We start from the raw sequence: 72089 nt of genomic DNA on the forward strand, positions 1-72089 counted from the left end.
TTGTTAAAATGTTTTATTGACGTATAATAGATTGATTAATGTAATTTATTTTCTCTAATCAACATAATTATTTTGTGTATTTCGTAAAATATTTTACGAGTCTGATTTTTCATAAAATGTTTTTTTTTTCACTTTAAAGTAAACATTCAAAATACTCCCATCGACATCGACAATTCTCCCTCACCGATACCGACACCTCTCCTTATATGATAACAATAGCATCAAGAATCTTTGAGTTTTTCTTTCTTTCTTTCATATCTTTATAGTTTTCTTCATATCCTCATATTGTAGCAGATGCATCTTCTTTATTTTATGATGCAGCAACATACATCAGTGTAAATAACTATTTGTCCTGGACTTGATATTGAAGGAATATCTCTTTATTTTATAACCTATCAAGTTATCTCAGTGGTTAAAAGGTCTGTTGTTCTTTATAGTTCATACAATTGTGTTTACAGACTGTGTTCATTGTCAATAATTAAAAAATATTATTAATTAATAAATATTATCTTGTAATCACCCAGACTATTAAAAAAATAAAGAAAATTAAAGAAAAAAGAAAATTTAATTACACCTATATAAATAATTATATTATTTTAATATTTTAAAAATAAAATAATATTATTATTATTTTGATATTATAATAATAACTTCTAATTTTTTTATCAAACAACATAAACAAACAAACCCTAAAATAGAACTTAAACCTAATCAATGGTTTGAATTATTAGCCTTAAATCATAACTAAGTAAAGACAAATAAAGACATTGTTTTGGATTTAAGTAAACAAAACATTCTTAAAAACTCAAATGAGAACAGTTGTTCCTTATATGACCCAGAAAGAAGGATATTTTGACAGAAACTTGAAACATTTGAAGCCCACAAGGAATCATGAATGACAAATCTCCACTGTTCTTTTGGACAGTCGTAATGCTGTTTTTCGACAACAAAAAATTCTTTTTTTCATCAATACATACAAGCTTAAAGCCAGATATTGGAATCCAACGTCCATCTCAGGTTCCTGAATCAATCAAGAAAATCAACTAATTCGAAGGTCCTTTTCCATCATATCCCCAACTTTATAAGGGACATTGAATATGTTGCTATTGCCACTATCCTAGATTCTTATATTAGTATAGGGTTAATTTAGAATTGTTAGATGAATGAAAATAGACGACTGAGATTAAAAGTTTTTTTATATATTTCGGAGGCAGGATGAACCTATGTTGTAGGTGGGAGGGGAAATTCCCCCCACCACACCAAAATTTTGATGGTTTAATTGTGTTTAAGTCATTAAGATTTTTGAAATTATTATAACTAAGTTATTGTCCCTCCCAAAATTTGTTGGTTTAATTAATTTTTAGGACCCTTTTAGTGTTAAAATGAAATTATGTCTTGATCTATAATTTTCCTGGTTTAATTACTCTTTATGACCCTTCAATTTTAGAATTAGTGAAATTCAACCATAATTCCTTTAGATTTTATAGTTTATTCAGTTTTAAAGACTTTATTTATTGCCAAGTTAAACAACTTACCCCCTCAAAGTTTAATAATGGCTTCGTCCCTGTTGGAAGGTCTTCGGAAAAACATTCTTTACCGACACTTGAATATGTGTATAGGGATGGAACAAGATGAGACAACTTTTTGTTCGACCAGAACTCAACCCGACATTATAACAACAAAATCTTATCCTAACCCGACCTAACCTTAAAAATAATTTTACCTACCAATTTTTTAACTTAAAATATATTTCTTAATAAAATAGAAAAATAATCGAATAAAATATTTTTTCAATTTAATAACATAATATTAAGTAAATTTTAATTTAATACCATAATTCTTATAACAAATATATTCAATTTTACATATATTTTTATTAAAATTTAACTAATAATATAAATCATAAAAAACATGTCGTAACTATCCCGAGGCGGGTTGAGTAAATTCTTCCTAAACCAATTTATTTCAATCCAACCAAACTTAAGAAAACCTGATCCGCTTACCTAAAGCGTAATTTCATAAAATATCAGACCTTATCAAATTAGAACGATTGTACGGATTCTTTTTTCTTCATAAAATTGGCACATTGTGTCACCTCTAAACATGGAATCATGAGCAGTTCCATTGACAAAATCGTCATATACTGGGGATCGCTTCCAAGCCAATTCTGCCTGAAGGAACGTGAACATAACTCGTCCACGTTTCATGGAGACATTCACTTAATTTGCTAGTCACTTCACTTCCGAATTTCGTGAAAGAAATCGATTGGCATTGGATTTTGTCAAAAAAAAAAAAAGCTTGGAAATTGGTTTATCAGTGGCATATTTGGGTTGATATGAACCGCAGAATATTGTCATAGTGAGCATTGAACTGAAAGCATAACAACGATGACCAACTGATGTTTTTTTTAACTCAATATTCTTCTCCATCATGAATCCTACCAAACCAGCTGGTACTTGTATTGATTTTACAAGCTACGAGTCTTATGCAGGGATAAATTGAAGTTCTTTGAAAATTTTAAACTCCTCTATATTTTAGATATTTTATTTGTATTTTCTATTGAAAATATATTTTCATCCCATGAAATTTTATATGTTCACCTCCTCTTAAAATTTTATAAATTCATGCATATCCCAATTCTTATGTATATATTGTCAAATTTTAAACTCCTAAAAATTATTAGGTCTGGATTTACTGAGAACTATTCCCTATAAAGCTATAATTGAAAACTAATCGCATTATCCACAACTCTAACCATATGTCTGGTACCATTTTTTAGGATTTGTAAGTGCGGAAAAATAAGTAAAATCATTATAAAATAAGATACAAGCAAGATACAAGATATAATGTGGTTCGATCTTACCTACCTCTACGGATGAGAAAAACAATAATCTTCTATAAACAAAGAGATCACAAAAAATACAATATATGATATTTCATGTATTTTAAATATATGATGCTCTTTTAACGTCCTACAAAACTATGCGTAACATAAAAAGATTATATATCTAAACTAATACTCTCATAATTTTCAAGGCTAAAATGTACCTATATTTATAGGGGAAATAAATTTGGTCACAAAAATCTTATTTTATATTATATATATAATATATATAAAATCTTCATTAAATAAACTTAATCATCAAATAATATTCAACTAATAGAATTACAATGAAAACAAATTTAATTTCTAATTAAATTTAAGTTAATATAACAATCTACAAACAATTTGATTTTGGTACAATAATCTTATGATATTATCTCCAAATATCACAAGTTAAAAGTGGTACGGACACACTTACCCCGAGACCAAATTACTACACTTGATGTAATTTCATGGCTCTTCTTTAGGATTATGACATCGATATTACATCTATTACTAGTCATACACTTCTGTAAGAACATATAATCGTCACACAAGTACATTCACAAATAGATTATTCCAACGTCTCGAATTCATATCAATTTTGAGTAATAAACTGGTATTTTGATACAAACATGGATGAATCGAGAGATGTTGAAAGTATGATCGTACTTTTTAAAAATTTTAAATTCTCATATAGTTTAAAGTGTTTTAAGATACACCGAATTTTAGGATACATGTGATATTATGTATTTGTAATCTTTATAATATCTACATTTATATTGAATTTGTGTTTTTTTTCATCTGTAAAGTTAGACACAAATCAAACCACGTTAAATATCGTCTCTTTGTGTATGATTTTTTTTACGTTGATCTCGTTTTACTTTTGTGTGATTTTTTTCGTTGATCTCGTTTACTTTCTTGTCTGTTTACAAATTACTAGTCGGAGATTAACTTAAGCTATCTATATAACAATGGTGGTATCGGTTGCTTTCTCAACTGATGTAATGCAATGATCCTTTTGAGAATGTGATAAGTTGCTTTTGCTTTAGCCATTAGCTTTCTCAACTAATATATGATGCAAATGAATAGAGAAAATAAACAACGAATTAGATAATAAAAAATCTAGCTAGCAGGACAATGGTTTAGCCATAACCTTTCCCTGTAAAAAGATAGTGGTTACTCGAAATTTGAAAAAAAAACCTGAATATCTGCTCATGATTCAAGTTAGATTGAACCTTGCTATAGATTAAAAAGGATTTTTTTAGATATCATCCACTTCATTGTTCGTATACATTACTGTTGTATTTCCTCCGAATTTTTCCTGCAAGTCACATATTCGTTGTTGTTTCTTCGTCTATCAAATTCTAAAGTCTTCGTTGTTTCGTATCCTCCGTCAGCTATAGTCTCTTGGCATGATCACTAACAGACACATGATCTACCAACTAAATCTACTATATGACAACCATATCTATTTATACTGTCGACTTACAAATAGTTATCACCACCCTTACCTAACACCAACATTAAGGGCATGTATATAAACCGTCATGCAAGGCTAGAGAAGTTCACTCTCTCGATTTCATTCTTTCGTTCTTGTATTCTCCCTTTTTCCTCTACTGAATGAATTGTCTGCAACTCTCTATCCAAACCAAAAGAGATGAACTGTCAAAAATCACTACAACTCCATTTATCACATCAACAATTATAAACGTTAGATAGACAGAGTAGGAAACTCTGTAGGAACGTTAGAGACAGGGTAGGAAACATGCATAGTATGTAACTATTCATTGTTAGACTCTAACTAGACAAAGATTTTGACATATTGGATGACAAAGAATAACATATATTTCCTAAGATAGATTACATAGCCCCACAATTAAAGGTAAGTAGAATAAAATTTCTAAGAAAAAAAGAAGATTATAATTGTGGTCTTAGAATGAAGTAACCCCCCTTCATTTGCAGGAACAACATTTTTATTGAGACCCACTAAGACAAAGCAAAAGCATTGATGAATGCAGTTGAAAGGGGTTTCAGCTCTTTATTTGTTAATGTTGTCATTTCATTGAATATTCAAGCACCACCATTACTCTTCCCAGTATCCACTGTCTCTGTATAGAGACCCACCAGAGATAATAATGAACTTCTGGTTTATAATGCATATCAGTGCTTTTGGTTCAAATTAGGGCCTTTGTAACCTTTGTTTAGTTTGAGATTTAGAAAGGGAAAGAGATTAAGACTTTCCAGCTACTTATTGTACAATTTATTTAGACACATTTTGAATTGGTTTGTTGTTGTGCTTGAGTCCTCAACTATTGAAATTTGCAAAATGATATCTTAATTATAAGGCATTTCTTTCTTGAGTTCCGACTACTAAAAGTTACAAGATAGTCAGCTGACTATTCGTATTTTCCAAACTCGTTTTTCTTTTAAAAAAATGAACGACCGTCTGAGTTAGACGTTGGTCTGCTCATTGACAAAATAAATATGATCCTGGAACTGCTTGAGTTGTATTTTATGGATCGAGTCTCTATTCACATCATATCATCGAGCTAGTTCTTGAAACATTATGTTGTCTAGCCAGTGCTTGAAACAACGACGGTGCCGTAGACATCATTAAAAGATAATTTTATCATCTCAGTCAACATGTTAACGTCCAACTCAGAAGGTCATCAATTTTTTAATGAAAAATGATGATTTTGAAATATGAATACCTGAATGACTTTTATGTAACTTTTAACAGTCGAAAAACTCAACAAACAACAAAACAACACTATATAATTACGAGACCATTTATACACTTTATCTAAAAAAAATTAGGCCCACTTAAATATGAGGTGAACTCTAATTTTAATATTCAAAGCCTCAAACTGGATTACTTTCTATGTTTGTAATACCTTATATATATTATATTATTTTTATATATATGATATAAAATGTATATTTTAATAATATATGATATTATAACATAGACGATAAAAATGTTATATTATTCATGAATAAATGAGAAAAAATAATAAAAAAAAATTATAAAATTATTAATATTAAAATAAAATAATAAAATAAAATAATTTTTTTAAAAAAAAAATATGAGAGGAACGAAAAAAATAGATTACTTATTTTTAAATTTAGAAAATTTTTAATAGCCTACTATATATTAATTTTAAGCATAAATCTTATGTTCATGAGCATGGTATTATGCCTGAGGAATGTCTGGTTTAAACATTAGAAGGATTTGTACTACTAAAATAATAGAGAAAATAATGGGCCGAAAAGTCCATTAGAAGGAGAAATAATCCAAGCAATAATGGATTACTTCTTATAAGATCCATATATCATGTATTTGAATATTATCATTAGACGTGATTATTTGATCGGAATCAAATAAAAGAAAATTAATTTTATTGTTCAAATTAAATGAAAAGAACTATCACAAGGTCAATAAAAGGATCGAAAATGTGTCAAAGGATAGAAAAAAATATCATAAGATAAAGAAATACATACCATAAAAATAATTTATTAAAACTAAAAATATAAAGAAAAGGCAAAGATTATTGACGGCCGACAATCAATGTTAGGCTGGTGTTACTACTTGTCAACAAAGAGAAAAAGAAGGGATTTATGTTCGGACGACGCTTATTTGTAATCCTGTAGATCTTCTTTGTTTTAGACTCTCGGGTTAGATTTAGATACGTAATTTGTATTCGGAGATAATTGTTTTACGTTGTTCGACTCTGATTTGCGATTGTCAATAGTCTTTCAATTGTTTCATCTCTGTGTGGTTCATTTTTAAATGTAATTAGATTTTTTCGTATATATATTTTTGTTCGAATTTTTTGGACGTCTTTGTAGCCTTTTCCTTGTATAATCATTTATTGATCAAAGAGGTAATTGTTTTGTAATGATTATAAGAAAATGTCTTAATTATGTGTCTAATTCACGATTATAATTGTAAAACTTTATTGTAATTAATTTTAAATATTTTATTTTTTTATAATAAAACTAGTAATTTCTATTCGGATGACGCTTATTTGTTATCCTGTAGATCTTCTTTGCTTTAGACTCTCGGATTAGATTTAGATACGCGATTTGTATTCGGAGATAATTGTTTCACATTGTTCGACTCTGATTTGCGATTGTCAGTAGTCTTTCAATTGTTTCATCTCTGTGTGGTTCATTTTCAAATGTAATCAGATTTGTTCGTATATATATTTTTGTTCGAATTTTTTGGACGTCTTTGTAGCCTTTTCCTTGTATGATCATTTATTGATCAAAGAGGTAATTGTTTTGTAATGATTATAAGAAAATGTCTTAATTATGTGTATAATTCACGATTATAATTGTAAAAATTTATTGTAATTAATTTTAAATATTTTATTTTTTATAATAAAACTAGTTATTTCTATTTGTGTAAAAAGATTTTTATTCAAATTATGGAAAACCGAAGTAGAATAACTTCTGATTTTTCCCCATAAAATAGAGGAATAAAATTCATAATAAGATCTGAAATAATCCCAATAACGGTTCATTTGTTTAATTACAGGATTATAATCTTTAGCATTCGGTGCATAAATCATAGGTAGATTAGTACAAATTCTGCTATAAAAAAGATATGACTGCTGGGATTCGAGCCCAAATCTCCACGGCCACAACGAGTAATTCTCACCACTAAACTACAGCCACAAGTTAATATGTTTATTATTTCAGAAAATTATAATGGATAATCGTTGTTTTTCACCAGCTCTGCATGATCATGTTGAGAAGGCTGTTTTTGCTCACACATTTGGCATAGGAACACTGCAATAACAAAATATGAGGGTGTCTTTAAAAACGTTGTAATTATGCATCGGTGGCGAAGTAAAACACATAACATCAGCAACGTGTTCCTTCTTTCATCTGCTGTTTCAACTTCAAGACTAGGCTAAACTGATGCGTTTATTGGGGTGACCACCATTAAAATTTTAAATTCTTATATAATTAAAATATTTTTTTATATGTTCTGTTAATTTCAATCTCATGGGTTGTGAAATTCATCTTGTGGTTTGGAGATCTATAGGTTAATGGCTTAAGGGGTTGACGGAGGATTGAATCTTGATTAAGGGGTTGACGAAGGATTGCATCTCCATTGAGCATGATGATAAGCATTTCAAACCATTAATAAGATCTCTTGGGCATGTTGTTAAGAAAATAATGTTAAGATTTCATGGCCGTTAATATTTATTTCGAGTACGATGATAAGTCCTAAAATCTACCACATGAATATTTGAGACATTTAAGTCATTAATAAGTTTTTCTAGCATTACGGAATGGATGGACAAATATTTTATTAAGTTGGTATTCTTAATTGAGGTTTTGCTGTAAATGGTAAAGTTATGTTCGGTATTTTACACTTTCTAAGAAATTCCACAATTCCATACTTCCTATAATTTGAACAAATCACAAGAGAACTGTATATTTTTTTTATTAGGGTAAACTATTTGGTCACCCAACTATCATTTTAATTTCATTTTAATCATTCGACTATTTAAATCACTAGTTTATTTTTTTTGTCATCAGTCGTTAAAAAAATAATGGTGATGTTGATGTGTCATCATTAAAAATAAAAATTAAAAAATATCACATCAATAGTTATGTTATCTTTTTAACGACGAGTGATCAAAATAAAATCAAAACATAACATTAACGATCATCTTGAAAAAAATTATTGGATGGCCAACAGAGAACTAAAATAATAGTTAGATGACTAAATTCATAGTTTACCCTTTTTATTAATTAGGAACTCGTCAACGTCCATCATCAAATTTCAGTTGCAAACGTTTTATTCATTCACAAGAATTTTATATTAAACAGGGAAGTTGCAAGTTGTGTGAATGTGAAACAATAATTCTATTAATTTTTTATTAACTTTGTTTTAATAATATGCTAGTTGCAATTAGGAGATTCCTCCAATCCGCTTACAACAGTTGAGAAATAAATATTAATTTTTGCTTCAACAAAAGAGGATGCTATTCGGCAAAGAGACTTAATTTTATCTATACTTTTCAATATGAAATGACTTTTACCAGGAGTGTATATAGGTGGGTTAGAGTTTGACTCGAACTTAATTTGATTCATATTAATTAATAAAAAGGAAATTGAGAAAAGTATTATTAGAAACCTAATTTGATTGGAAGTACGAAATTTTATCTTCTTTATTTTTTCTTTTTGTTCTTCTTGCTCTCAAGGATTTGTCTTGATCAATTTTGACCGATCGGGTCACACTTGTTGTTATGTGTGAGTCTCCTAATAAAAATTTTCTGCATACACAAGCACTCGAACTCAAGATCTGTTTAAGCGATATCAAATTGTTTACCACTTAAATCAATCTCGTTGGTAAACATATCTACTTTTTAATGTTATTTAAAAGTAGAAAATATAATTTTAATAAATCTCTATTAAATCAGTTTCCTTTTGTAACCAATTAATATCTTTATAAATAGGTACTAGGGATGAGGCTAAATATCAAGTTATTACTTCAAACCTTCTTGTATTTTCTACTTCTCAAAAAAAAAAAAGTAAAAGTTCTCATCCTCTGCCATTGGGTTTTTTCCCGAATTTTTTTTTACATAAATCTTAGTATTCTTTATTTTGTGATCGTTTTATATTTGTTATTATCATGCTTTTATTATAACAAACTGTTATTAGAGCTTTTTAAGTTAGATTTAATCATGATAATAACATCAATTAAATATGAAATTTCTTTATTGGATTGCAACATCAGGTTTTCGTTATGAGAGGTGAAGATTCGAGATGTCTTTGTCCAGTTGGACTTAGATGATGCATTAGAAGGATTTGATAAGAAGACAATGTCAAATTAAACGAATACAGAAAAAAGTAATCTCATATTGTTTATACTTATTAAATCAATTTTTATAAGATATATTGAAAGAAAATACAAGATATATTGAAAGAAAATACGTCTACTTTTTTGTGGGTGAAATTGGAACAACCATGAAAACGTTAACCAACAAGTTGCACTTAAAGTAACGTTTCTAGTCATACAAGTTGGTTGAAGGTTCGTCACTTGAAGATCACATAATTGTATGCAAGGAGATTCTCTGATCTACAAATCATGGGTGTGAAGTACGACCAAGAATACATAGGATTGGTTCTCCTATGTTCATTACCTCTTTCTTACTCGTCCTTTAAAGACGTTATCATATGTAGTCGTGAAACATTTACACTTGAAGAAGTGTATGACAAAATACACTCGTATGACAAGATCAAGAATTTTGTAGCTGGATTGGAGTCCCAAGCAGAAGGTCTCGTAATGCATGGATTGACTAGTAACAATTGTGAAAGAAAAGCGTAAGACAATTCTAGAGGTAAAGTCTGGACCATGTCAAAAACCTCAAACTGAGGTAAGCCTTGTAATTTTTACAAGAAGAAAGGTCATTAAATTGGAGTGTTTCAAGTTCCATAATAAAATCAAGGGAAAATTACACATTTAATACTCCAACTATCACTTTTAATCTTTTTGATTACCAATTTTTTTTTTCAAAATCATACTTAATGTTTAGTTTTAGTTTCATTTTGTTCACTTGTCATTAGAAAATTAATGGTGATGTTGACGTGTCACCATAAGATAATGTCTCATTATCATTGAAAGAAATAAAAATGTCACGCCATCGGTTCTATTAATTTTTTAACGGTAGGTGATCAAAATGAAACCATAACGTAACGTTAGGTATTATTTGAAAGAAAATAATTAGATGAAGAAAACGAAAGAAAAGTGATAGTTGAGGTACTAAATGTGTAGTTTAACCTAAAATCAAAAGAGAAACTATGGAGCAGAATTTTGAAAAATCTAGTATGGCGAACATAGAGAATGAGTACGATGAATGAGAACTCCTATTACAACTGACGGAAATTCTGAAGCAAAGAGTGCAATGAATGATTGACTCTGGGTGCACATACCATATGTATCCCAATTAGTATTGGTTTACAACCTATTAAATTATTTAGTTGTTGTTTTGATGGGTAATAATGTCTCATGAAGAATTATAGATTTGCAGGGATAGAAATAATGTAAGTGAAGATGTTCGATGCTGTCGTTAGAACTCTCAGTGATGTACAACATGTACCAAATCTAAAAGATGAATATAATTTCGTTAATTACTCTAAAGTCAAAAGGGGATTAGTGCACCGATGAAGGTGGAGTTCTAAAGATCAACAAGGGTTTCCTCATCATGATAAATGAGAAAATTAAATGACAAATTATATGTTCTCTAGGGTTCTACAATCAATAGGTGATATCGTTGTTGCATCCTTTGTTTCTTCAGATGAAGATGTTCTTTGACATTTGCCTCTGAAGCATATGAGTGAGAACAACATGGGAGAGTGAAGCAGGAGATGACTCCTTGATCACGGGAGTTGTAAACTAATTTTTTGTGAACACTACATCTTTAGCAAGCAATAAATGATTCATTTCATCAGGAAAAAATCACAACACGAAAAACACTATAAACTATATATGTTTTGATATTTGGAGTTCATCCAGAATACTTTCTAAAAAAGGCGTTAATTATTTGATAACAATCATTAATGATTTCTTTATAAAAATCTGCATCTTTTTTTTTTTAAAGAAGACTGATTTCTCCGTATTCAAAAATTGGAAAATAATAATAAAAAAACGTCTCCCCACTTCTAATAAATTTAATCAAATTGCTTCTTCAATGAATAATAGACAATTGAGATTCAAATAATTGATCGCAACAAACTAGATTTGAATCAATTAATTTAAATTTTATAATCAACTGTCTTAGCAAAAATGAGTTAAAAGCTAAAAAAAAAAATATGATTTTCGTTTTTTTAAATAGATTCAACATAGACACTTTTCAGTTTTACTAAATTATGAATGGACGATGAGCGAGTAAGACAGTTATGTCTTAAATATTTAAATTATTTCTTAAAATAGTTTTTTGTATAATTTTTATTAAAAATAAATATTTATCTCTGAAAGCTTTACAAATTTATTCTTAAAATTTTAAAAACTTATTCTCTAAAATAAAATTAATTTTGGGTCTGATCAATCATTAATATCCAAATGTTATAATCGATGTGTGATCAAAATCGAAGCTTTTCATTCAGTCCATTAGATATTTTGGCCTTTGGATCATTTCCATCGTTATATATGTGTGAAGAACAAACTCATTTCCCCGTAGATTCGTAGTTGAAAAAGGAAATAAATTTTTAAAAACTAGAGTAAATAATCAGCGATGAGTTCAGCTTCTTCAGTATTTGTTGCCCCTTTTAAGTTCTCCAGACTCCGATCTACTCCTTCCTTTAGTCCGTCGTCTCCGCCGCCGTGTTTCCGTGTGGCGTGCCGTAGCGGATCTCCTCAACCGCCGCCGTCCACCGATCTCAGATTCACCTTGCATGATGCTCTCGAATCTTCTGGAATCGATACGTCTCACGCCAGAGTACTGCTACTATCTCTTTTCTTAATCTGTGATTTTCATTTGAAGTTTTAGGAAAAAATATTATATGAATTTCCTTTTTTCTTTTGGATTGATCTCATTGGTAAAGAGTGTCTAATTATAGCAATTGACTTGGATTTTAAATATCAGTTAGGAATGATATGATTCGAGCTTGTGTCTGTGATTGCGGAAAATTCTTTTTTTCTCTAATAAATTTAATCGAATTGTGTTCTCTGATTCAAAATTGGAAAGATTTTGATGTGAACTGAGAATCTTAGTACGATTGAGGAATATTCAATTCTGGGAATTTCATATTTTTTGTGGATTGTTTGATATATAGTTATAAATATTTATGTAACAGGAATTAATGTAGTTTTGACGAATTTTGTTCCGGGTGACTTCAATATGCTTAGTTTAGAATTTAATCACTTAAGTTTTGGTTTATTAAATTTAGAAAAAAAGACTTGCAAAATTAAAGCAAATCGTGTTGGAACATTGTAGTGGTTTTAAGTACTGGTCTGAAAGGGACGCTACAATAATTAGAACTCGAAACTTTCAATTCAAATTAAGTTCGTATCCTAGGGAAGATGGTATTTGGGAATTATTTCCCGGTTTTTTATTCATGTCCAATGAGATTTTATTACCCGCCAAACAATAATAATAATAAGAGCTTAAGTTCAATGGGAATTTTAGTGTTATGTTAATCTAACATTGTCTTTTTATGGTAATCGATTTGGAGCAGGAGGCGAGGAAGAATTTTGTTTCACAAATTCAGAAATTATCTGTTATCGAGAGAGAAACAAGTATATGCATAAATAGATGTGTTGATCTAGGGAGAACAGCTCTTTACATAGCAGCAGAGGATGTCTCTCTCGTTTCGCACTCTTCCGATCCTCTTCCGGTGGATGCTTTCCTCGAAAGATTGGATGATCTCTCCATGGGCTACTGCTCTCATTATAACTCATCATGTAGGTCGTCTCGGGAGAATTTTTTGGAGAGCATAGAAAATATCTTTATGTCAAAAAGGTACCTACAAGAATTTTGGTAATGTTATTTTGTCATTTTCCAATCTATTGACTTCAACAAACCAAGTTCTTTTCATTTCTAGTGACTATCTAGTTTTAACTCAATTGAGGTCAAGGAATTATGCAACATTTGGGGAATGAATTTTTTTCTTCAGTAGATCTTTTATCTGCAGACTGTGTTGCAATGAACAGTGTAGCCTTCTGTGTGTCCATAGTTGTATATATGAAATGAAACATTCTGTCTCATTTAGGTACTACTTGATCTAATTATTTAAACTTCTGTAACTTGGTTTCTTATTTACTTGATCATTTTCTTTTTTTATAATTGGTCAATCCATTCACTTCTACTTAGGGATTCTGGAGGTCTATGGTGAAGAATCAAGCAGAGGCACGGGCCCTTTATCTTCACTCAGTATGAAATTTGCCCTCTAGCATTTGATTTTTTCCTCTTTTCTGAAAGTTTTATCAATTTTTGGTGTTTGTTTTGTTAATTAATCTTTTGTTTGAGCAGGTTTTGGCACATCGTTCAGGTTCTGCTGTAATGCTTTCGCTGATACATTCAGAGATCCTGAAAATGCTTCGGTTGTGGGGCCTTCTGGATTTTGATGTTGAGATTTTTTTTCCACATGATCTTCAAGGTCTTCCTAGAGCCTATGATAAGCAAAAGAGCAAAGAGTCTGATCAGCCACACATAATGACTGTACAAATGCTATTGGGGGAGGTAACTTCTATACTATTGAACATTTTTTTTACTTACTATTAATTTTAAATCCAGAATAAAGTTAAAAACAAAACAAATGCTAGTTATTTACCTTTTAAATAAGGTTTTATTGTATCTTTGTGTTGTGCTTTATCACTTTTCTTAATTGCTACCAGATAATTAGACATGGACAAGTGGAACGTAAATAGAAACATGTACATGAACTTGGATCTCAGCTTTCTACCGTCTGCATGTGCTTTTTACAGAAGAAACCAAAATGTGAAATGTTTGCAAACTACTTAATTAAAACTCCCCTTTCTCTTTTTCAAGTCTCTTCTCCATGTTTCATGAGATGCTAAAGTTGTCATTTTGAGATTTTAACAGCATTTATTTAACTGATGTCTTGACCGGTGTGCTAGTTTGGTTTAAACTTTGTTTTTAATCTGTATGAACCGTTCCAACATGACACTCTTCGTGTGGGTAATCTAATCTTGGGGGCACTTGTGGGAAATTTATCTTCAATATATTCAACTTTGCCTTTTTTTCGGGAAAAAAAATCTATTTCTGTTATGGATATTGCATTTTCTCCTCCTTTTGTAATCTTTTTACATCTGGTTTTTGTTATCTTCTCATATAGTTTTATGATTGCAGATTTTAAGAAATATGAAGGATGCTTTCTGGCCATTTCAACATGATGATGGTGATAGTTTATTTTTAAGGGCAGCAGACGCAGCTAACTGTGTAGATAAATTTAATAGCTTTGAGGAGAGGTATCTGGTCTATATTACCATTCAATTTGTATTTAGATGTTCTTTTGAAATTGTAGGTTATGATTTCACATTTCTTTCCATATAGTGGATATTGGTTTGCATCTGCAAAGGCTTCTCAAGATAGGGTAGATCAGGGTGTTTGGACCGGTCTTCGTTTTGGGGATATGAGGTGTGCTTTATCTGGTATGATTAGATTATCGCGTTGCATCAGTAAATTCTCTTTTATTTTACCTAATAAATATATAAACGATAGCTTTAACATTTGTATCGATTGTTATCAAAGATCAATAAAGTAAGGATAGTTTAAGCTTATTATTGTGCTTTCCTTCTCTCCTTCTCATTCCTTGTGATGGATAGGGTTAGCAAATCATTTGCACTATTTCCAGTGTTAGCATTCGGTCTTTCTTCTCTTTTTCCTTGTCAACTGAATGATTTTGCTTTCATTGACCATGTTCGTTTTCCTTTTTCTCTGCTTTTGAATTTCTTTTCTCAAACCTTAGGCAAAAGTTTCTTCATTTTCTTACTCTAGTTTCTTTTGCCCATTAACTCATGACCGGATACGGTTTGGGTGTAATATCAAGGTTAACGTACTTTTATTTTGATGAAATTGTTCTATTGTTGCAGCATGCGAACGTCTAATTCTTCTAGGAACAGAGCCTAAGGAAATCAGAGATTACAGCATTCTTCTCTACCATTGTGGACTGTATGAACAGGCTCTGAAATATCTCAGATTGTATAAGGACGCAAAGGTAAGTTTTACGGTACGATGTAATATGACTTAAAATTCAGTTTTTTAAGAACTGGGATAAACATGTTCAGTAAACCATTTGCAGAGTTCTTCCCCACGAAATCCGTTAACAGGTTCAGTTAGCAACCGAGAAGAAGACGCCGTGGAGAAATTGATCGTACGTCTCAATCTCATTGCAGCGGAGGAAGGTTGGACCCGTTCATCATCGTATGTCAGAAATTTTCCTGGCAATAACTCTGAGCCACGGTAAGGCTTTCATACATTTTCCTGTGGCATTAAATTTCAACTACTACTTGTTTGAGGAGGGTAGTCAAATTAAGATGTTAGTCCACAGAAAATAAGTCCGAATGTCCGTAAACAGTGCGGTTTAGGGATCATAAAACAAGCCTGCACAGAGCATAAGATCAATTGATCCGACATTAGGGTTCGACATAGGCATTGGCAGTATATGGTTAATATACTTGATGAGCTTTTAGGCTGCCTTAGTACATTATCTTTATCCTTATACAGCACCAGAAGATTTTGTTTTGGTTTTCCTTTGTAAATGATTGTCACTTGAACCTGTTGTGTATTTAACAGAATATGAAAATAGAAAATATGAATACCCTAAATGAGTGCCATGCAGGGGTCTAAATGTAACATTTGTGTTTGCAAGTTATATTTTTATCGTTAGTTTGCAAGTTAAACCAAAAAATCTTTAGTTTGATTACAATAGACACAATTTAATGTTTTTTTTTATCTTTATCTAATTAATTTTTAATTAAATATAATATTTTATTTTAGTTTTAAATTTATTATTATTATTTAATATTGTGTTTAAATAAAATAATATTATCGATAATAAAAAATAGTGGATTAAATTATAAAAATTAGAAATAAATAGGGGTCAATTCTAGAAATATTATTTAATAGGGACTAAATTGAATAAAAATATTATAATTTTAACAATAGTAGTAGACTGAATTATGAAATTTAGGGACAACTAAGGTCTATTTCGGATTAAATAAAATTTTTAAGCACTAAAGTGAATAATATTAAAAATTGACCTGCACTTACAAGATATCTTAGGGACTAAGTTGTAAATTGTTAGTTAATTTCATGATTAGCAAGCATTTCCTAAATTTATGGTTCAGACATGTAATTAAAGTCACAACAATCATAATGTTGAGTTAGGATTTATCCTTAACTTTAAATCTAAAATTTAGGCATCATTATGTAAAATAATGTTAATGTGATTGCTCTGTAATTTAGAAAGAGTTTCCATGAATCTAAAACTCGGGCTATCTAAAATTGAGTTAGAACATGCACAATCAAACTATCAAATCAACTTCTAAAGTTAAATATCACACATAAACGTACTTGTAACATTAAAAGCATGCAAACACAAAAATAAAAACACGTTTCTTAACATCTAATCCACAATCAATCATGCTTTGGAAATCATATTAATCAATTTTAGGTATCACATTGATTTTTTAGGCATATTTCACATATGTCTACATGCCATTTACAGTCATATAACACCTAAATATGGTAAAACACAACTCACAACATGGCAGCACTCAAATTAATATGCTTTCACCAAAACCATACTTGTATTCGATGATCAAATTGTTATTAAGTCAATAAGGTTTAGTATCTATGTGAATAACTTAATCGTCAATATATATTGCTCCTTAGGATTAAAGAAACGGTTTAGTGTATGCTGATGTAATTTTCCGGTGCGTTTCAACGAATTATGTTCAATTCGACTTTGATGTAAATACCATGTACTTATGTGTTTTTTTCTTTTCTCCTTCGGTTTTAACTGCTAATTATTTCAGTTACGTTTCTTCATCAAATAATTACTTGCGGTTGTGAATAGTTTGAATGAATAAATATCTCACATTGAATCACTATACCTTACAATGTTTATCATAAAAAATCCTAAAATCATTCAACTTTAAAAAAAAAATCGATTATGATATATTTTAAAATATTTTTATATACGACGATTCTATTATATATTTAACAATATAAAATATTCTTCATAATTTAAGTCATTGTTATCCGAGTTTAAGTTTAAACATCCTAATAAGTTCATCCTAAACAACCATTTAGAACCCTAACCTAATTATCTTAAAATCATCCGACCTTGAAACCTTAAACTGATGACCTGAATTAAGAACTAAAATGATAAAATCCAAGAAATGTGTTTTGGGTCAAACACACCTATTTTTCAGATTATTTATGTCACGTATGGCGAATGTACACCCCGATAAAAGGTATTATTGACAAGGTATATTGTCACTTTACGTAACATAAAAAGATAATACTTTTATAAATAATCTTAAATAAAAAAACAGTATATTTGGATAATAAAGCCAAACTCTAGTTCATATCGGTTTTCTAGGTATTACAAATTTCTTGTGCTGCAAGGACTATTTGGACAATTTTTAGATTCATATATACAATTATTAATCTTATTAAATTCAGATAATTATTTTTTATATAATGTCTAAACTATTCAAATTTTTTCCTACTCATAAATCGAAAGATATTGAACGTACTATACAGTTGAAGCTAATTAGATACAAAAGAATGTAATTATTTTACATTTGAAACAACCTTAATAACAATGTTTACAATCTTAACCTAAACTCTCGTCAATAACATATATATCTGCAGTAGAAGAAACTAACCCTCGATTAAGGGGGTGTGTCTGGCGCCGCCACGAATCGTTCTCCATGGCCATGTCAATGACAGAAGTCGCAAACTTTTGCTTTTAACCACTCACGTCTCCAGAATACAATCAATGTACATAAACGGACACCGGCTCCGAGCGAAATTTCTTTTGAAGATCATGACATTTTCAAGTGTCTTGTACAAAAACTTTGAAAATGAAATCCCGGAAGCGTTTCGAATATAGCTTCGGATCAACAGCGGAAATCGAAGTCGGATCGTATTGCACTGATTTATACGCATGCTCAAGCTTCTTGCTGATATCATAGTCTTGTAGAATGTCTATTATACCAAAGAAGAGAATGACATCACATGTTTCACCAGTTGGTTCTCCGATCAGTTGACAATCGGTTTTTCTCACCGTCTTTTCGGCTCGAGCAGCTATTTTTATACCTAACCTATCGGAAGACCGCCTGCATATTTTCATATCAGAAAATCATCGGAACCACTAATTCAAACCACTTCATAAAGACATCATTCAACATTTTAGGTATATAGATTCTTGTGACAATGGCAATCGGTTTTACCTTGTGGAGTCGATAACAAGCTGATCATTGCTAGCTTGAGATAGCAGAGGAGCTTCACGAAAGTGCAATCCGACCAGCAAACTATAATCCATAATTCTCTCTCTTTCGAGAAAGTCGCAATCTATTTCAACTTGCCTGCACGAAAGGTGTTGAAAAAGGAATCAGACAATATGAACATAAAAAATTAAGGTTCTTTGAAAACAGAATCACCTGCAGAACTCTGGGAACCACAGTTTCTGCAATCGAAATATGTAATTGAGATCGAGGTCTTTGAGGGTTGTTGTTGGATCGATTTCTGATTCGGGTATAGCCGTTGTTCGACCTTGGAAAGAACCTTTCAAGTCGAAGCGCCTATGAATGGCACAGTCGGTACAAAACAGATTGCCAATTATAACAAATCGAACCTGACTCATCCAGATCACAAATGAAGAACGTATGAGATTATCTTCAGAAAATTTATGAATTCGAAGATGCGTTCGAAGTCGAAACCGTATGATATTCACATTACCTTTCTCTGTACTGCCCCGGTTAATTTCACACAATGCAGACCGAAAATTTTGGTAACTAGAGTGTCCTTGAAGGACCGAACATGCATATAATAGGCCGGAAGCATTCTTATAAGAACCTGCAAGTGCAATAATGTCCGCAATGCATTGATTATTTAGTCATCAAGAGTGACTTATGCACTTTATAAGTAATGTCGAAAAGTTCCGAAAACATGAAATTCTACGAGAAATTGCAGGTTTCCGAGTTGGTTCCAATAGAAAAAGAAAACATTTAGTACTTTTGCTTCTGTCTTCTTCATTGTCTTGATCATGTATTTGTCATCACTGGTCAAGTAAAAAAAACTTCCACTTTTTCCAGGGGATGATAGTTCCCGAAGGGCGTCGTTCCCGCATAGCGAAAGCATGTAATCCGCTGAATCGACATCGAACAATTTCCTGAGGGTCCTGGAAATGAAAAAAGAAACACAATGGTTCATCAAAGAATGATTCATCTGTTGTGAACAAGTAGACAATCTGGTCTTGAACCTGAATACAAGTGGACAGTAATCCTTCCATCTGAATTCGCAAGATTGATGACATGGAGTGTACTTCGATCCTTCCGGCGGAAACTTGGTCCATACTTTTTCCTTAGGATCAAATGCTGAAGACTTCAATTCATTGGTTATAGGCGGACCAGGTCTTCCAACAGAGTGTCTGCAAAATAACCAGAGAACCAATACATGCATAATTAGTACATTCATCATTCTATCTCGAATCAGAAATGAGTTCGAGACCGAGAATAAAATCAATAAACATGATCTAGAAAGCGATACATATACCGGAACAAATAGCATTCAAACTAACAAGAACTACCTGATACCAAGTTGCAAGTTAAGCATGAGTTCATAGTTCTTGTGTCCCCTGGATATCGTCCGCCCTTGCTTCTTCATTAACAACACAAGCTGTGGAGAAATCGTTTTCGTCTCCGGACCTTCGGAATTAATATTTCCTCCGCTTTCATCGCCATTCTTCGAGTTTTCTTCACTTGCAGAAGAAAAACCATCGAAATCACTGAAACTATACCTACTTAAACTCTCATCAGACCTTCTTTGCTTCCTACCATTGTATTGGGCCGTTCCGGTCCAATTCGGCATCTTTTCGGATGGCATGATCGATATTTTCTCACAAGGACATATCTTGCAGTCCTTTAAATCTTCAGAAAACACCTGTTGAGGATCCCAATCTAGATTCTTAGTCTGAGAATCAGAAGGATGATAAGTTCCATTATGTTCTGTACTATCTTTACTCCATACACCAACATAAGAACTCCCATTGGGCCATGTATAAGTCCCACTCCCTTTAGGATAACCTTCCTCCCAAGCCCCTTCATACCTATTCCCATTGGTCCAAATCATTGTCCCATTGCCATTCATCAACCCTTTCTTCCATTGACCGACGTAACGGTCCCCGTTTTTCCACCAGTAATTCCCGTGTCCTTCCTGGTATTCACGGCGCCATTCGCCCTCGTAGCGATCCCCGTTGGGATAACTATAAGTCCCTTCACTTTGTTTGAAGTTCATAATCCAAGACCCTTCATAAGTATCCCCTGAAGTTCCTGTAAATGTCCCTTTACCATCCATGAAACCATGCTTGAAATCTCCTTCGTAAGTGGCACCGGAAGGCCAGAAAAACTTGCCTTTCCCTGTAATCTTGCCTTTAAACCATTCACCAACGTACATACAACCATCAGTCCATAGGTAGTTGCCTTTGCCATGGGGCAAACTCTTATACCATTGGCCTGTATAAAAGTCGCCTCCGGGAAGGGCCTTTTCGACATGATGAACGTCTCCAGTGTTTGACTCTTTGTCTTCATTGTTGTCGGCATGAGCCACTGACATTGCTGTGAATAGGCTGATCGCTTTCTTCTTTGCAGCTACTTGCGAGTTCTTCAATTTAGCTTCCAAGGTCTTTTTAAAGCTTAGCTTTTTATTCATTTGTGTATTTCTATGTTATAAAACAAATTACATATCTTTAAACAATAACTCAAAAGATCAAAACATATCCCTTCTTTGTCTCTTTATCTGGCATCAAGGTGGGACAAATGAAGAACACAATAAAAATGGAGGGAAATGGAATCATCTGATTAATAAAAATAAAGAAAAATCCAGTTTTTCATGGACTAAAATGGGTATTTTTCAGATTTTGAAAACACAAAGAAATGGATTCAAAGAGTAAAGACCCAAAGAGGAAAAAAGAAAAAAATGGGAGAAAATTGCCATAAAAATGGGTATTTTCTGGGATTTGGTTTCATTTTTTGTTGGATCATAGAACAAAACATTTTCCTCGGATTTGGTTCCTCAAAAAACTAGGTGACCAAACAATTGGAGGGAGAATACAATGCTTTCATTGCCATTTTTAGTGTCTAAAAATTGTTCCAACTATCACTAATTTTAATTAGCATGTTATTTTCACTACTCTCTTCTCTTCTTGTTTATTTTTCTTCTTTAAATAAAAATTGTTTTTTCAAAAATATAATATTTTTATTTATCTACTACAGGCCACGGAAGCTGCTCTCACGGTGGACAATTCATAATTTGGAGGTCTCTCACGGAAGCTGCTATCAACCTGACGTTGGGGCAGCCTACTATCGTACCTCCCCCTTACCTCATTACATATGGAATAAGGGTCAGCTATGTACTACAATATCCAAAGTAAATTAAAGATAATTGTACTTGTACAAAATCAAAATTTTGATTTCTTGGACGTTGAAACAACAATAATCCCATTCGAATTAATGTTTAATCAATTTAAATAATATAATAAATTGGCTTAATATCCAAATAACTCAAACTATACCTATTTTCCCGAATAGGTGCCTACATTATTTTTTGGCCCATCCACGTGCCTAACATTACAAACGTTACCACTTTAGGTGTTCGTTCTGTCAATGGTGTTAATTTCCTTCGTTATGTAACATGTGTCATAATCTGATAATTTTAAATTTTTTTATTAAATTTAAAAAATAAAATTATATATGTTTAAAAAAGAAAACATATAAATTTTGAAATAACCCCTGAAAACCTTCATTTCAACCTCTAAACTCACGTCAACCGTCGTCGACGAAGCTCCACCCGACATCACCTCCCACAAACGACCAAAACCCCTATGAAATCGTGATCGATCGACGACGAATCGACGTTTTAAACCCCACATACCCTAGGATGAAAATTACGATCCCACACGATTCCGATGACCAATCGACGACAACCACGGCGACATATAACTAGGATGATGGCAGATACTACATCGGCGGTGGTGGTCGTGGTCGGAAAGGGCGGCGGGGGGTTAGTGTTAGTGTTAGGATTTGGGGATTTTAGGGATTTTGAGGCTTTTTTTGTAATTTAAAATAAATTAGGGTTTTTTTATAAATATAATAATATTTTAAATATTTTTAAAATATATATATATATAAATTTCAAATTTACCAACATGTGTCACTTAACGGAAAAAACTAACGGTCATTACGTCCTAGACACCTAAATTGGTTACGTTTATAACGTTAGGCACCTAGATAGGCCAAAAAATAATGTAGGCACCAATTTGGATAAAAAGGGTATAGTTTGGGCACTTATTTGGGTATTAAGCCTAGTAATTTAATTATGCTTTTCTTAGAAAAAAATCTTGTTTTTATGTTGATTTTTTATTTTTATTTTGTTTTTATATTTTTATATAAAGTTAATTGTATTAGATGTGTTTAGATCTGTAAGTATGGGCGTAAATAAATAGAACGTTCGACAAATTATTTGTGAATCATTTGTATAATTTTTGTTTATTAAACTAAATAAAAGGAGTATGAAAAAATTATGTTTATTTAATAAACGAACGAACACGAATAAAGTTATGTTCGGATTTTTTATGTTCACAAACAAATTCATTTATTGACTCGATCATAAGCTCGTTTATTGACTCAATCATAAGTTCATTTATTCAGTTCTTTTTTTCTTTTTCTTTTTCTTTATATCTTAAATATTGGTTCAGATAGAGATTAAGTTGAACATAAGGTGAACTTTGGAGTTCAAACTTTGAAACTTAAGGAAATTAAGGGCTAGTAGTAAAATTTCACCATTTTTCTTTTGCTGGCAAATTAAAAGGTTAAAAGAGAATTTCGATTGTTGAGTATTACAGATGTTAAACGAACATGTTTGTAAACTTTAAACGAATATTTTCACGAACGTAAAACGAATGAATGTGAACACTTTTAAAATAAATAAACGAACGAACATGAATATGATACTAAAAATTTAAATGAATACAAACTAAACATGAACATGATACTGAAAATTTAAACGAGATATGATAGTCGTTTGAGATTCTGAGATAAGATTTTAACATATCTCAATCAGCAAGTTAACATTCATCTCAAGTTGCCATCAATTTTTTTGATGAAAAATGATGAGTTTGGAACATATAAATACCTGAGTGATCATTTTGTAACTTTTAGTAGTCGGGGGCTCAACAAAGCGACGCCCTATAGTTGAATGATCATTTTGTAACTTTTAATAGTCCGGAGACTCAATAAAACATCCTATAATCGAAAAACCATTTGTGTACTTTACCCTAAATTTAATACTAAATTCAGTATTATTTTTTAATTCATCAAACAATATTTAAAAGTAATTGGATGGAAAAGAGTACTAATTTAATTTAAAAATTCAATCAAAACATTTTAGAAATTTTATAATTTCAGAAAAAAGAAATATGTACCTTCAAATTCAATGGAGGTCGACTTGAACTTTTATCAAACAACATGGAGAATAAGTCATTCTGGATTGAGCTTGTCTCCTTCAGTTGACAACAATGGGAACTCAAGCAAGTGCTAAGAACAATGGAGAGAGATGCAGGAGGATCCAAATTTCAATTCATTTTAAATACAAAAAACAAGAACAAAACATGTTTTTTCAGGGAGACAAGAAAAGTACAAAACAGCAAACACTCGTCTTTGGTTGGCCAATGTTGAAACACCGTCTGTAATGGTGTTTTTTATTGCAAACGTGCACCGTTGCTCTCTGTGTGTTTTAGGGTTCAGACTCAGACAAGGTCAACACATTGAAAATGAAAAATCTGAAAACCCTGGACCCATTTTCTAGTTGGATTCTTAATTAGGATGAAACATGTCCTTTTCTTACACGTTTTCATCTGGTGAAGGTGTCGATGAATATTGTTTGTTAACACGGACGGACGTAAAATTTTATGTTAGGGAATGACTTTAAAAAACTTTAAAGAAGATGAAATAGGATTTTTAATAAAAATATACATAAAAAATTAAAATATACGATAATTTTAAATTTTCATAACACACCCTTTTTGTCCATCCGTGTTTGTGTAAATATGTTCTTATCACTTCAAATTAGTAGTTCTAGTTAATCTAACTCAAATCCAAACGTAACAACATGGGGTAAATATGTACTGTGGCATATGAATTTGATTTTTAATTTCAATTTAATACTTGTGGTTTTTACGGACAATTAGATACTTAAACTTAACTTCTTAACACAAATTAGATTATTCTGAATTTTGATTTGTTCTTATTGCTAAACTTACATGAATATAAATTCAAATATCAATTTAAACCACAGAAACCAATTTCAAATACAACCACACAACTAAATTAACATACCTAATAGTACTCGAAAAAATTCAAGTATTAAATTGAATCTTAAGTCTAATTCATTTATCAGAGTATATATTTACCCAATAATATAAAAATTTTACTTAAGATAATTTTATTTTTATGGGTAGTTACGATGATTTAATCTAAGGTTAATATGCAGTGAGTTTTTACCTAAAATATTAGTATGTCCAACCTAAAAAATTATACAATTGGTAATAATTTCGGTTACAACCGAAAATGTTACACTGTGATGGGTTTAACCTAAAATATTACATGTTTACTCTAAAAAGTTACGCGACTAATAATAATTCCGGCTACAACCAAGAATGTCTTGACAAACTCTTTAGGTTGCAATGAGACTAATTATGTAATTTACATAATTTGTTAGGAAGAGCATAATATTTTCAGTTTCAACTTAAAATGTTACTTAATTTACTCGAAAAAGTACACTTTAGTAATTTTTTCAGTTATAATCTATTTTTATACTTTTTAGTTTTATATTAATTGATTGTATTTTGGACTCATCTATTTTCTACATATTATTTGAAATACTAAATTTTTTTTTATGTTATCAAAATTTGATTTGTGATGTCTGAAATTTAGATGAAAGATGAGACAAAAGGTTGGTATTGTGAACAAAGGGCTTGCAAATGATAGAAATGTAACAAGCGCTAGAGACGAATATATAATTTTATATTAGAGGGACAAACTTTTAAAATTTTAAGAGAAACATATTTATAAAATTTTAGGAGAAACGAAAGCATGCATTTAATAAAAAATACATAATATATAATAATTTTAAATTTTCAGGGGATCGCTATGCCTACCTACCTCTTCGATCCATCCTTGCCCACACATGAATCTATTGTAACCATCAAAGTGTATGCGTTAATTCTTGGTTTATCTTTTGGGAGGCTCATGTCAATTTAGCATTGGATCATGTCTCTTCTTAGCTTCTAAGGACAAGAACATTAATTTAAAGCTCATTTTGGTTTACCGGTTTTAGATTTAGACAATTCAAACTCATGGTAGCCACGACTACCATTTTACGTTAAAGGTATGAGTTTTTTAAAATTTGTATTAAAAATTTAAGAATATAAATTTATAATATTTTAAGAGTATAAAATTAAATATAAAGACAAAATATTTAATCTATATGAGTATTTGAAAATTTTCAATAGTGAACTTTTACAAAATTATATTAGAAATTTAGGATACAAAATTATAAAATTTTAATGTGTGAAATTAAATATATAAATTATATGAAAATTTAAATTTTTTAAAAAGTACGACTACTCCAACATCCATTGGTCCTGACCATAAATTATAAGGTAAACTACATAAATGATCACTCATATTTGAGTAAGTTCCTCTTTTTTCTATTGATGTCTCAAAACTAATCGTTAGATCATTAACGTTATTGATTTATAACAAATCAATCATTTGACGTTAATAATCATTATTGTGAGTAAAAATTTTATTAAAAAATCAAATTTTATATTATACATTGTCTTTGTATTATTTTTGAATAATTCCTACCTAAGGAGGAGAAGAAAAAATTTATTCATAATGAGTGTTAAACTCATAATTAAAAAAAAAAAGAGATACCAACTTAAAACTTCTAACCGTGTACTCTAAAAATTGTCGAATTTCTTTATAATATTATATCGAATAAATGACATAAGAGATACCAAGGTATAGTCCATTCTTTATTTTTAAATATTATAAAATAATCAAAGTGGTGAATGTTTCGAAGCATCAAAGGCTTCCATCCTCCCAATATTATATTAGGATTAAAAAAATGCAATCTTTTACTTTTTATCACATTAATAAATAAGTTTATACCTTTCCCACTTAGGGCCTCAACGAATCTTTATCCTTAACATTAAGGGTAAATTACTTAAATCATCACTGATATTTCTTATTTTTCTATTTTCGTCATTGTATTTTAAAACTTTTTAATTTACTCACTAAAATTTGAAAATTGAATTTTTTATCGTTTTTTCGCTAAATAACTAACAACTTTATGACATGAAAATTTACACCAAAGTGATATTATTTAAATCTATGAAAAAAATTAAATTTAAACCAAAATGACATCATTTCGATTCCTTATAAAAATTATTTTTTCTCATTTTACTCCCATTCCTCATTTTTAATTTTTTCACCCTGTTTTCTCTCACGTTTCTCTCCTCAATTTAAATGCATGTTTTCTCCCCCATTTCATTTCACCGTTACCAAAAACTTGTTCTCCCAATTTGAATAACACCCAAAATTCATTCTTGCATGCAAATCTTACTAGTTCAAGCAACAGGGTCGAAAGGAATAAATTTCCAAGGATAATTGGACTACAATCGTTACTGAAAATGGTGTCGACTATTTAGCTAATCAGAGTAAAAATTCCATGGTTAAATCTGATTCTTCTAACAAGATAAGTTTAGAAAACACGAGTTTTCATCCTCCTAACACGAATATAAACATCCATAATCCGCCTGTCTTCAAATATGCCTAGTTCAAGCAACCAGGGTGAAAAGAAAAAGGTTTCGAAGGCTATTATGATTGGTATTCGTTTTATAAATCTGGGTCTTGTTCCTTTGTGTTTTGCCAATAGAAGGAGTGATGAAGGTTATCTAAACCGGTAGACGTAGGTTGACTAGTTGCTAAGAATGAGGTCGTGAGGGTGGGGTGGGGTTTGTGCTTTAGGATTTGGTGTTGGAGTTTAGGTTAGAGATAGGAAAATATTGTGGGATATTTGTGTGGCTGAAGTGAAGGTGGCTTAGGATGATAATAAACATATGGTTGGGGCTTGATTTTAGATTGTCTGAGAGTCAGGGGTAGTGCTTGAGCATAGGTGAAGCCGTGAAGGTGACCCAAAGTAGCGGTGGTTGAGAGTTTCAATGGTAAGAGACGATGGAGAATAAAAAAAATAAAACTAATATTTATACAATATTACTTGAGATCTACATAACAATTCAAAAATTAATAAAAAAATCCATATCATCATATAGTAAAAAAAACGGTTGAATGATTAAAAAAATTCAATCTTCAAAGTTAAGTGAGTAAATTGAAAATTTTTAAAGATTATTGACCAACATAAGAGAGAGAGAGAAATTCAGTGATGATTTGTGTAATTTACCCTAAAATTAAATATTTTTTTGGTAACAATTGACTGCAGCAGCAGTAAATTAATCCTCTATTCGAACAAACATTTTTTTATAATTTTTATATATTTTTTATTTAAGTTCAAACAAAATTTTATTAATTAATAATTCGTAGAAATGTAAATGAACTAAACTAACACAAACGAATGTATGTTTATGTTTGTTATTTAACTTTAACCGAACGAATGTATGTTTATGTTTGTTATTTAACTTTAACTGAACGAACATGAACTACTAAACAAAAAAATTTATTTGTGTTTGTTCGTTAAAGAATGTAGTTTGTTCCTGTTCATTTATATTCGTACGTTAAAATGATAAGCGAACACAAACAAAAGTAAAAGAACATAAATTTAAACAATTTAGATTTTTTTTCAATCTATTGTGAAATGAAAGGGACAATGAGCTGCGGGGTAGAAAATACATACATGAATAAATTTAAACGAACATAAACAAATAGATTATCGAAAGTTCACGAACATAAATGAACAAATAAGTACTTTGTTTGTGTTCGTTCATTTAATTAAACAAATAATAAATCATGTTTTATTCGTTTAATAAATAAACAAATATAAATGAACTTCCCACTAAACGATATATAAACGGTTCACTAAACGTTTGATTCATTTACAACCCTAATTATTCGAATAAGATAAGGTCTATCAACTTGCCCAAAAAAAAATTTTACTGCATGGTTTAATATCTCATATATTAACGGTGAGAATTAAATATATTATAACTAGAATTGTATCATCTATTTTATTCAAGCCATAGGATCATCTAAGTATATAAATGATGTAGAAATAATACATATTTATAGAACTTAAATTTTATAAAGTTTATGTATCAAATAATTTATTTAAAAATAAAATAATTCTGAAAAATCATGCGGGTAACATCCTTATGCGTATAAAAACTATTATTAAACTAATTTATTAAAATTAAGAATTAATATTAATCAAATGATCATATTAATCATTTAATTAAAAATTATTAAATAACTCTCTATAATCAAAAAAAATATTTTATAACTTTTAATAATAAAAAAATTAATAAAATAATATCCTAAAATTATCGATTTATATCCCAAATTTATATAAAAAAATTTATATAGATCTCACCGACTATTCAATGTCACTTCATTGGTGATGGGATCTTTACATGTTGCTTTTAGTTTCCTCGTTTCATACCAAATATAAGGTTCGTTCTAAAGCCCACCAACCTCTCGATTTCGAGTTTTCCAGCACCTACACTTCCTACTCTTCACTTTTCCAAATCTCTCCCCACACGATTCTCGATCCAACGCAGCAAAAAGAACACACAGATCCTTCAGTTTTTTGCCTCTCCCTTCTCCACACGTTACTGCAGTATGTTTCTCTCTCTAACATATATGCAAACGTATTGTTTGCTTCTTTTTGGCTCTTTATCTTCATGCTTTATGCCATGTAAGTTTTCATGGGACCAGGAACTTGGGTCTTGAGTTAGTGAGCTTGTAATACCATATTCACTCACAAAGTTCTTAACTTGCATCTGGGTTTTTCTTATTTACCCTGTTTTTCATTAAAAGATTGTTGCTTTCATGTCAAATTCTCACTCCATTTTAATTTTAATGGATATCCAGTTTTGCTCTTTAGGTAGAGTTTCAGAAAAAAATGAATTCTTATATTCGTTTATCCATCTTTTATTGGTTTCTTGTTTGTTTGAATTGTGATTAATATTGATGACAAGTTTTGTGATTAATTTACTTATTTCAGTTTGTTGCTGGTTGATCTATCCTAGGGTCCTTGAATTTTGTTTGATATGTTTTGAAGTATTTTCTATGAAATTTGGTCCTCATAGAAACAGGGTTAATTACTGGTGATAGCATTGTTGTTTCAATTGATATCGATGAATTTGAATGTTTGGTTTGGTAAGTTTAATTGAACATGGATCCCACTTTCTCTTTGGTTGTTTTTTATTCTTATACGGAGAAATGCTGTTATTTTACCTTGAAATGTTTCTTGAATTTCGGTATGCCATGGGAGCCTCTCTTTTGATGTTTCATCCTCATTAATATCTTGTCTATTTTATGAGGATTTTCTGGCTATTCTCTTTATTTTTTGTGTGGCATATGAAGTAGTACTACATATTCCGACTTACGAAAACTCTTGCTTGATCTTGATTTCTCTTGGATTACTGTAAGGTCCGTAACCTCACGACCACTGGCTTCTCGATCTGCATCAAATTGATTTAGGGTAATTCTTCTGCAGGTTCTATTGGAGCTTGCATTCTTGTGCTAGTCAACCGGAACTTCATTTGTTAGGAGACTATTGGATTAGGGGCTGTTTCATCATTAACCGGCTTGGATGCTATTGGAGTAAGGGTCTTGTTATAAGCCACTTGGAGGGTCGGAGTCCTTAGTTAACTAGAACCATCTATGATAGTGAGAGAACATGGGGCGTGCTTCACCACTCGTTCTGGTTACGTTAGTACTTGGATTTTGCTTTGCAGGATATAATCTGGTAACAATGGTAATGCACAACAGAGCTATTTCAAGATGGGTAGAGGACGACTCCAACGGTGGGGTATTTTTTGATCCTGTCATTAGGATGCCTGAAAATATGAGGAAACCAAAGACTGTCAAAGCACCTTTCCATGTTGCGTTAACGGCTACTGATGCGCCATACAGTAAATGGCAGTGTCGCATTATGTACTATTGGTATAAGAAGCAGAAGGACTTGCCTGGTTCAGAGATGGGAGGTTTCACGCGTATTTTACACTCTGGAAGTCCCGACAACTTAATGGATGAGATTCCTACTGTTGTAGTTGATCCTCTTCCAGAAGGGTTGGATCGAGTGGGTTCTTCACTTCACCATATTTTTGGTTACCATTTGAGATTTCTTTCGTTTCCATCTCTTCTATAACGTGTGTTAAAAGTCTTATATGGTCTTAGATTTTCATTGTTTTCATTTGAATCACGTCTCCTCATAGACATGGTGAACTGTTTTGTTTCTCTGTAGTCGGTAGATATTCTTCTGTCTGTTCCTGTCACTTCTATTATGTGCCACATTTTCTTAAAATATTCCTCTCATGTCAGGGATACATTGTCTTAAATAGACCGTGGGCGTTTGTGCAGTGGCTGGAAAAGGCCACAATCGGCGAAGAGTGAGTTTTTTACGTGTCGTGATTTTTTTATCCGTTTCATCATATCTTAATCGGTTTCTAAAGCGAGCTGCACTCCTTTTGTTTTTCTCTTGATACAGTTATATATTGATGGCAGAACCTGATCACATATTTATCAGTCCCCTGCCTAATCTCGGAAGTGGAGGGTTCCCAGCTGCATATCCCTTTTTCTACATTAAGCCGGCTGAAAATGAAAAACTGTTGAGGAAGTTTTTTCCCGAGGAGATGGGACCTGTAACAAATATTGATCCAATCGGCAATTCACCTGTCATCATCAAGAAGGTGAAACTCCTCTATTAACTGATTCCTAACTTGGGGTTTATGCCCGTTTTGTTGTTCGGCAGGTTATAGTGTGAAAGTCATGTTTTCCACTTGGATGATTTTCACTAGGAATGCTTTATCATATCTGTTCTCAGATGATTGTATTTGTTCGTGTTTTCTCCCCTTAATGCCATTCCTTTTACGTTGTCAATATTGTTTTCTTGTTGATTTGCATTTGGATATTATAAGGTTTCTGTTATATTAAAACAAGATGCTTTCAATTTGATTTGATTTTCTCATACAGGATTTACTGGAAAAGATTGCTCCTACTTGGATGAATGTTTCTTTGAAAATGAAGGATGACCCTGAGACTGATAAAGCTTTCGGATGGGTTCTAGAAATGTAAGTATTGGCGTCCAAAATTGCTATTGGTTTGACAAAATGTTTAACCATCTGCATATTTTCCGTACCGATTTGTTTTCTCTTTCAAACATAAGGTATGCTTATGCTGTGGCATCTGCTTTGAATGGCGTGCAGCATATACTTCGGATGGACTTTATGCTGCAGGTTTGGCACCTTATGTTTTAAAGGTTTCCATTATGGTTGTTTTCTGTGTAGTTTCGGTTAAATTTAGGCATCAAAGAGAGTTGATGCATTTTATATATTTCAGCCGCCATGGGATTTCGAAATAGGGAAAAAATTCATAATTCATTACACCTATGGATGCGACTACAACATGAAGGTAAACTGTTTTATACATATGCTACTTGCTTTGTGAAATATAATTCTTGTCGTTGTTTGCGTTAAACTTATTCCTATATTGCTGATACTTTACTTATTTGTCATTTAACGTTCAGGGCGAGTTAACGTATGGTAAAATAGGCGAATGGCGATTTGACAAGAGATCGTTTTTACATGGACCACCTCCGCGAAATCTTTCCTTGGCTCCTCCAGGGGTCCCAGAAAGTGTGGTATGTCTTGATAAATATCAGAACTAAGATCTGCTACCTGTTATATACTATAACGCTTTTATGTCGAAAATCCATTTTAATATGAGCTGCAACTTACTACAATATCCAGTTCAACGCAATGTTGTCGTGCTATTGAAGCCTGGCATGTTTGTGAATATTTTATATTTACTTGGGGTTGGGGACAACGCATCATGTGTGGTATGGGTAGTTTGTTCTCTGGAATTTTGACGAACATGATGGCGCGGAAATTTTTTTGCCGTTAGGTTTGTGAATCTCAACTTGATGCCTAGTATTGACTTTGTTCTATCAAAAATTAGTGATTGACAAGGGTACAGATTGTTGAGGATTAGAAACCGAGTTTCGTATTTATGGATCGGAAGAACATTTATACTATTATTGATCAAAGAAGTCTAATAGAAACCGACCCTATGGAGGTGTTAGATGCCTCGTTCTAACAATGGCTGCATGAACCAATTAAATTAAGCTTCGACTCGGTTTTTTGTAAGCTAGAGTGCAGTTCTATCTTTCCATTCCATACCTTCTTAGCATATATTGCAATCAAGTGTGAGATGATCTTTGTTTTATCGGAGACATTGCTTATCAAGCTGAACCAAGCCATATGGCGGATTATTTGAGCTTGGACTCGAGCAAAACCTAGCAAACTCAATCGAGCTTAGCTCAGTTGGTTCATGCAGTTACCCTTAAGAGTTTTTCTCTTTCTACAGCTTTTTGCCATGGAAATGATTGAATTAATGTGGTTGAGCAGGTGAGCCTTGTGAAAATGGTGAATGAAGCAACTGCAAACATTCCCAATTGGGACGCTTCATAAATGTCAAGTGGGGAAATACACAGCCTTAGCATATTTTGGGTAAAAAGGAAATTTGTTAATTTTTTTTCTACTCTTGGAAAATTATATGTATAAATATCACTTCAGCTCATTGTTTTTCTTTTAAATTTTCAGTGCAAACTCTAGATTTTACTTGGTAATTTTAAATATGATACATAAATATAATACGCTTAATTAACATGAAAAATGAAAAAATCCTACGCCTCTTGTATCTTTATTATGCAACTAACAAATTGTAATTTATGTTCAGAGTATTGCTTATAATGGTAAGAATACACATTTCATAATAAGATAAGTAGGGTTGTAAATAACCTAGTTAGGTTCGAGTATTGTTGAGTTCAATTCAATTCAAAAAGTCTAAAGTTGAGCTCGACTTGAAAACTTGTGAGCTTAAAATTTTTAAGCTCGGCTTGAAATAAAAAATTGAAGTTCGATTTGAGTTTGGAAAATTTTGAACTCGAAATATTCTTAGACTTAATTTGATTGAAGCTCAAATTTAAGCTCCATTTAAGGTCGAATTTGAATCTTAATTACATGAAAGTCTTATATCATATTTTTTAAAATAATATGTTAATCTTCATATTATTAATAATTTAATTTTAAAAATTAAAATTTTAATATATTATTTTTTGAGTTGTTCACGAGTTTCTTGATTTAGTTATCAAATAGTTAGTTTCGACTTGTTAAGAATTCAAGTCGATTTCAAGTTCGGGTTGAGTCCATTGAGTCATTTGTTTCAAATGTTGATCGAGTAAAATTTGAGCAACTCGCTATCTATCTTGTCTCACTTACAACCTTAAAGACAAGAACCAATTAGATATTAAACGAAGAAGGGAGTATTAACTACTGAGTATGTAAGGTCCGAGAGGAATCTAACTGAGTTATTAATCAAATGGTTAAACAGAAAAATGTTCATGTATTAATCTAGGGATTTGTCTTAAGCTTTTTGTTTAATGAATTAATCAAACATCAGAGTATTATCCTTTTTGTTCAAAACTTAAATAAAGAGATTTTTAACACAAACTTTTTTTTTAAAAAAAATACATATGGATACTATATAGTTATTAGAACACTTGCATACTACGTATTGTTGTACTAGTTTAAAGTTATAGCACATATCAATAATCCAATTAGGGATAGGTATGCGTCCCGTTGGGTCGTGTTTCCAGTCAATCCGACCCGACCTGAAAATTATACACCCTTCACTCGACACGAATTCAATCTGTCTTTTTGAGATAAAACTCGAACCCGACATGAAATAATATATTTATAAAAATATTACTTTTATTCAATAAAAAATAGAGATTTAACTGACAAAATAACATACAAAAGGATTTTATTGTAATTATCCATAAATATATAAGATAAAATTATATTTTTTCGGGTCGACCCGACCCGAACATAATCTCTAAAAAAATTCTACTTGATCGAAACTCAATTTTTTTATAAAAAAAATAGACTGTGTCGGGTTGGAGCCTGAGTCCGGGTCCCATGTTTATCTCTAAATCCAATACACTATCAACGTTTTAAATATAAATCTTTAACAAACGTATAAAACAACTATTATACTTCTATTATTCTTATATAAAAAATATATTTATAATTTAACGATTAACAATCGAGTAAATGTTTGTCAAAATTGAGGAAGCATATTTGAGCAGTTGACTATGTTGCTAATCTTTGTTCTCTCATATTCCCTTAAATAATGAGTTTTATACTTACTAAGAGTATTCTACTTCCTTTCTCTAGAGTCCCCTTCCCCTCACATTTAGGTAGGATTAAGATTTGATCTAGAATTTGTTAAAAAAATTTATTAAAATCCGTAATCATTAACAGTCATTTCTAACAGTTCAATTAATCAAAATTATTTTACTTTAATGATTCTATTAATTAACTTATAAACATAAGTTAATCTGTACACCCTAATATTAATAGTTTCAATGGTTTAATATTTTAAACATATTTAATAATTTAAAATTAAAATTATTTTTAAAAGCGAATATTTTAAAATATATATTTTATTTTAAATTTTTTACTATTATCTTATAGTATATAATACAATTATACGAATATATTGGAGTGTCGGTGGGGGTAGAGGATGTATTGTAAGTTGTGACCAAAGTCACGAGCCTGAAAAACAAAATGTAGTGTCATCAGTCCATAGTCAAACACTTTTCAACTTTCATATTTAATATTTTTCCCATTATTATTTTCCCTATATCTCCCAATTCAATTATTATATTTGAATATATTAAATGATTTCATTGACTAAAAATAGTATTATTTTTTATAAGGTTTTGAGTTTAAGCATTTGTGTTTATAGAGTGTGTGTGCATTATCAATGATTAATAAATATTATTAGGAGATATTATCTTATAATCACTCAAAACTATTAAAAATATATTATATTTAAGAATATATTGATTATTTTCAGAGATAGAAGATAATATTTTTCTACTTAAAGGATATGAATTTGAACAACTACCTCTATAAAATCTATATATTTATCAATAATTAAAAAAATTAGCAGATACTACATTATAATCATCTAAAACTTTCAACAGAAACTATTAATTTTTTTTTACTTAGAAAAATAGTTAGAATTATTTTTTATAAAAAGTAATTCGTTTATTATTTTTGAAAAATAATTGAGGGAAAATGCTCGAGTAAAAATGAATGGTCACACATGGGTTGGGACCAGGGCACTAGAATTTGTTTGAAGTGCTAGGACCCAGCAATTGCTTATTATTACCCGTGATACATCCTGTGCGTTCAACTTGGGGTTCCCTCAACCTCTCTTGCCCATGCTCACCCCTTGAGTTCGAACATGGATGGATCTAGAAATATTATAATGTACTTGTATTTTTGAAAATTTAAAAAAAAATTATATTAATTTTATTGATAATTTAATTTTGTAGTTCTAAAAATTTTATAATTTTATAATGAACATTCAAATATTCTTTTTAAATATCGTGCTCAAACTCAAAATTTATAAAAATATAATATTCTCTTTAACCACTAAAATCATTTAATTCATACTTAAAATATTATAATATTTTGAATCTATATTTATGTAAAGAAATATTAAAAATATATAAAATGGATGTAATTGATAGAATCGAGGAACAGTGACATTCCCCCGTAACGTGCAAAAGTTTAAAGTGCAAATTTGCAAACATGTGAAGAAGGGGTGTCGGCCAAAAAGTAGATAACAACCCACCTTTACCGCTCAGGCAATCTAATGTGCTCACGTGACAGTCTTTTGTCATTTTATATAGATATCTTTTATTATAATTTTATTAAATTTTAGGGTAAATTATATCTATGACCACTTAACTATTGTTATTTTTTACTTTGACCACTAACTTTTTAATCTTGTCAACTAGACCACTTAACAATATAATTGTACCGAATCAAGTCACCTTCTGTTAACATTTGATGGAAAAGTTGACATAACAATATTGCATATTTACATATTTGGTCCTCATTACTTACACATTCAATCAATTCAATCTTAATTTTAATTATTGAATCAGATAGTGTCACATGTCACCACCTGATTAAAATTAGGATTTTAAGAGATTTTAGGTTCTTTTGGTAATTATGAATTTTTTTTTTAAAAAATAAATTATAATTTAAAATTTAAATAAAATGTTTAACCTTTTATAAACATAACATGTGTCAGTTAATGATCAAATTTAACGTTGTTATAGTCCATGCACCTAAGAGTGCAACGTCAAAATATTAGACACTTAATTTTAACGAAAAATTATTTAGAAACCAAAAGTTATTTTATAATATACTTTGGATGCTTACTTTTGCAGTAAGCCAAATAATAATATTTAAATGGTCATAGATATAATTTACTTAAATTTTAATTCATTTAGTATTATAATTGTCATTATACGAGTTTAAATAATACATAAAAATTTAACAAAAGCAAAAGATCTTTTGCCCTCAATTATGTAGCTTTCCAATGTATTCAATTTACATTGTAAAATCAAGATCTTACTTTTAACTTAAAAATATATGAAATGAATTCTAAAAAAGCAAAGTATATAATAAAATAGACAATTGAGTGCGCTCTTTTCGTTTCCATTTTAGTAGAGAAGCAGAATAGTGCAGATCCTTGTCGGTCTTATGATATCGTCATATCATCAGATGGCTGCATAATAATATACTAATCTAAGCTATTAATTTTATATTTTATAAAAAGTAAATTACACCTAATATTATTCAACCTTAAACTGTGTATTATGCATATCATTCAACTTTCGATTATTTTAATTTTGGTTTCAATTGTAATATTGGATTGTTTAAATTCAAACGAAGTGATGATGTGGAAAAATAACATTGCTTTTGTGTGACTTTTGGTTAAAAAACAACACTGATTTAGACACTAAATTTTAAGAGTGTATTGAATTTTTCACTAAAATTTTAAATCATTAGCTTTCTAGACATTGAACTTTTTAGTCACCACTGATAGTGTATCGTTGTGTAACACCCATAACTCATATAATTATACCTATACAAATTATAAATATCACCCGATTTTTTAAAATCATTTCCATTTCAAAAGTGATTTAAAATTTAATTTATTAAAATGGTAAATGATATTATAAAAATATCATATCAAATTATCACATACTATTTAAAATATATATTAATATGAATTTATGCTATCCATATTGAATCAGAGTAAATCAGTTTAGTTTAACCATTACAAACCAGTTGCAAAATAATTTAGCAGAGCAATTAGGACATTAATAATTACATGCCACTAACAAAGTCAAAATTCCATCATAGGATGTCTTACTAATATTGTAGTGTATTTCTAGATGCTCGGAGTTCCTTGTACTCTCTACTCTATTATTGATTTTTTACCTACGCGTGAAAATCATCACACGCTAAGTATAAACTTAGCAAAGTAATTTAAAAACAATAAACAATGCAATACAATTCATGCATAATTTTCAATGTCAAAAACAAATGCCATAAGATCATGTTACATGCATGTCCAAATTTACCATAATCAACATACTTATCATTTATCCCATAAGCTCGTAAGCTTATTTTACCAATATACTTACCATTTAATCCCATAAGCTTATTTTATCAATATACTTACCATTATTCCATAATTTTTCTCATCCTTTAAGACCAAAGCCTAATGGTTTAAAGATCAAAAACTAGATTTTCCATGATTTTGCTCGATTTTGATTCGATTCAAGCATGAAATCAACTTTCAATCAACCTTATAACATCTCTACAACCAAATCCCTTATCAATTCTCATCAAAACATAAAGTTCTCCAACTTAATAGTTGGCCGAAATTTATAGAATTAATTCTAGGAATATCGAACATGTTATAACCATACATCAAGCTTGAAAATGATTCTACAACCTCAAAATCATCAAGATTCATCATCAATTCCATGATCCCTTATATGAACACAAACCCTTAGATATGGGATCTTTGAAATCCAGCAAGATTATAAAGCAATATTGGTACCAATTGATAGCGTTTTTCGCGTAGATCACTTTCCTATTTCACGATATAACTCCAATTTCAAAGGAATTAGCTCAAAAATTGAAAATAAAATATTTTTCCTTACCTCCAAGCTATCTGACGTCCTTGCTTCTGGAGAAGAACACTTTGGCATGATATTTTTTATTGATATCATGCTTATCATCCTTTAAAATATTATTTAAATCATTAACTTGGGAAAATACCAATATACCCTTAATATAACTTCATAATTACCATAAAACCTAGATACTTATCCTTATCATCATTCAAATCATATCATCTGAACCTTATCTTCATCCATAAGTCAAATATGAACAAATTCTATCTTAGTTTACCGATTTTCCCTTGTAATTTCCAAAAATTACAATTCAGTCACTTTAATCAAACAATTGAAATTAAACATGGAATTAAACCATTAAATATTATTTTCTAACATTTTAAAAATGGAAAATTATATTTTTATTTACTTATTTTCGTGACCCATATGTAATTTTTTTAAAATTTCAATTTTGTCCTTGAACTTTTTAAAGTTTATACTTTGGTTACCAAACTTTACTAAATTTATAATTTGATCACTAAATAAATCCATTTATGAAATAAAATTCTTTTTGGAAAATCACCACTTAATTCCTTAGATTTTTCCCAACTTTCTACTTTGACCATCAAACTTTCAAAATTTGCATTTTGGTCATTATCTAAATTTTTGGGGTATTATACGTTGCCCTTCACCGACCATCATTCATGACAAGATCAGTTTTAAAACGTTCACATTTCATTTATCTTTCTTCTTCTAATATTGATTTTTCATAAAATCTACTCAAAATCGAAAAAATAAATAAAGAATTCATCAATTTTTTTTAGGATTATGGGGGCTTTCTCGGATATGAGAAGTTTGATTTTTGTTACAGGAATACAAAAAAACAAAACACCAATGTTTTTATTCGAAAAGAAAAGATTTATTAAACAAAATAACATAAAAATTTAAGTATATATTTATCTTAGCTTTTTTTATATTCTTTTAAGAAAGTTACATTTTATGTTTGTTCGTTTGTGTTCATTTATTATTTTAATAAACGAACATAAACGAAAAATTATATTCGTTTAGTTGTTTGTGTTGGTTGTTTTATTGAAGTTAAATCAATGAACATGAACATACCCACGTTCGTGTTCATTCAATTTGTTTACATGCCTAATTTCGATTGACCTCATATAAAAGAGCAAATACATTTGGTCGGTTGACTAAACTATTTATATTTCCTTAGGTCATGAATTCTAAACCCTCTAGGAGCACTTTCCTTCTCCTTGAATCCATCATTACACTCCACTCTAAGTCGGATTAAGATTAAATTTAAAATTTATAAAAAAAATAGAAAATTTGATTGGTTTATACGTTTTTATTGTTTGTAACAAGAAGCAGTATCACTTTATATGTTATTATTTTTATTTTTTAAAATAGAATATTTAATTCTATTAAATAAATAAAGAAAAAAATGATAAATTATGATTTTAAACAAAAAATTAAAAAATTGAAATAAATCAATCACATTAATCAATTATCTATTATAAAATCATTAAAGAGTACACTTTAGTCGTTAAATAAAAAAATATGATCATATACGAAAAAATTTTAAAAACCACATAACTCATGAAAATAGATGTTGACCATCGACTCTATCACAATTTAAGCACGACTTATTTAATGTGAGTGTGAATATCTATCGTATGAGAGAATTAATATGTGGTTTTAGATTAAGAATAAAACAAAATAATCAAATACACAAAAATCACTGAGACAACATCAAATCTAACATCGAAAATAGATTATAAAAACATGCTTTAAGAGTAGAAAAAATTTTACAAAAGCCGATAAAAAAATAAAACACCGATGTTTTTATTTGAAAAGAAAAGATTTATTAAACAAAAATAACATAAAATTTTAAAAAGATTAAAAAAAAGACTTAGGTCATTAATAGAGTTGATTCAAGTGGTAAGCAATTCGACATTGTTTAAACATGTCTCGAGTTCAATGTATTGTATATGTAGAAAAATTTTGTTGGTAGAGTACTCACATACTAAAACCAAGTATACAATATGAATTGATTTGAATTAATCAGAACAATGCCCTGAATAATGAAAAAGAAATACAAGACTCAGAGCACATTCACTTAGCCAAAGGCCATAAACATCGTCCCAAATGGTAAACAATAAAAACAAAAAGACTTAGAAATAGACAGAAAGAAAGAAAAAACATATTTAAATCCAACTTAATATAAGTGAAAATTGTACACCCAAATATTAAAAGATTTGCTAATCTTTGTCAGAATATTTTAATTGTGCATTTCGGACGACATGCAAGTGATGCACATTATTTAGATCCAAAATCTACGCCTAAAAGAAAAATTATTTAATGTAAGCGAATCTACAGAAATTGTTAATAAAATGTAAGATGTTTAATCAAATTAATTAATTTAAATTAATTTCAAATATATAAATAGCTTAATTAGTTAGATAATATTTCCTAAATTGAGAATTCATCAAACGATCTAAATAGTAAGTTTTGTTTTCTCTAGATATCACGAACTCGAATAACTATATTTATAAGGTGAGTGTATTGTCGTAACTAATAAAAATCATAAAAAATATTATATTATAATCAAAACTATTTTAAAACAGTATTCCCTGAGCTGGTTCCAAAGCATGGGGGGGAGTAGTCAGCTTCCCACTAATAGAGGTACCATACTAAGGTATCTGGTTATGAAAATGACTTTGCATTTTTTAAATTTAATTCGTTATGATAATTTTTTAAATAAATAAACCTTTTTTAGTTAGAAAATAGTTCGATTTCCATTAATATCCAACTCTATTAAAATCATAAACTAATATTTAAATTCGTAAATAATATCAACCTACGACTTCAATGCTAAGAAGAAAAAAAATAGTAGTGCCATTAGATATTGTTTCCTCAGTAGAATTGGACAAACAATTCACAACCCTACAAAAAGTAAATGGAATACAGTCTGCTACCAAAAATCAATCCCCACCAACTTTGTATTTGTACATTATATTGTATATCGTACTTACATTATCTTTTGATTTTATTTTGATCATTCACTATGACGTGACATTATTTTATAGTGATACGTCATCATTTTCGTTAATTTTTAAGGGTGGGTAATTAAATCATAACGTTAGGTATGATTTTGAAATAAAAAATAATTGCTGACCAAAACGGAATAAAAGTGATATTTGAGATACTAAATGTGTAGTTTACCGTATATTTTAATTTATTCTTTTCTGTGTCTCTATTGCATAATTGTTAGCATGCTTCCCCAGTTATATATACATTCACTCGCAATGGAAACAAAGCTTTGAAATAATCCTACAAAACACAATGAAAATCCATTTTGTTACCCTGGTTTTCCCCCTAATTTTCTCTTTAGTCCAAGGTCTGAACCCCCAATGTGCCACCCAAGACCATGGCTCGAACCTCCAAGTGTTCCATGTCTACAGTCCATGTTCACCCTTCAAGCCCTCGAAGCCGCTTTCGTGGGAGGAGGATGTGCTCCAAACGCTAGCCAAGGACCAGGCCAGGCTCCAGTACTTGTCGAGCCTGGTGGCAAAGAAATCGGTGGTGCCGATAGCTTCGGGCAGGCAGATTGTGCAGAGTCCGACTTACATTGTGAGAGCCAATATTGGAACACCACCTCAGACGATGCTTTTGGCTGTGGATACTAGCAGTGATGCTGCTTGGGTGCCTTGCACTGGCTGCGTTGGCTGCTCCTCTACTGCTTTTGACTACGCTAAATCCACCACTTTCAAGACCCTTGGCTGCCAAGCTGCTCAATGCAAGCAGGTAAGCTGCTAATCTTTTTTGTGTTCCTTTGTATTTTGATTAAATAGTTTCATTTTGGTTCGTATTTTTTTTATTTTTAATATTTTTGCCCTTGATGTTCATTTTAAGATGAAAATATCCTTAATGTTTTGATTAAATAGTTATTTTAGTTAATTTTTTTGAAATATTTTGATTATAATATTTTATTTTAGGATAAAAGACTTATATTTTGAATCGTTTGATCATAATGACAAAAAATACTCATAACGTTTGATTAAATAATTACTTTCACTTATATTCATTTTTTTCCGAGCATTTTAGCTTATCTTTTAGTTTGAGACCAAAAGATCCCTCTAGTCAACAAATTCCAAAATAGGATTTTTTTTTGCCCCGAAAGAAATATTGGGGGCAAAAAGCTCAAAAAAATATAAATACTAAATTGACTATTTAATCAAATAAAAAATATTTTATTCTAAAATAAAGTGTTATGGTAAAAATACTAAGAGAAAATAAAAAATTAAAATAATGTAAGTCGGGGTGTTCCAATATTGGCTCTCACAATGTAAGTCGGACTCTGCAATAGGGATAGAAGTTTTCGCCTGTGAATGGTTAGCATTTGTTGAGATTAATACTTGAATCATGTGAAAACTTTTATCAGGTACCAAACCCCACTTGCGGTGGAAGCGCGTGCACATTCAACATGACCTACGGTGGTTCAACCATAGCCGGAAACCTTTCACAGGACACCGTGACCTTAGCAACTGACCCAATCCCAAACTACACTTTTGGTTGCCTCCAAAAGACAGCAGGCAACTCAGTGCCAACACAGGGCCTATTGGGCCTGGGCAGAGGCCCATTATCACTCCTCTCACAATCCCAAAATTTGTACCAATCAACATTTTCATACTGCCTGCCTAATTTTAGGTCACTTAACTTCGCTGGGTCATTGAAACTTGGACCGAAAGGGCAACCCTTGAGGATCAAGTACACCCCATTGCTCAAGAACCCTAGGAGACCCTCCCTTTATTATGTTAATTTGGTTTCAATTAGGGTTGGTAGAAAGATTGTTGATATCCCACCAAATGCCCTTGCTTTCAATCCTTCCACCGGTGCTGGCACCATTATTGATTCCGGTAATGTTCCCTTATTCTATGTAGCATTTTCGACTTGATTGGATGAAAAGCGATTGTATTAACTAGTATTTACTTTTGATTGAAATGTACTTAGGTACGGTCTTCACTCGACTAGTTCAACCGGCCTACGTAGCCGTCCGCGACGAGTTCAGGAGACGAGTGAGAGTCGCGAATGTGACATCGCTCGGCGGGTTCGACACATGCTACACAATCCCGATCGTAGCACCCATGATAACGTTGATGTTTTCTGGCATGAACGTGACACTGCCGCAAGAGAACCTGCTGATCCACAGCACCGCAGGTGGCATCACGTGTTTGGCGATGGCATCAGCACCGGCGTTGAATGTGATCGCCAACATGCAGCAGCAGAACCACAGGGTGCTTTTTGATGTGCCCAATTCGAGGGTGGGCTTCGCCCGTGAGCAATGTTCTTAAAATGTGTGGCTTTTTTAACTTAAAAAAATATTAATGATGATGATAATAATAATAAAATCTAGGTCGAAATTTTGTAGTTTTTTTTTTACTTGTATTGGGGGAGTTCTAAGTCGGGCTTTATTTAGGTTTTACTATCCATATATGGATATATTGTGCTTGAATTGTTCTTTTTAATGTTACAATTGTGTTTAACACGTTAATGATTTTTATTATATTTTATGTGTTGTTTTATATTTTATGAGTATTATTATATTTGTATTATATTTTATGAGTATTATTATATTTGTATTGTGTTTGTTTATTTTTAATGTTATAATTGTGTCTAGTACGTTAACAATTTATATTAATAAATTTCGTGATATTATTTTTTTCTCATTAGATCTTTCTAATTTTATCAATGAGTATGTCAAAATAATAATAATAATAATTTAGCCCTTGATAAGTTTGAAATTGAGTAATCTAAAATAATATATCGACATTCATTTATATATGCTTAACGAATTTTAATTTTCCTAGTTCTTTGAGGTCAAATTCTTTTAAGAGACATCACTTTAAATTATTTATTTTCAATACCATTATCCATCACTATGACATCACCTACATACATTAATAACAAAAGAATCCTAATTGTGTTCATTTTCGCAACAAAGGTAAATGTATCAAGATAATCAATAATGTACTTTTGTTTCTAATTAATCCCACCAAGAAGTGAATAAAATAGAACTTCAGTTAACATCCACTCGAATAATACAAGCATGTAGCTTCACTAAACAGAACACGTTGAATGTTTTATTCGGAGGGGTAGAACCAGAATTCAACATCTTCTTAGGGTAAAAAAAAATCAACATCTTCTGTACTGAATTCATAGTCATAAGGTAGATTGTCCGAGATACAACAACAAGATGAGCACAACAGTACCGCAACTACAATAATCAATGAACTATAACCTCGTCTTTTTCTGTCATATATTTTTGTCTCAAAATCAAAGGACATTATCGACTCCTTAAAGAAGCCGTCCAATCAGCACAGCTCGTGCATCTTAAAGAAAAAATCCAATGTAGAATGAATCACATGAAGTTCAGCTGCAACAACATCACAACAAGATGATAGCCAAGAAAATAAAGAGAGAAGCTTACCAGAATCATCACGGAAAACAACCCCACAACCCGCACTCCCAACCTCAAATTAGAGTATCGGTAAAGTAATTGTAAAACCGAGACTTTAGCACTGATTAAAAATATAGACAAAAATGATAATTGTGTCGTGGTGATCCATTATCTTACAAATAAATTTACCCCGATATGTGTAATCGTTAAAATAGACAACACCCCTGAAAGGCTGAAATTAACATGACTCAAAAATTCGTATACCCAAAAGACTAGAGTAGATAAAAGTGGTATTGTTTATTATCATTGACTCCAAACAAGAAGTCAAAAAAACTTTAAGACAAAAGAAGGATTTCACAAGATTAGAAATGTTTTGATGGTTTTTTTGGATGATTGAAAATGAGAGAGAACCTTGGTATTTATAGGCTCTATTCACCAACACAAAATGAAAGACGAGACTTAAAATAATATCTTAAATTCTTGGATTGTTTAAATTCTTTTGTGACAATAAGTTAATAATGTTGTATTCTAACAACAATAGGATTTCATCTAAGTCAAAGCATATTGAAATAAATTTCTTAATTGTGAAGAATGAGTACAAAGTGGATTTCATCCAACTCAATGATTGTACTTTTGGTCACAAATGGTTTATCATCTGATGTCTTTCATAAGAACACTATTCATATGGATATTATATCGGTGGAGGATATTATTGTTTGAGTGAGAGTTTGTAATGTGTTTGTTTATGTTTTCTTTTCTAGATATTTATGTACTTAATTATTTTTTTTATCATAAATAAAGTATTCAGTTTATTTACTCTCATTTATTGTTCAGATATGGCCTGCAGGCCTTCGTTCGTCAAACCGTTCCCCAGGAGTTGGAGGTGGCGTAATTCAGGCATGGTTTGTGCAATGGCTACTGCCTCATCTTCACAACATAGCCTTTGCATCTCTGAAGATTGAATTTGAATGGTCTCAAGAGAGGGCAACTGCGACCTATGGTTTCGACGGCGTGTTTCGAAATGGGACATATCGAAATTTTGCGCTCTTCGAGAACGGAAGCTTTGAAGCTGCTTCGCTTAATCCCTCGTCCGAGATCTCGTAGCACGAAAACAGTCGAAGACGTTTCAGATGAACAGACCTGTGAAAAGCATCATCTTTCTATATGATACTACAAAACAAATAACACTTGAAAATTATAAATGGAAACAAACAATCATCTCTCTATTGAATGTCGATGCCCAAACAACATTTTGAAATTCTTCGGTAACTAATTGCAGTTGAATTTAGAAGTGAATAAGAAATTGAAAAACTTGAGTACTCGACTTATAATTTCATGAACTCGATTCATAAAAATCTTAAAGAAAGTTAAACTTATAAAATGGAACTCAAATAACTTGAATAACTCAAAACTTGCAGTTATATATTGTATTAATTTTTAAGTTCTAGTTGAGTCTTCCAATTTTACATGGTATATGCGTATTATGAAAAAAAAATATATGAAGAAATATATATGCATATTGTATTTAGTTATAGAAAGTCGTTTAAATTATAATCAATTAATATCGTAATATTATAAATATTAACAATCAAATTTAAATAGAAACTCCAACAACTCGACTCGAATTTCTTAACTTCGACTCCAATAAAAAACTTTAAATAAAATTTGGGTTATAAAATAAAACTTCCAATCTGACTACCTTAAATTTTTTTAACTTAACTCTACTCAATCAAATATTCGGGCTAAATGAATCATCAAAGCTAAAGGTCATGCTATGAACACACCTCCTAGTAAGAAACAAAAGCTATAGAATGTTGGAGAAACCAGAAGAAATGCCCAGAATTTCACTAGTAACAAACTAAACATACAATATTATAAGACATCCATTACCATTAAAGAACGAAAACTGATAATTAGCACAACCTGAAAGAAACAATTAGAGATTATAAAATAAAAGAAGAAGAAACTTTACCGCTCGGAGATATAAAACTGAAGTTCATCAGTACCAAAATATTCGATATTGATATCAAGCAAGTAGCCGCAGCAGCGACCGACGGCGTGGACGCACATCTTCTCGTGGACATGGTCCTTGTCCCGCTCACCAGAGTTGCGCATATCAATGGATCTCCACGTTGATGAGTCTTTGCATATGTTTCGCCACTAAGAGCACACGTTTTGGGCGCTGTTAAGGATCTAGATCGCACCTAGCCGGGAGAGAATCGACGCCGTCACGTCCCACGGCAGTTCCAGCCAATTGCGGGTTCCTGCAGCGGTGCTCTTCTCACGTTTCCTTCGGAGCATTTTGTTGCAAAGATGCGTTTGGAGGAAATGGCAAAACTTTTCTCTTTTTGAATAGTTCTTTTAGCTGAACGTATATTATGTGTTTTTTTGAAGGGACTAAAAGTCCTAAACTTAGTAATTTTATAAATATGATCCATTAATTTTATACTTAAACTTGATTTTATAATCATTTTAATAATATGGTTTTATAATTATTCTGTGTTATCATAAAGTTATGAAATATACTATAGATTTTTCCCCAAATCTGCTAATCAGTTGTTGCATTTATATATCATTTCGACTTATATATAGCAATCATGACATAGACTTTACACAAGCATCCAAAGAGAATACGATCAAACGATCTCAGTGATAAAGAAATTATTATTATTTCTTAAGGTCTCAGAGTTGAGCACCAGAAATACTAAGGATATGAACATTTAATATCAAATGGTTATTATTATATTATTGACCAAATAACAACAATAAAATATGAAAACTACAGCTAAATAATTTGTCATATTTTATTTGGTAGATCGATGTTAACAACATAAAGTTCATAGTTCAACGCATTCTGTCTTTCGATCTTTACGAGATTTAATTTCCATTCCAATCCTAAAACCTGACATTTTACATTCACGTTGTTGTATTTATCATTATGCATCCATTTCCACTGCAGGGCTATGAATCAAACCGTGGCTTTTAAAACAATACCAAGACCTCCCTCCCTGCTTGTCCCGACTTCAACAAGTCGGGTAAGCACGGCAAAAGGTTCATACAACTCGGTCGGTATCCATCGTTCTCATCCTGAAAACAGAGATCGTAAGATGATATCACGATCGTTATTTTGGAACTTCGGTCCTTTACGTTATCGTTATGTATCACAATCGACAGTATCATTTAGAGACAATGGTAGAAATGAAAGTGAAGTGAAATATAATGGCGAATCCTTCTCAAAATCGATATTACCAATTATCAAGGTATGTACGTGCATGGTTTCTTAAAGATTGCTCATTTGGCCTCGCCTTTTCCTTGTGCACAGATCAGACTAAAACCTTGCTTAATCCATTACTTTCCTGAAGGGAAAAGTGGTGTTGGTTCAGAAATTTATGAAACTGCAAAGGGTATACATGAAAAAGGTATGTCAAACATTGAGGACTTTTTACAAATACATGGAGAGCAAGCTAACCTTCAAATCTCTGGTCATCTTCTTGGCTGAATTATTGTTAGACTTTGTACTTTGGGGCTCCATCAATCGATGATGTTCAATGAGATTGGCAAATGGCTCTGACAGTTTCTTTTTTTCTGCCCATAACACATACATGAAACTGTACTTTTTTCGGTGTTTAATTTTTTGCCGTCTCTTACTAGTTCTCCATCTGATTATCTTGTTGCCTCTTGATAGGTACCCGTAATCACTTTATATATCTTGTTAAATTTAATATTAAATATTGATCAAATGAATGAATCGATAAAAAAATTTAATTAAATAAAAAATCATTAATTTAAAAAGAAATCAAACATGCTTAAGCCGAAATTATTTTATGAAAATTTCATTTCTACACAAATTTAACTCAATGTACAGTTTCAAAGGGCATTGGATTCGTAATGATTCATTACAAATATTTTGTTTAACTTTTTAAAAATTCTAGTTTAGGCTTTAATAATTAATTTATCTTAAACTATTAGAGCAAGGAAAAACATACATGTGGCCTTATTCTCAATGTTGTCTGCAAAGAATATGTTCCGATTGGATTTTTATAACCACCGTTATAATTTATTAGATTATTATTTCAAATTAGATATTACATATGTCTATTCCTATAATTCAGCTTAATATTTGTAATTCTAGAATTTGAACCTCATCTTATTAGATTAATTAATACCTGATAATAATTTATTTTTGTATAAACTGCCTAATTGGCCATCCACCTATTCTCACAATTTTGTTTTGGTCATCCAATTTTTTCTTTTCAAAATTGTACTTGATTTTATGTTTTGTTTATGTCTTGATCAACCGTCGTTAGGCTTGACCATTGACAAAATTGGTGATGTGGCATGGTATAACAATAGTTTTAGTTATTAAAACTTACACATTTTATTAAACTGGTCATAATTCAATAATTATCCAATATTTGAAAATCCTTTCAATTTGATCCAACATAAAATCCAAAATCATTTTGAATCATTTCAAAACCTAACTTATGGTGACCAAAATAGAACCAAAACATAATATTAGAGATATGATTTTGAAAATATTAACTGAGTGGCCAAAACAAAAATGAGGGAATAGATAAATTAGTGACCAAATAAGTAGTTTACCCAAATTTTAATGTTGTCAATAAAAACCTGATTGTGAAAAACTAACGCTAGAAGGAGGGCTTGAACTCCGACCTTGTGGTTAACAGCCACACGCTCTAACCAACTGAGCTATTCCAGCAACTTGAATCCCATTTCAATTTTATTTTATTTATTAAATATTTATATCATTAAATGTTAATCCCTACAATAATTGCAAGCGAAAAAAAAATGATAATTTCACTTTATTCAGCAAGGCTGTTATTTATTTTTGAAAATATGAGTTGGACTCATGAATTGAATTCTATTTAATTAGGTAAGTTAGACTCAAAATAGATTTTTAGTAATTTAAGTAAATATAATTTAATTATAATTAAATATTAATAGATAATTTATTTTAATATTTTAAATAATAAAACAGCTTTCCAAATCTGGTCAGAATTGAATGTAAGCAAAACATTTCTTCTTCAAGCTAAATATTTATTCTTTGATACCTTTAATTGAAATTTAACCAAAAAATTTGGGGTTGAAAATGGGGATTTTCAAAAACTATACTAAGAATACTGTCATGACCTATATATGTAAAGTCTTTATGTATGGCTTAAACTCTAACAAAATTGGGAGGAAAAAGAGACAAATAAAATTGGGTAAACTGCATGTTTAGTACCCCACTGTCACTTTTGTTCAGTCTTCGTCACCCAATTATTTTTTGTTTCAGTTTTTAACGAGGTGTGATTAAAATGAAACTAAAACGCAATAATATATATGATTTTAAAATAAAAATAGTTGAGTGACCAAAATGAAAAAAAAATGATACTAAACGTGTAGTTTACCCAAGAAAAATTTACTAAAGTTATGTTGTTATTTCAATTTTAAATTCATCAGTTGTCACTTTCTTCCAGACCCACTCCTCCACTTTCTTATTTCACATCTAATTTGCTTTCAACATATAATTAACTTTCTTTATAATTATCTTTATATATCATTTTATATTTTAATATAATTTAATTTAAAATTCACTTTATAACTCTTAAATCTTATTTTCACTTTGTTATTTTTTTAATAGTATGAGGTGAATACGTAATAGGATTTATTTAATTTTTTAATCTATTAATACATATCTTCCAAACATAATTGATCAAACTCATATCTTCTAGGAAGAATAATATTTTCATTCAGAAAATTTATTTATCTCCGTTAATAAAAGTTGTACTTTTTATTGTTATAGTTTCTCTATTTTATAACTGATAAGATAGATTTAAAGACGTCGTTTAATAATATATAAACGATTTTATATGTGAACCTTACTTAAATTGAAAATAGTCGTTCTTTCGATGAATATGATTAAGAGAATAATTATTTCTTAAAAAGAACAATAATTTTTTTTCACAAACAATAAAAAATATATTTTATGTTATTAAAAAATTGATAAATTCTAAATCTAATTTTAATCTTACTTTGAGAGGATGAGAAAGGGAGACTCTAGGAGAAGAAAGGGAAATACTTCTAGCGGGTCTAGAACCGCTGACCTAAGAGAATTATAAAAGAATAAAGATGAACAGCTTGACCAACCGAATAAATATGCTTATTCAAATATAAATTTGAATGTGAATGTTGAAAAATGATATATACCATATAAATATGATTATTTTTTAAAATATACATTGAACATAAAAAATCATATTCATATTAATATTAAAAAAATCAAATAGGAATATAGGATATAATCATAAAATTTCTTATATTTTTCAGTAATCATTTCCCTTAGATCGTAAGGGTGCTTTTAGACTTGTTTTTGTCAGAAATGTTATTGTATTCAAAGGGCAGTTTGAATTGTGTCACAAAGCTGTGTGTTGATGTCGATTACTTGACTGCCTTTATAATCTATGGTCAAAATAACATGAAAAGTTATGCAGTTTTTTTTCTTTTTGAACATGAAGTTATGCGGTTTTTAGTTTAACTTGTTGAAATTTGTACCCATACAAAGTTTGACAAGAAATATGTTATATTTAGGGTAAATTTCATAAATTACTGCTCAACTTTATTCTTACTCATATTTTAGTCATTCAAGTAGTTAAGTTTAAAATTTTTCAATTTAATCAGTAAATTTTCGTATTGTTTCTTTTTAATCACTCAATCTTTTATATATCTAATTGTATGATGACTTGGTATTTTTTTCTTTTTTAGGATGGCCACAGCGCTGATCGTAGTTGTCGGAGATTGTTAAATCCAAAATTTTCGAATTGACCTATATTGATCCTCTTGAGTTTGATTTTGACTTTTTTTTTTCACCAGAATCCATAAACATCGATTAGTCTCCAAATCTCAAATTCCAATTAAACCTTAAACCTTACATCATAATCAAACCCAAAAATATATAACTCATTTTCGCCCCCGGGCCTTTAGCGGTCGGATGTTGAATTCCAATAGTGAAAATGTGAACGTTGATAAAGAGAACAGTATATCTCAAAATTATGGTGATCTAACAGTCAGATGTTGAGATCGGTGAATGAGAAGGTTGAAAGTTTGGGAGAAATTTTAGGGCTTTTATGGAGTTCTTATGATAAATTAAACTGAAATATTAGTAGAGGAAGAAAATATGAGTCGGTCGAAATTATTGTTGGTTGGAATAAAACCTTCTCTATATTTTTAATTAGATTCTTATTTTATTTAATAAAATAAAAACTATATATATAATTTAAAGATGAGAATACGTAGGGATAGAAAGGAAAGAAAGGAGCTGTATGAATAATTTGACCAACAAATAATGCAATTGAAGCAACTTGATGTGGCACATTCTAATTAGGAATCCAATAAAGTTCCAAATATGCCCAATTTGAAGAATATTTCACCTCCAATGAAAATGTCAAAAAAATAAAATAGTCCTTTTTATCATATTTTTATAATATTTAATTTATTGATAAATTGATAAATTAAATATTGATAATTGTAAAGATAAATTTAATTAAAATTATACAAAATCAGTGCATCAAATACTTTTTTTTTTAACTTAATCAGCCAATGAATCCACCAAAAGTTTTGCAAAAAAGGGCAAAGGCAAAGCTTGAAAGTAATGGTGAAAGGCATGGAAAGGAGGCCAAATTTTCCATAGTGACCAAAGCACATTGGTGGAGTGAACGGTTGAGAAAAAAGAATGATAGTTAAAATTTTGGGTGATGGGATATATATGGGAGAGTGGGTGACAGACCCACGTGAGTGACCCACCACCGGCCACCACCACTACTTCCACCACCACCACCACCATCTTTTCTTCTTCTTTCTCTTTCTCTAATTGGCCATTGGATTTCTTTCATTGGCTTCATTTCAACGCTAGCATCCAAATTAATCCAACCGCATCAACACAACTTACCTGCCCACAAATAAGATAACACCACTCTCATATTATTTAAATAGTCTTTGCAAACATGACCTCCTAAGTACATCAATTTAATATTTATTTGAATAATATAAAATGATTATAATATATTATATGATCAGAATTTTTTTAACTTGACAATACATATATATCTAACCGACATAATTGCTCAAATCGAAAATCTCTTAAAAAAAAAGATAATATTTCATTTTATGAATTATATCACTTAATATATTCTTTAATTATAGTCGATTGCATCCATTTCTCTCAAATAAATGAAAGGAACGGGAGAAAGTTAAGAGGTTACTATCATTAACCCCATTTGACAAAGCTACAACTTTCTTTTTTAGCTGCCCACTAACCCTATAAGCCTTTATTTTCTTTCTTCCCTTTCGCTAATGCTAGTGGCTCTCTTTCATGGCGTTTAATTCACGTTAACAGCTAAAAGAAACTAGTGCAAGTCTTTGTTTTTTGGTTTGGCATGGGGAGAGATGGACAAAGAAACTAATAACCAAGAAACCCCGTCTCTCATCTCAAATAACAAACAAGACTCTTCCCCTAAGAAACATCCCGGAAGCTCCGCCGTGACTGGTGGAGGAGGAGGGAGTAATGATCGGTTGAAACGTGATGAATGGAGTGAAGGAGCTGTTTCAAGCTTACTAGAGGCGTATGAAAGCAAATGGGTGCTTAGAAATAGGGCCAAGCTCAAAGGCCATGATTGGGAGGACGTTGCGCGTTACGTTTCGGCTCGGGTGAATTGTACCAAGTCGCCCAAGACCCAAACGCAGTGCAAGAACAAGATCGAGTCCATGAAGAAACGGTATCGGTCGGAGTCCGCCACGGCGGAGGGATCGTCTTGGCCTTTATATCAACGGCTCGATCTTTTGTTACGTGGTAATGCTGCTGTGCCGCCTCCACTACTACTGCCGCCGCCGCCTGGTCCTATTTTCACTAGCCTTCCCTTGACGTTGCCGGAAGCGTCCACGGTGGTGGTGCAACAACAACCACCAAATATGGTGGCTCAGCCGCCGACTTTGGCTCCTTATGGTCTGGGAACTGCACAAAATTCACATGGTTCCAATGGTTTTGAGAAGATACCCAAGGTCAGTAAAAATCATATTATATGTGTATGTATCAATTTTTCACATAGATAATTTATGCATTTGTATTATGTTCATGTATTTTCTCGTATCATAAGTTTAGGGCAAACTATTTATTTAGTCACCATGCGATTTCATTTTAGTCACATAACTATTTTTCTAAATCATACATAATATTACGTTTTAGTCACATGGTGTCAAAAAATTAAAGGTACTACTAACGTGTTACCATAAGATAATATCACATTATCATTTAAAAAAATACTACATCATTAGTGTTGTTTATCTTTTAACGACGAATGACCAAAACATTACGTTAGGTATGATTTTGAAAAAAGAAGTAGTTTGGTGACCAAAACAAAACTATAAGAATAGGTTAGTGACTAAATATGTAGTTTACCCTTAAATTTAAGATATGTTAGTCATATTATATTGTATATATTATGAGTCATTCGTGTTAATAGGACGATGGGACCGGAACAAAAGTATCCGACCATCTATCGGACAAGGTAGCCATGGAAACCGATAGTAGCACACCCGATCTTTACAACGATGAAGAAAAGAAGAGATCGAAGAAATTAAAGACGAAAATTTCGGAAAAGAAGAAGAGAAGAAAAAGGGAGGAGTACTGGGAAACAGGCGAGAGCCTCCGAGTACTAGCGGAAACTATTTTAAAGTCAGAAGAAACAAAGATGGAAACACTAAAGGAAATAGAGAAAATGAGAGTGGAAGCGGAGACGAAGAGGAGCGAAATGGACCTCCAAAGAACCGAGATCATTGCCAAAACCCAATTGGAAATTGCTAAGCTTTTTGCAGGATCAAGTAAAGGGATCGATCCTGCATTAAGAATTGGTAGAAGTTGATCATATTGAAGATCTAGTTAGTAATTATATTGACGTATGTATGGGTTTGTGTATTGACAATGAAACAGTAGGGGGAGGTTAAGAGTGGGAAGATTTAGTGATGAATTTTTAACTTAAATCAGATTAATGATAGTTTTAAATTGAAATTTTGGATTTGATCGCACGTGTAATTGTTAGTGTTGTGAACATAATATGTGTAATGCATGACGTCGTAGATATAAATTTGATCATATTTAAACTTTTATAATTTAAAAATAATTTTGTAGAGTTATTTATTAAAACTAATTAGAAAACTGATGGGATTTTTAACATTTTTTTACCAGGATCTGGTTGGGGTTCAACACCATAATTCTTAAGGCATAATATCAAAAATAGCTCCTATCGTTTACCAAAATGATTACTTTTGCTCATATTATTTTTAGCATTTTAACCCTTGACGTTTTATTTTAAAGTAAAAAGCTTCATTTATAGATGAAAACTATTAGTTAAAACACGATTAACACTTCAAAATATGAGTATTTTAACTAAAATAAAATATTGAGGGCTAAAATACTCCAAAAAGAAGAATTAAGGATAAAGTGATTATTTTGTCAAATATTAGGGATCTTTTTATCCTAAAATGAAATGTTCGGGTGCCAAAATACTCAAAAAAAAATAGAACAGGGGCAAAATGATCATTCTGGTAAATATTGAGGGCTAATTTTGGTATTATGCCTAAATCTTATTCATGCAGCCAAGCACATCCGCTGAAATATCTACAAATTTTTTGCTCACTTAAACCCAAACTGCCACTTCTTCAAGGCTTGAGCCTCTCTTCTTCTTCTCAAAAATGGCTCTCCTCCAATTCCCCACACTTTCTCGCCCAATTCCTTCCCTTTCACCCGTTTTTTCTTCATCAAAACCCCATTCCCGTAACTCACTCTTCTTCTCTACAACAAAGGCTACGCCTTTTTCACTTTCAACACAACCCAGAAAGCTGCTTTGCAAACCTCCACTTGGAAAATATGTCAGGGAAGATTATCTTGTGGTAACTATTCTTCTTTCTTTATTTTTTTTATTTCTGGGTTTTTTTCTTTTTGCCATTTACACTATTGGGTTGCTGTGCAAATTGGAAAAAGGAAGATAAATGAAGTGGTTTTATGAATTTTGTTTTATCTTTTTAGGTTAACCATTGCTGGAAAATTAATTGGAATTGGTGATTGTTGACTTGGAATTTTATGCTCTTTTCTTCGTTTTCGTTTCCCATTAAACTTCCCATACAAATAAGGAGTGTGTGCATTAATTCAATTAGTAGCTTTTCTCTGTTGGGTTGATGAAATTTTGAGGGGGAAAAAAAGAAAGTAGTTTGAAGAGTATTAATAGAGTTATTATACTTCTTTAGATTGTTTATAGGGATGTCAAAATATGGAAGCTGGTGTTGGAGCATATGGTTTTGCTCTTCCTCGTCGTTTATTATATATATATATACACACAAAGGGTTATGTATAAAACAGTTATGTTCATTAGTATGTGCTAAATTAAAAATAATTAGTAAAGTATTATGATGGAGGGACATGGAGTAGTATGGAAGGATTATGTATGTGACCAACATTTGTGAAGGCAAACGTTTTCAGCATCCATGCTTTTCTTTTCTTTTTTTCCTCCTTCATATGGTAATGTTGTTTTATGAAATTTTGAAATTTGATGAGTTGATATTGGCATTTTGGTTGAGCAGAAAAAGATGTCAGCTCAAGAAATCGAGGAGTTAGTAAGAGGGGAGAGAACGGTTCCCATAATCATTGATTTCTATGCAACATGGTGTGGACCTTGTATTTTAATGGCTCAAGAACTCGAAATGGTAAGCTTTGTTTAATTGATTTCTTGTTTTTTGTTCTATTGATAACTTTAATGTTTTGTCTGAGTTGGTTGAGTTGAGATTCTTTCAGTAGACACACGATTGAGTTTACGTTGATTTTCTCTTCTCAAGATTAGGGTTCATATAGGAGGTAACGTATTCCAATGTTTCATCGATTCTTTGTTTTCTTGAAGTATTCATGTTCGTCACATATGCCCGAAACCAGCATCCCGACAAATTCTTTGTTTAGGTCACTTCACCAGAATTCCGCAACAATTCACAGTTTGAAAGATAGCCTCTATATTTTCTAAATATTTCGGGATGCCGATTTCTGGTGAAGTGACCTAAACACTGCCCTTAATTATGTTATGTGCTAAAACTAAGTCTACGACTCGCCATTCAGAACTTAAGTAACAATTTCCCCCGTTTCTTCTCAAATTAAATTCAGGCACCTGGTTGCATTAAGGTTTGCTTTACATATTTGGTTGCTTAGCTATAAAATGTTTTGGGAATCCACCATATTCCGTATTTTCGTTAACTCACCGAAATTTCTACGCATTAACATTTAGGGCCAGCTTGATTTGTCTGATCCAGTTTGGAGATTAACTCAAGTTTTATCTTTCTTCTTTTTTGATAATCACAGCTAGCAGTGGAGTATGAGAAAAATGCAATTATTGTCAAAGTTGATACCGATGACGAGTATGAATTTGCGCACAATATGCAGGTAATTTGAGCGTATTTATTCATCGAGTTCTCTCCTTTACGCTGTTTGTCTACCTATGTTGCTCGGACACTTTATTTTTCTTTGAAGTTCTCATGTCTAACACATTCGAACGTGAGTATTTCCGGTCAGTTCAGTATAGTAGAAAGTGAATGGAACTGGAAATTCTGTTGTACCAGGTTAGAGGGTTGCCTACTTTGTTCTTCATCAGCCCTGATCCAAACAAAGAAGCAATCCGGACCGAAGGCCTCATTCCGATACAAATGATGCGTGATATACTAGACAACGAGATGCGAGGAGGAGGAGAAGGCTGATTATTTATTGCAAAACAGAACCGAGGTACCGGATTTTGCTTGAAGGTGTTAATATGTATTTTCCGGTACCGATTCGATCTACAATGTAGTTCCGAAGCATAAACATATGTATCACTTATGTAATGGTTGTAGAATTTGTAACGCATATTTCAATATATATATTTTTTCGAATTGCTTTTATCAAAACAACAATGTTCAACTGTAAGTTACTTGGTTCAATAGGCAGGATTTGTACGTTCCACAAAGTTTTTCTATGTTTAAACATTAACACTAATGTTAATTTGCAAAATAGTAATTAACAAACATGTTCATTTAATTCGGTGGTATGGTTTGATCTTTAACATAAAATTAATGTTTTAGAAATTAAAATATAATTAATTATAAATAATGAAAATTTGTAAGTTCAATAATTAATCTACTTGTTGTACCTTCTGGATTCTCTTGCGGAAGTCCCATCCCGTTGTCATTCCTTCACGTATCCAGTATTAAGGTTTTCGGACTTCCTCGGAGCCTTTGATGTTTTACGTGATCTATAATATAATATTTGATAGTTAAATTCATTTTGTATGTTAACCTATGAATAGTCATTGAGATTGTTCGACCAATTGACAATGAGTGCATACACATCCTGTAGACGTTATTTGACCTCAGGACCTTTAGAGAGAAATACGCTCTTTTTTAATTACTGGATCGCTTCATGAGTTTGAATCAATCTAATAAAATCAGTATGTTGATTGTCTTCCTTTCTTAGTTGCTTTTACAAAAAATTTCTCTACTCTCAATATATTTTGATTGTTCGATTGAATGAACAATAGTAATATGTTATGTGATATTAATTTGACTTTTAAAATCACTATAGTTGAAGATCAACTTTTAATCCTATGGAATGAGGTATTAAAGTTTCCAGAATGAAGGTTGAATTATTTTTCAACCCTTTGTTTGACTTTTTGGTCAAGAAGCTTTCATATGGCTGCTATTTTGCAGGGTTGAAAAAGTAAGCAATGAAATTTTATAATTACTCATTTTTAAAATTAATACTAATATAAAAGGATTATTATCATATATTGTTAGTAAAAAAAGCACAATTAGGGTTTTTATTAAATCACAAGTAGGGTTTAAATAGTGAACAAGTGTTAAAAAAATAGATAGATTAAACGTTCCTAATTAAATAATAATAATATATTATACATTTATTAAATAAAATTTAATAAATATATCTATTTTTATTACTTTATTAACCTACTTATGAAATCTGATAAGAACAAAATGAGAAAGAAAAAATAAACACTTGGAAGAAATTTAGAAAATAAACAAAAATAATTGCAATAGTGAATGGAATATTCACAATTAATTTTATTTCATTTTTCTCTCAACAAATTAATGTATAATTCGTATGTTGTAAAATAATGTAAACGTTAATGTAATACAAAAAGAAGAAATAAAATAATCTATTACTCCTTGATTTTGTTAATCCGCAAAGCTGCCGGCGCAATTGCCGATCACTTTCCTATTAAAGACGCGTTTTAACACCGGCAGTCATACAGTATGAGAAACCGAGTTGCCGACAACCTCCGGCGGCGAAAACGCCAAGAACATAAGAGCTGCCATGATCCCAACGGGAAAGAACATAAGCACAAATGGCGGAGGCGGTAACGGCGGCAACATCAGCGGAAGAACCACCATAGACGCCGCCAACACCGCCAGCAACAATAACCCCCCGATTCCAAAGCCAAAAGAAGCCCCGAAATACGTCGCCATCGTACAATCTCTTTTTTCTTCGGATCTCGTCATCATCGTCAACACTCTGATCATATCTCGCCGGAAAAGGCGACCAAACGAACACTTGCAGCGACTAATTCGTCTGAAAACTTGTCGGAATTTCTCAATAGAGATTTCAAATTCAAAATATGAACGGATTTGGGGATTGGGGTTTTTGGGAGAATGAGGAAATTAATAACGACGGGATTGATTGGGAGAATTTTGAAGTAAAAATGGATAAGCAATGCATTACATGTGTATGTATATATAAATGTGAGGTTGTTTGATGGCTGCGTTGAATCTGACCCGTTAATCGACAGCTTGATGATGTCGGCTTCTTCGACTATGAAATCTGGTACGAGTCATGGTGCGTGCCAGACAGAATGATGGTGGAAGGTTCCATCTTCCATGTATTTCATGCAATTTTGTATATTATACTATCTTTTTTACAATTATCTATATTCGATTTATCGATTAATTTAAATTAAATACTATATAAATTTAATTCTAAATCAATTTATTTTATTCACAATATTAAAATTTAAAATTTAAATATTATCAAATAAACTTAATATTTTATCTAGGAATGACTCTAAGTCGGATGAATTAAACTTGACTTGAGTATTCCATTCCCATCCGTCACCCAACCTGACTTGAGTTCTGACTTGAGTTAGGGGAGGCTCCATTAGACTTGATTTTTGAGTAAAAATATGCACGCGCATCCAACATGAATATATATAATATTCTTTCTTTATTATGTAAAATAAATATTTAATTCGAAAAAAATATAAAAAATGTTATTATTGTAATTATATTTAAACATATAAAAGATAATTATACTATTTTCTAATCATCTTATGCCAGGTTGAAGATATTTTATTCTGAACTTAAATTCGATCGATCTTATCTTAAAAAAAACTCAATTTGATATGAATCAAACTATTTTAAAGAATAAAACTTGACCTTGTAGAATTGTATTGGGTCAAAATATATCAAATCCAAATCTTATATTCACCCTTAATTTTATTTCATTAAACTAACTTATTATTAATTTATTATACAAGTGTTTTTCATAAATTGTATATAAAATTAATCATCAAAATCATATAAAAAAATAAACACGGAATAGATAGATTTTTTTATCCGATACTAAAATTTAATTTTAATAGTTAAGTTAATTCAATATTAACATTTTCTTTTTGATAATTTTAGAGTGAATACAAAGTAATATGTGTTCAAAGACTTTTAACAATTTAACAATAAACGTTCATACGCTTACATTCGCGGTGTTCAAACCCGAGACCTAAAGAGATAAACATTAATCTTTTAATCACTAAAATTGTTTGTTTCGTGTATTCGATATTAACTTTGTACACTGAATTTAATTCACAAATGTAAAAACCGACCAAAGTATTCTTCATACGCAATGAAAATGAGGGTATAATTCAAAGTATTTAGCAATGTTATATTATAGCAGCCCATGCATTTCCGTAGTCAATTGAACATTCCAAAACGCCTCTGCACGCCTCATTTAGCTTCCATTATCATGTGTCAAATTTCTTTTTATTATTTTATTATTTCTTTTGTTCCCCACCACCTTTACTTTATATTATAATTTTAAAACCTCACTTCGCACATGGGAGCCAACCACAATTCATCGTCTCAGACAAATTTTGGACGTAAGAATAAAATTTGTCTCTAAATTTTTTTAATTATATATTTTAAAATATTGTAACTTTTAATATTTATTTTAAGTAAAAATGTATTTAATATTTAACTACTTTTATTCTTTTTAGAGTGCTTTAACTCATAAAATTTTATTTTAAGATAAAAATTCTCAATTTTAGATTGTTACTAAAGATTTTCATCAATGGAAGGATTTTTTTCTTCAAAGTAAATCGTTTACGGTCAAAATACTTAATAAAAAAGAATAAGATTCAAAATTAATATTTGATCAAACGTATGAATTTCTTTTATTATTATGCCAAAATTTTATTTCAAAGTATATCATATTTTATTTATATATGAAAAAATATTTTTAAATTAATGCCCACCAAAATAAGTATTTAAATATATCATCTTTTTATTTGCGTTCTTAAAATAATATTTTATCAATATCAAATGTTAATTTTAAGTATCCATATAATAATAGTATCTATTTTGACAAAAAATATTAATTACCTAATGAAGACGTGCTGTATTTTAGATATCTATTTTAATTTAAAAAATATTTTAAACAGACAGATAAAAAGATAGTACATAGAGGGATGGGTACGGATTCAAATCTAATAATTTTCGCCTTTATTTGATCTTATTGTACCAGTTTTTAATAAAAAGATTGAATTTAGGTCAGGTCGAATTTATGTTAAAAATACATGATCATACCTAAAAATAATATATATTTATGGATAATTATAATACTACTCATTTTTATATTATTATTCTTCAATTAAATCTTTATTTTTATAAAATAAAAACAATATTTTTTCATAAATATATTTGTTTCGATTTAAGTCGGGTTCAGGTTTTATCTTAAAAAAATGAATCGAATCCGAATCAGATGATATATATTTTTCAAGTTGAGTTAGATTAATTGAAAACTCGACGCAACTCGATCCATACGCTACCTAAAGTATATACCTATTTTGAAACAAGACCAAGAAATGCAAACAACCGAAAAAGTGTTATTACTTTGAGATTTCGTGTTTGAATTTCATTATGTATAAATTATGAGTAATTATTTTAGATTTGTTTTAGAGTCTAACCATCCGTCCAAAACTAAAAACTCACCTAAAATTCTTACGAATACTCCAAAAGGGAAGAATATTGGGAAAAGGGTTTAAGGTTGGTTTGACTGAGTTGAGACAACAGCTCAGTGGTGAGTAAAAGAGGCGTCCGAGTTCATTGAATAGAGTTGGTGATGAAGACTGATCCGAGGCGAGTCTTTCGTACACGGTGATAAGGATGGGGTGACAGACACGTTCCTTCATACACGTTGGTCTACCCACTACGTTACCGTACCTTGTAAGATGCACCTAATCATATGATCATCCCACCTCCCTTTCCTAACCCATCTACAATTACATATTTAATCATTTTTTCTTGTTCTATTCTTAATTCAAGGGTTTCATCTTATTTAATCTGAACCAATTCGTATTTCATACTTAAGTTTGGTGAGTGAATTTCTCAATAAAAAGAGATTCTCTATATACACAAAGTCTCGAACTCAATACTTGTTTAAGTAATATTAAATTGTTTATCATTTGAATCAATTCAGTTGATATATTTCACCATTTTTTATTAGTATGTAGTGATCATAAGTTATTATTTGTTCATAATTCTTAAAGAGAACAACGTTCACTTCAACCACTGAGTTCACTTGATGAATCTATATTTCACCTTTTTTATTAAAGAGAAAAAATAGAAGTTGTTTTAGATGTTTATTAATGTGTCTTTAACATAAAATTATTGTAAGATTTTTTATCACATTATTCACAATTCTAATCAGTAAAAATTATTCATCTCACTATTTTTTTATTATAGCACTAGTCCACTCATAATTAACTATTCACTCTCATATTTTCACGAGAAAAAAGTTTTATTTTCTAAATGAGATTATGGTGCTCTTCACATAGTTTCTTAAATAATGTAAATCAATCATAAAACAGTCCTTACACCTTTTTAAAGAGAATTTCACGGTAAAAACGTACATAGGTCGTTGGAAATATTCTACAAAATTTTGGAATTAAATGCGAGATAAATAATTAAGACTTGCACAAAATAACATCTTTAAGGATGATATTTTACCGTATAATGTAAAAATATGATGAGCTTTTCTTGAAGCTTATGGAGTGAGAGTGATGAATCTCACCTGCTTAAATCTCGGAGGATTAATTTGGATGAAATTAATAACTAGGGTCTTTAAGAGAAAATATGAGAGAGAGGTGGAAGAAAAAGATGAAAATTAAGGAGAGGGTGATATCATTCTTTAACTAAGATTTAACAAACTAAAAATATTTAGTTTGAGAAAAAGATGAAAAGGAGAAGAGTTTTGAGAAAATCAATGTTAATGAATTTTTATTTAGCTAACAAGAGTTTTTACAAATTAAAATTATTTTCTATTTGTTAAGCTAATTTTAGCTGGTTAAAATTTAAAATTATCTTATTTAATTTTCTTACAATCTCAAAATTTCAGTCTTATCATACAATACAATAGTCATGTGTGTGAGTTCAACATTGTCAGTTAGATATTACAAACATATAAAACAAAAATCTCAAACGTTTTATTAAGATTCTTTTGAATTTTTTTATTTTATAAATAATATAAGTCGGTTTAAACGAGTTTTGGTTATCTATTTATTCGTATTCATTCATTTATTTTTGAATGTTTTCATTTTCGGTTGGTGTCCTTTTAAATTTGTGTTTGTATTTATTTGTTTACTTCTGAAGGTATTGTGCCTAATTCGTTTAACGTTCGTGAATATGCCCGTTTAACATTCCCAACAAATTCATTTAACGTCCACGAACATATTCGTTTAGCATTCATAAACATCGTTCGTTTACATGTTCATAATGGAAAATTATCAGTCCTTAAGCTTATTAGGCTTCACATTTGAACTCTAAAGTTCACAATGTTTTCAATTTATTCTCTATTTTCACTAATATTTAAAATAGAAAAAAATAAATAAAAGAAGAACATGGTAAAAAAGTTTATTAACGAGTCGATAAACGAGCTTGTTCGCGAATATAAACAAACTGAATACATCTTTATTTGTGTTCATTCGTTTATTAAATGAGTATAAAAATTTATACATACTCGTTTATTTAGCTTAATAAACGAACATTTCTATTCATTTACACTCTTAATCCCCTTATTGTGAGAGGGACTAAATTACAAAATTTCAAAAAGTATGAAAAACTAATCCCTTGCTAGTAATTATTTGTTGGGAAATTTGCATTGAGCTGATGGGAAATGTAATTTATGCAGCCACGTATTAACCAGCTCAGCTCACATGCTTTTTTTTTTACCACTTCACCGCTCGATCCGTTCTTAGCGCTTCACCTCTCTGTTTCATTCTTTCTTCCACAAAACTGATAATCTTATCGCATTCATTACGATTTATGATTTAAACCCCCCCCCCCAAAAAAAAATTTAACATAAAAAAGGCAAGAAGGTCCCAACCATTGAACGATGCTTTGTAGCATTCATCATCACCGTCAAATCCAATGCCAGCAGCAATGGATGAACCGTAATCTTGTACAAGCCTGAAACTCATCCCAAAAAATAAAAAGAAAAAACACCAACCATGATCGCCTTAGTTGAAATCAAGAGAATTTGAGATTTTAAAAGAAAGAAAGAAACTGGGTTTTCCTTTTTCTTCATATTATCATGTCGGATTTGGTGGCCCGTACAGGTCGGCTTCAGCAAAGGTACGAGGCTGGGTTTCGCCTTGTCGCTGGGTATGTCTTTTTGTTTATGGTTATTGTTTTTGCTTAATCTGTGTAATGTAGATGTAGAGAATATGCTTTGATTGATCGTTTTTCTAATTTTTTTATCTTATTGAATGGTGTATTTTGATTGGAATAAAAATTAGCTGACCCTATTTCCATATGTAATGGGGTAAGGGATGTATTCTGATTGGAATGTTTTATTAATTATTGGGTTTGAGATTGATTTATTTTGATTGATCAATTAGAAAGTGGGGTTTGTTCTATTTTTTGTGTTTGTGAATGACAACGCTCCGTTTTAAGCTTTGAATGATTCAAATCATATGTGGGATATTGGCAAATGGGTATGTTTTTGTTTTCGTTGTATATCTTGTTGCCTATGTATTGGTTGCATTGGCATATTAAATCATGAATGGGGGCATTTGAAGGCTGGAATTGTGCATATTAAGAACAAGTTCTATATGAATAGCAAATGTGTTAGTTCTCAGTGAGGGTTTATTTTGTTTTATATGAAAATGTTGTATATTTGAATGGTTCACTACATTCTCAGATGAGCGTTTGTTCTCTCTTCTTCTTCTTCTTCTTCTCTTCTCTTGTTTTGTGCGTGTTTGTGGATGTATGTTGAGATAGTTCTTTTAAGGTCTGAAGATTTTATTACATTTTTCAGATAAAGATCAGGTATTTTCTGTTTATGTTTATAGGATTAGTTCATTTGAGGTCTCAACTATTTTTCCGTTCTTGGCATGAAAATAGGAAATGGATATATTTTACTTTTGCTGTGTATAGATAGATTGTCTTGTTTTTAAGAGTGTAAAAGTGCACATTTTTCATTTTGAAATGGTTTATTACATTCTTGACATGAAACTGCTAGTGGGCGTTCCCTGTTTTTGTTTTTCTCTAGTGCAAAACTTGGGGATTAGTAGGTGGAGTTTTTTGTTTTTTTGGGGTTTCTATGAGAAAAGTCAATGATGCCAGCTTAATGGTTTATTAAGTGAAAGATTCGTAGAATTTTCTTGTCTATGTTGCTGAATGAGCTTTCAGAACAAAAGGTCTAGGATAATCTTCGCGAATTTCAGTATAATTGGTATTTGGAGTGTTTGGTTTCAGAAATGATATTTTCTCTTGGAGCTAATTAAGGAATATCGAAATTTCATGAATGATTCATGAGGTGGAACAATTAGCATATCAACCTGACCTTGGTTGTGACTTTGGGCAGATATGACGCATGACAAAGATATAGTGAGACCTTCTAGGAAATTTCGTTTGTTTCATATTGACTATTGGTTTGATATTTTGGTATTGATGAGGAATAGGCTAGCTATGTTTCTCAGTAGTCAAATGGTTATACAATCCTTTAAATAGTCTTTTTGGTTTCTCAAAAAAGGAAAGGAAAGGGAAAGAATAAAGAAAAGAAAAAAAGTAAAGGAAGAAAGAAAAACCGGGGAAGATAAAGAACGATCTTAGAGAGAAAATTTGCCAATATCCTTTGTTTGCAGTAGATCAAGTAGCTTAATCCATATAACTATGATTGACAATTGAAGTTATGCTGACTTTAACATTGGAACTAAATCAAAAGAATTTGCCTAGGGGGTAGGACATTCTTTAATTTGTTACCGGGACTCAAGTGTGAGAATCAAATATAAGTACATCCAAAGGGGGTATGTTAAATCATAAAAGTTTTCATCTATTTGTAGTGTCCTTAGGTCATATCATACCCATGTCCAGAAAATCCATACATGGGTATCGGAAATGGTTACTTAGAGAAAAATGAAAAGGGCCATGTTGAGTTTTTCAGAAGTTTTTTCATGTATTTGGAGGGTCCTTCGAAGGCCATATCCCATACCCACGTCCAAAATATCTGCACATGTGTGTAGGAAATGTTTACTTCAAGAAAAATGAAAAGTTAGAGTTACTTAGTCCTTCAATATTAATGAGACGTGCTATTCAAGATGCCATTGAATGGGGCCCCTTTCTGTTTACTGCTTGTTTTTTCTCCGCTTTGATGGTAATGTGACTGGATTTTTATATATACCTTTTTGGAAGAATGTTTGGTCTTCAATCTTTTCTTTTTCTTTCCCCCTTTTCTTGCTATTTTGGATTGGGATTGAATTGTTTCATTCTGAATGTAAGGAGATAGGCATTGAATTGTAGAACACTTCAATTTTGAAGTTTTTGAAAATTCTATTCACCATTGAGCTTCATGTGCTAATATTCGCTCCTCTTTTGACAGATGTATTCCATTTAGGTATAGAAATTCAAATGAGGCAGATGATGTAAAATTTGGAAAGGTGGTTGAGGTTTTGATGATTACCTCAACTAGCGGACCTGGTCTCTTGTTTCCAAATGTAAAAATCGTGTTTGTTCAGGCATGCACTGTAACACTTACTTTCTTTTCCGTGCTTCCTATCATTCTGGACCTGCTTAAGTCCATTATGCGGTAGAAGACTGTTGCATTTATTTTTGCTCATATATACACTACTGTTGATAGTAATAAACATATTTTTTTTTGAAAAACACATGCATCCAATCTTAGTTATGTCGCAGACTCACAGTATCTGTTAATATTGGATTGCATTTTGGATTACCCATTATTAGCCTTTACTTTTAGCTCCTGTTCTTTTTCTTGCAGTTTTTTATCTAATCAATCTAGTGTACAACATTCAAATTTCTTATTAACATTTACAACAAAATAGTCTGTTTACTTAGTATTTGATAATACCCATGTTACTCGCACTCCAATGCAAGTGTCAGGAATAAATGCGTCCGACATGGATATGTTCAATTTTCCTAAGTTTTTCATGTATTTGGAGGAAGGGGTGTGCAAATCCGGGTACCCGGGTTTTCGGTTACCCGCAACATCCGGGTCGGTGATTTCTCGGTCTCTTGTGGGTACCCGGTACCCGTTTTTTTTTCATTTTCAAATTATTAATTTAAAAAAATATACACAAATTTAAATGTTCGAAACTTTGAATTACATACTCTAACATCCGAACATAAAATTTAAAAGTTCGAAATACAAAATCTAATAATCCATATTTATATATATATATGTATAAAAAAAAACTAACCAAGTACTCGGGTAACCGAGTACAAGGAAAACTTCAATTTTGTGACCTAGGCCCGACCCGGGAAATGTCGGGTTGGGTACCCGACCAGACCGGGTAAACTTTTTTAGAAAATTACCCGGATTTTTAGGTCCGGGTCGGCGGGTCGGGTCAACCGGATCGGGTAGTTTTGCACACCCCTATTTGGAGGGTCTTTTGAGGATTGTATCCTTATATCCATGTCTATACAGCCGTTGGACACTGGAACGTAAAGAAAAGAAAAATGAAATGTTCGGAGTAACATACAATAAACAACAAATTAGAATAAGTATGATTTGCACTTGTCTCTTGGATAACAGGAGGTACTTTGGTAATCTATTAATTGGGTTGTAAGTAGTTATGACATCTTCCAATCATATTAGATTGAAATGTTGTTTTAAGTTTAGAATAAAATTTTGCTGAGAGGTAACTATGTTACTCGGACTTGGATGTATCAAACATGGGTATGATCAAATCTTATTCTAAGATTTTCATGTACTTGGAGGGTTTTTAGAGGATCATATCCCCGTATCCATGTCCAAGTATGTGGTTGAAACAGTTGTCAAACATGGATACTTCAGAGAAAATGAAGATCTCGGAGTTACGTAGGAGGTAAATGTTTCATGGAAATTGTTGATGATTCTGATTTGACTTTATTGAATTAGATCATGCAATCTCATTAAAAGTATGGCCATCTATGGACAACAGTTCCTTTTAGGAGAGTTAAGGTTTGAATGATTTATCTTTGAACAGATATTGTCTTGTACTTACCGCAGATTAATAATAATAGAAAAAGGTTTGAATGATTTAACTGGTCTTTGACAATTTTGTTATTACTTGTTATCGTTGATGGGAGTTTAAGCAGATGATTATTCTTGGCTGAATTATTGAGATTTCTTTAAATAATCAATTGCGATTCATATATTTGAATCCAAAGGTTCATTTGACTGTAGAGTCTGAAATGCAAGTCCAACAATATTTTTTCTTACTTGGTGTTCCCGTCTCCATACTAGGTGTTTCTCTTGCAAACTCTTTTAGTCGAACACAGTTGAATTTTTGAACCAGCTTCCTTTTTTATTTTTCCTTTGGAACTCAATACAAAAACATTCCTATGAATATATGTTTTTTCAGATTGTTGAAATTAACCTAGAGCTAGAGTTTGGAGTAATAAAAAGTTAGTTCTAGCTAAACTTTAAGATTCTTTCCAATAGTTTTTCTTGACTTACCTGTATCGGACATTCACTTTGATATACATTAGGATATGGGTGTATGGATACGACTTTTTAAAGAACACAGAAAAACTAAGAAAAATTAATAATGCCAGTGAACATCCATATCCTATACTCGAATCACAGTAACATAGTATAGTATTATTCTTGCCATTAAAGAATATGATATCTACATATAAATAGTGGACCTAAATGAAGCCAAAATTAGTTGGTTGGTTAGCGTGTTTTCTTATTATCTACATTTTGGAGAAGAGAGTCTTTTTAAAGTAACATTTTGTTATGAATATCTTGTTCTCTGATTCTAGGGAGGTTGGGAGAACGATGAAACAGTTGAGGAGGCTGCCGTGAGGGAAGCTATTGAAGAAGCTGGTGTCCGAGGGGATTTATTGGTGAATTTTCTTCCTCACTTATATTTATGCGTTTTATATCGATATCTTTCTAGTTCATGAAACGCTATAACATATTTTCTGACATTCATTCATCCCTTGATGTATTCGATGTTTTCAGGATATATTTCTAATATTATTTGTTACTTTGATGCTGCTTTCATTTTTCTTGAAATACCCCAATTTGACACCATGCCCTATACATATAGGACAAGGGTATTGGGATATGAACCTTAATACACACACACACTAAGAACATAGTTAAGTATTCCTATGTTGTACATACACACATCCGATGTTCTCACCCTTGTTCAAGTAACATAGGTCGACATTGTCATCAACTTTTCAGTAAGACTAGCAGCATTCAGGCGTATATATTATATATAAGAAAACACTAAGAAAATAGTAAAGTATACCTTTGTCATACATATACATGTATCCGACACCTGAGTTCAAGTAGAATGCTTTATAGTGCCATAGATCTGGTATATTTTCTACGTCATTGCTTTATCCTCTTGAACGCTTCTCACCTATGTTGCTCTCACCTTTTATGTTCCTTCCAATACTATTGCCCAATATATATCTAGACATGGTATGGAATACGATCCTCTAAATGAGAAAAAAAACCTTTTGAAAAAACGGAACAGATCCATTTCTAAGATATACTAATATCCAACACACACATTCTGTAACCCCCTCAGACCGATGCGGATAGCCCGATCCGATCTGGAGTGTCACATTAGGGCCAAAGGAGCGACCCACTATAAAATTAGCGGAAAATTTAAAACTTTTCTTAAAACATGTAACGTATAAAATCATTTATTATTATTCAGAAATAAATAGGTTTTTCAAACTCAAATATAAAACAAAATACAATCCACATGCCCCCTAATCACATGTACCATACTCTGCAAGCAACTGGAAGAACTCCCTTACTGATGTTTATAGCTGTACTCGTACAATTCTTTTAACCTACAATGGTGAGTAATAGAGTGAGCTTCGGAAAGCTCAGTAATACAGAACTACCAGATGATGCTACATGACATGCAGATAAATGGGAAGCCATAATTTCCTTATTGAATCAAACGTATACCAGTTGCGGAATAATCTAGGGTTCCATTAGTAGTTCATCGAGTAGAATCCATGAATCTCAGTTTATAAGAAAGCTTTCATACATCACATTTTCATGAGGTCGAATAGGGTATCTACTGTGTTCCATCAGTACGATAAAATCATAATAGGTACACTAATCAAATGATAGTTTAGTAAAATCCCATAAACCATACTGTAGTGGAGCTTTTTAAACTCGTATTTTAAACCATCTTACAAAGAGTTAACCTAAGGGAACATCTTAGGGCTGAGAGCCTATCCAAGATAGATTTTGGGGTCATGAGGCCTACTTAAGAACACATCTTAGGGCCGCAGGGTACCCGAGAATGATCTCAGGGCCGCAGAGCCTACTTAAGAGTCACATTTTGATCAGAGCTGTACTTTACAAATCTGTATCTCCAAGATACAGTTTATACAATGATACAAATCCATAAGCCATCACCGTTAAGTCGGTGCATCTATAAACCAGTAACCATAGATTTCAGTGTACCACATGTTAAAACAATAAAATAATTTTCAAAATATAAAGAACACACTAGAGAATCCAAATATTTTTCAGATGTATTTTGTAGTTATCAATATGGATAACATGAACTTGTGCAATTTGATCGGATTTCAGTAATAAGATCTTATTGAAGAGAATCGATTTCTAACCGATCTAATCAGACATTTCAGATTGATACTTTAGAATTCCACTAAGTTTCTATGTGCATCAAGAAAACGTTCAGGAACCTTTATACATAATAATTCTAAATTCAGATTTACTGCGAGTGATTTCATTACCCAAACAATCAGGGGTATTGAGAAATACTTTGAATTCATAGGATTTCAGCCCAATTGAACCAAATGAGGTATTCCGAATATTTTCCTTCTGCGTTACTTGCGT

General features: G+C 31.1%; 8 protein-coding genes and 1 non-coding gene across 9 annotated transcripts in view; 6 read left to right on the plus strand and 3 right to left on the minus strand.

Moving 5' to 3' along the window:
* The first annotated feature begins 12079 nt into the window (after positions 1–12079).
* Positions 12080–16223, plus strand: LOC120213154. Its single transcript, XM_039211299.1, has 8 exons — positions 12080–12324; positions 13064–13347; positions 13699–13758; positions 13858–14067; positions 14698–14816; positions 14902–14999; positions 15441–15565; positions 15650–16223. Exons 3-8 carry the CDS (start codon positions 13714–13716, stop codon positions 15812–15814), a joined length of 762 nt encoding a protein of 253 aa, XP_039067230.1. The 5' UTR covers positions 12080–12324; positions 13064–13347; positions 13699–13713; the 3' UTR covers positions 15815–16223.
* A 1910-nt stretch (positions 16224–18133) lies between these two features.
* LOC120213155 (phosphatidylinositol 4-phosphate 5-kinase 6-like) lies at positions 18134–21291 on the minus strand. Its single transcript, XM_039211300.1, has 7 exons — positions 20171–21291; positions 19844–20011; positions 19597–19762; positions 19321–19437; positions 19023–19216; positions 18813–18947; positions 18134–18698 (listed from the first exon to the last, which is right to left on the minus strand). Exons 1-7 carry the CDS (start codon positions 21289–21291, stop codon positions 18416–18418), a joined length of 2184 nt encoding a protein of 727 aa, XP_039067231.1. The 3' UTR covers positions 18134–18415.
* Positions 21292–29525: 8234 nt separating this feature from the next.
* On the plus strand, positions 29526–33383 carry LOC120213152 (hydroxyproline O-arabinosyltransferase RDN2-like). Its single transcript, XM_039211298.1, has 9 exons — positions 29526–29571; positions 30376–30960; positions 31203–31270; positions 31369–31570; positions 31854–31951; positions 32047–32116; positions 32220–32291; positions 32407–32520; positions 33287–33383. Exons 2-9 carry the CDS (start codon positions 30559–30561, stop codon positions 33347–33349), a joined length of 1089 nt encoding a protein of 362 aa, XP_039067229.1. The 5' UTR covers positions 29526–29571; positions 30376–30558; the 3' UTR covers positions 33350–33383.
* Positions 33384–42255: 8872 nt separating this feature from the next.
* LOC120213156 (aspartyl protease AED3-like) lies at positions 42256–44472 on the plus strand. Its single transcript, XM_039211301.1, has 3 exons — positions 42256–42750; positions 43388–43862; positions 43957–44472. The coding sequence occupies exons 1-3, from the start codon at positions 42289–42291 to the stop codon at positions 44295–44297; spliced, it is 1278 nt and encodes a 425-aa protein (XP_039067232.1). The 5' UTR covers positions 42256–42288; the 3' UTR covers positions 44298–44472.
* Positions 44473–46392: 1920 nt separating this feature from the next.
* Positions 46393–47728, minus strand: LOC120213157 (F-box protein SKIP19-like). The gene is made up of 2 exons (XM_039211302.1): positions 47376–47728; positions 46393–46543 (listed from the first exon to the last, which is right to left on the minus strand). The coding sequence occupies exons 1-2, from the start codon at positions 47516–47518 to the stop codon at positions 46399–46401; spliced, it is 288 nt and encodes a 95-aa protein (XP_039067233.1). The 5' UTR covers positions 47519–47728; the 3' UTR covers positions 46393–46398.
* Positions 47729–50050: 2322 nt separating this feature from the next.
* TRNAN-GUU lies at positions 50051–50123 on the minus strand. Its single transcript has one exon. It is a non-coding gene; the product is annotated as a tRNA-Asn (tRNA).
* A 3597-nt stretch (positions 50124–53720) lies between these two features.
* LOC120213158 (trihelix transcription factor ASIL2-like) lies at positions 53721–55483 on the plus strand. The gene is made up of 2 exons (XM_039211303.1): positions 53721–54460; positions 54922–55483. The coding sequence occupies exons 1-2, from the start codon at positions 53849–53851 to the stop codon at positions 55318–55320; spliced, it is 1011 nt and encodes a 336-aa protein (XP_039067234.1). The 5' UTR covers positions 53721–53848; the 3' UTR covers positions 55321–55483.
* Positions 55484–56078: 595 nt separating this feature from the next.
* LOC120213160 (thioredoxin-like protein CITRX, chloroplastic) lies at positions 56079–58360 on the plus strand. Its single transcript, XM_039211305.1, has 4 exons — positions 56079–56347; positions 57035–57157; positions 57798–57878; positions 58055–58360. The coding sequence occupies exons 1-4, from the start codon at positions 56150–56152 to the stop codon at positions 58187–58189; spliced, it is 537 nt and encodes a 178-aa protein (XP_039067236.1). The 5' UTR covers positions 56079–56149; the 3' UTR covers positions 58190–58360.
* A 6671-nt stretch (positions 58361–65031) lies between these two features.
* The window catches only part of LOC120213159 (nudix hydrolase 16, mitochondrial-like), a 10706-nt gene continuing 3648 nt past the window's right edge, over positions 65032–72089 (plus strand). Inside the window, exons 1-3 of the mRNA XM_039211304.1 lie at positions 65032–65407; positions 67626–67740; positions 70013–70096. Of these exons, the coding sequence (XP_039067235.1) occupies positions 65337–65407; positions 67626–67740; positions 70013–70096 (270 nt within the window). The 5' untranslated portion in view covers positions 65032–65336. The remainder of the gene's footprint in view (positions 65408–67625; positions 67741–70012; positions 70097–72089) is intronic.

The sequence above is a fragment of the Hibiscus syriacus genome, unplaced genomic scaffold, assembly GCF_006381635.1.
Source record: "Hibiscus syriacus cultivar Baekdansim isolate YM2019G1 unplaced genomic scaffold, ASM638163v2 tig00110020_pilon, whole genome shotgun sequence".
Lineage (NCBI taxonomy): Eukaryota > Viridiplantae > Streptophyta > Magnoliopsida > Malvales > Malvaceae > Hibiscus > Hibiscus syriacus.

Coding starts and splice junctions, on each gene's coding strand:
- LOC120213160 (XM_039211305.1), top strand. CDS start 56,150: ATGGCTCTCCTCCAATTCCCCACACTTTCTCGCCCAATTCCTTCCCTT. Junction 56,348..57,034: donor TCAGGGAAGATTATCTTGTG/GTAACTATTCTT, acceptor TTGGTTGAGCAG/AAAAAGATGTCAGCTCAAGA. Junction 57,879..58,054: donor AATTTGCGCACAATATGCAG/GTAATTTGAGCG, acceptor CTGTTGTACCAG/GTTAGAGGGTTGCCTACTTT.
- LOC120213157 (XM_039211302.1), bottom strand. CDS start 47,518: ATGCGCAACTCTGGTGAGCGGGACAAGGACCATGTCCACGAGAAGATG. Junction 46,544..47,375: donor CAGTTTTATATCTCCGAGCG/GTAAAGTTTCTT, acceptor TGCTTTTCACAG/GTCTGTTCATCTGAAACGTC.
- LOC120213154 (XM_039211299.1), top strand. CDS start 13,714: ATGGTGAAGAATCAAGCAGAGGCACGGGCCCTTTATCTTCACTCA. Junction 13,759..13,857: donor GGGCCCTTTATCTTCACTCA/GTATGAAATTTG, acceptor TTGTTTGAGCAG/GTTTTGGCACATCGTTCAGG. Junction 15,000..15,440: donor TATGAGGTGTGCTTTATCTG/GTATGATTAGAT, acceptor CTATTGTTGCAG/CATGCGAACGTCTAATTCTT.
- LOC120213152 (XM_039211298.1), top strand. CDS start 30,559: ATGGGGCGTGCTTCACCACTCGTTCTGGTTACGTTAGTACTTGGATTT. Junction 32,117..32,219: donor GGATGGACTTTATGCTGCAG/GTTTGGCACCTT, acceptor TATATATTTCAG/CCGCCATGGGATTTCGAAAT. Junction 32,521..33,286: donor CAGGGGTCCCAGAAAGTGTG/GTATGTCTTGAT, acceptor GTGGTTGAGCAG/GTGAGCCTTGTGAAAATGGT.
- LOC120213156 (XM_039211301.1), top strand. CDS start 42,289: ATGAAAATCCATTTTGTTACCCTGGTTTTCCCCCTAATTTTCTCTTTA. Junction 42,751..43,387: donor AAGCTGCTCAATGCAAGCAG/GTAAGCTGCTAA, acceptor AACTTTTATCAG/GTACCAAACCCCACTTGCGG. Junction 43,863..43,956: donor TGGCACCATTATTGATTCCG/GTAATGTTCCCT, acceptor AAATGTACTTAG/GTACGGTCTTCACTCGACTA.
- LOC120213155 (XM_039211300.1), bottom strand. CDS start 21,291: ATGAATAAAAAGCTAAGCTTTAAAAAGACCTTGGAAGCTAAATTGAAG. Junction 19,438..19,596: donor TGAAGAAGACAGAAGCAAAA/GTACTAAATGTT, acceptor TTGCACTTGCAG/GTTCTTATAAGAATGCTTCC. Junction 18,948..19,022: donor TGGTTCCCAGAGTTCTGCAG/GTGATTCTGTTT, acceptor CCTTTCGTGCAG/GCAAGTTGAAATAGATTGCG.
- LOC120213158 (XM_039211303.1), top strand. CDS start 53,849: ATGGACAAAGAAACTAATAACCAAGAAACCCCGTCTCTCATCTCAAAT. Junction 54,461..54,921: donor GTTTTGAGAAGATACCCAAG/GTCAGTAAAAAT, acceptor TCGTGTTAATAG/GACGATGGGACCGGAACAAA.